General features: G+C 40.4%; 1 protein-coding gene across 1 annotated transcript; it reads right to left on the bottom strand.

Annotated features, from left to right (window-relative positions):
* Positions 1–25,155: 25,155 nt before the first annotated feature.
* On the bottom strand, positions 25,156–54,449 carry SERPINB5 (serpin peptidase inhibitor, clade B (ovalbumin), member 5). Its single transcript, XM_008591269.1, has 7 exons — positions 54,301–54,449; positions 39,275–39,449; positions 36,752–36,889; positions 33,755–33,872; positions 31,284–31,426; positions 27,079–27,246; positions 25,156–25,652 (listed from the first exon to the last, which is right to left on the bottom strand). The coding sequence occupies exons 2-7, from the start codon at positions 39,440–39,442 to the stop codon at positions 25,260–25,262; spliced, it is 1,128 nt and encodes a 375-aa protein (XP_008589491.1). The 5' UTR covers positions 39,443–39,449; positions 54,301–54,449; the 3' UTR covers positions 25,156–25,259.
* Between the last annotated feature and the right edge of the window lie 17,640 nt (positions 54,450–72,089).

The raw sequence follows: 72,089 nt of genomic DNA, 5'->3' as shown, positions 1-72,089 counted from the left end.
CAGCTTTTCTCTCTCTTTCTGAGCCCCCCTATTTCAATCTGTCTCCTTTTTCTGGGCATGTCCATTTGCAAATACACACCTGCTCACGTCCCCGTGCAGGGGGAAGGACGATCCCCTGAGTGTGACTGTCCAGGCCCTTCACACACTCCCACAAGCACACATGGTCACACGGGCCTCTTCCGTGCTCCCAAAACACATTTGCCTTTTCTCTGTTCCTGCTTTTCTCTCCCAAAGATAGGTTCTGCCCCACCATTATTCTGCCTGAGAAATCCTCATCCTCCTCCAGAGCTGGGCAGAGCATAGCTTGGGCTGCCGTTGTTGCATCCTGGTAACTCTGGCCTTGTGCATGCTGCACAGTCGAGGCACTGGATCACACCAGTGATCCAATTGGTGCACCACAGGCCAGCGCCCTGCTCATGGGGAATGGTCTCACTAGAGGATGAGGTGACTTATGGCATCCTTCTGTGAGGAAAAGAGCCACTTGAAAGCAGAGCTGAGGGTGCAGGCTTCGGTTTGGACTACAGAAGGACCCCAGGGCTGAGGCGGCTCCTGTTTGGTCAGTTTGGCCTGGGTCGCCTCCTAGAGACAGGCAGGGAGTGGCAAGGTATCTGTGAAGTGCGCCAGCCCCTGGGGATCCAGAGCTTCTCAACATGAGACCCTTGGAAACTGCCCCAGAATCACGTATGGGCTTGTTTCAAATACCTATTCCTGAGCACCACTTTAGACAATAAATCAGAACCTACAGGGATGGTCCTCAGAATCTGCATTTTAACAAGATTCTCAGGAGATTCTCATGCATGCAAAACTTGTAGAACTCCTAGAATGAGGAGTTAGTGATCTCATGAAAGCAGCAAAACAAGACAAAGCTACCAATACCCAGCCTTCAGCACTGGATTCCACCCAGAAGACCTAGTTCCCTGACATAAAAGAGATTCATTCTTTTCATCAGCTCATCATAATAGTGCACCAAAATGGGACAAAGCTAGGAACACAGTCACTTACTGTGTTGAGCTGAAAGGGACAGCAGGGGTGAGGTTGAGGGGGAAGCAAAGAACAGTTAGCAAAAGTCCAAGAAGCAAAGTGAGGATGAAGGTACCAGTCCCCACCTGATAGGGTTTTTGTGCTGCAAATAAACACAGTAGTGTATATAAAGCATCTAGCACATGCCTGGTACAGAGTGGATCCTCAAAGTATGTCTGCTATCCCAAGATTGTCCCCTCTGAGTTTTCCTTTTATGTGCACTTGCTGAGTTATTCTAAGGGAGCTAAGCCAGGATGGGCACTGCCCCCTAGCCTCACACACCTGATGCTCACGGAGCTACATCAGATAAGTGGGGGCTTAGTTCATTGGTTTGACCTGCAGATGGATGCTCATGGAGATGGGTGCTCTTGGGCAGAGCATTGCTTCTACTCACTAAGGCCTGTACCTCTGGCCTCTACAGGTCACTCGACCAAATAGTCTCCTCACCCTGAGTCGTGGGGGTAATTATAGTCACACCAGGTGCACGATGAGGTCCAAAAAGACTGAAAGTGAAGAAGCTGTGAAATCCAAGACGAATGTACACAGAAGGCAAAAGACGATGACATTAGTCACAGAATGGTTCCTGAAGCTGTATTCCAGCTTTCCTCTGTGCCGAGAGGCTCAAATATCACAGGAGGAGGGTCAGAGTCGATTTTCACTCCTCTCCTGGTGTGCAGTAATTGTTCACTTGGGCTCCCTTTGGCCCAGTGTAGGGTGTTCTGTGTAGGTCCTTCTTTGTGGTGCAAAAGTACCTGCAAATACCACAGTGCTAGGCTGAGCACCCCAAATGTAAAGTGTCCCAAACCAAACTCATCTTCTCCCCTCAACTTTTTCCTTCTCTAGTATAGTCTATTCAGATTAACGGCACCATCTTCTGTTTACTGACACAACCAGAAAACTGAATCATATTCCACTCTCCTCTAGTTCTTTCCCAACTACCCAAAACATTCTGTCAATTTTAACCCTCATTTAAATGTCATTTCTCTTTTCTCTACCACACCTCAACCAGCACTGAATTAGTTTGCATCCTCAACATTTCTCACCTAGATTACTGCAGTAGCTTCCTGGTTCTATGTCCGTCCTCCCATCTTTCTCCCCTCTGATACATTTGCTACAGTGCTGTCTTAGTAATTTCTCTTAATAAACAAAATGACCATACCCTATCTATCTCCTGTTTAAAATCTCTACTGTTTTCTCCATTGTTTACTGCGTTGATATCCAGAGGAAGATGCATACGTGATCTTTGTATTATACCTCTGGCAGTATGAGGTAGTGGGTACCCTGAAGTTCCCTCACTCTACAAAACAACTTGTTCCTATAAAGCATATGTTTTAGTGCACTGTTGGGCTCCTATGATATAAAGGTGATGTTCAAGAACAGCATTGTACAATGCAAGTGTCTGCAACGATCATAATGTTCTATATCTCTGCTGTGCATGCAGTTGCCACCAGCCACACGGGGTGATTGATCATTTGAAATGTGACTAATGTAACTGAGAAGCTGTATTTTTAATTTTACTTAATTTTAATAACTGTATATAGTTAGTGGCTATTGTATTAGACAGAATAGTTCCAGAATGTTAAAAAATAAAACATAAAAAACAACTTTTGAGCTGAAATCTGAACTTTAAAGGTTAAGCAAATTCAAAAAGTAGAAAATAGATCCCTAGATTTCCACATTAAGCTCTGGACTCTGAAAAGAGACTAGATCAGTCACAGATCAGAAGCACCCCCTGGCTCTCAGAAAAGGAAAATGCAAATCATTTGCAAATAAATGCATCACCTACTTAGGCCCCCAGTACTCCCACAGATTAATATTAACCAACTGTGACTTAACAATAAGTTATCACCTAACATACAAGGAAATAAGCCATAATGAAAGAAAGTCAGCAGAAACAAAAACAACAAACCCAAGGTTTTCAGCTACTGGAATTATCATATAAGAAAATAAAATAACCTTGTGCAAAATGTTTTTAAAAAAAAAAATTAGGGTCCCAAAAATGAACAAGTAGTAAGACTATTACATGTGACCAGGTATATTTGAAAAGAAACCAAATACGATTTTTAGAGATGAAATATATTACTACTGAAATTAAAAACTGAATACAAGGGCCGGCCCGGTGGTGCACTGCTACAGTGCGCCACTTGGGAGCACGGCAGCGCTCCCGCCAAGGGTTCGGATCCCACGTACAGACCAGCCGCTCACTGGCTGGGCAAGGTGCGGGCGTGACACCGAGGGTTGCGATCCCATTGCCGGTCCCGGTCCGGTACAGGCACGACACTGAGGGTTGCGATCCATTGCCGGTCATGAAAAAAGACAAAAAGGAAAAAAAAAAAAAACTGAATACAAGATTAAACAGATTATACATAGACAAAGACAGAATTAGTGAAATAAAAGATAGTTCAGAAAAAGTAACTGAGAATGAAATGGAAACATATAAGGAGGTGAAAAATATAAAAGGGATGTTCATAGATATGGAAAATAGAACAAGAAGTTACATGTTGAATTTGAGTCCCAGAAAAAGAAAATAAATGGGAGGTAAATTTGAAGAGACAGTGGCTGAGTGATTTCTAGAACTGGTGAAAGAATCCACAGATTCTGAAAGTACAGTCCTATTAGCAGAATAGACCCAAGCAAAATTACAAAATAGGAGGTTTTCTTCTCTGCCCCACCTATTCTTGAAAATGTCTTTCTATTTTTCAAGCATTTTGTGTGCCTCCTTCCCTAATGCCCCGCTTTCCCGCACTTCCCCCACCTGCACAAGTTTATTACACACACACACACTGTCACCAAACCAGCATCTTTGAGATAGTGAAATGATCAGATAAACCAGCCCATACTTATGTATTTTCTAGCTAATGGGCTGCCTCTCCCATTAGATAATGCTTTAAAATAACCTCGCATTACAGAGGTCAGTCTTTAAAGGAGTGGCACAATTACTGGAATTCAAGGCACAGTGCCAGAAAGAATTTGGGAGAGGAAAGAAAGCGTCCTCAATCTACCCCAGTTTGAGAGCCCAGCCCAGCTATATCACTCCTGAGACCTCACCCACACATGAGATTAGTCCCCAAATGTGGTCAATCCTTTGTCATTAAAGGGAATGGACTTCATATTTATTATCAAAATGAGGAGGGTGTAAATCAATATTTGATGATGTCTCTCAGACTGTCCTTTACTTTGTTGCAATGCTATAGTTTGCAATTATGTATTTACACGTTTATTTTCTGTGTTTTCCACTTGACTTGCCGCTCCATGACAGTCCACCGTCTCTGTATCCCCAGCACATAGCAAAATGCTTGGCATAGAGTAGGTACTAAATAAATATGAGTTGAATAGATGGATGTAATATTATGCTTGATTGCCTTAGGACAAAGAGTCTTAATCTGAGGTTTGATAAGGTATTTGAACCCCCAAAAGTATCATCAAAATTTTGTGATGTATAACAAATATTTTACTGGATAGGAGGTTCGTAGCATTTCCTTTAATTCTGAAAGTGGTTCATGGCCTCCTGAAGATTAAGAATTACTGAAATTCTTGCCTTTCATGAAAATCTAGTGTGTATATAGAAGAAGCATTTATATCCAGGCTGTAACAGACGGAATCTGCTTAGCCCTGCTCCAACACTAATCACATGGCTTTGAACAAAGGCTCCATTTACTCATCTGCCAAATGGAAAATTAAAGTAGATAATCTTTACATCATAGGGCACAGAGTCCTATGATTGTTTACGAGAGATGATAGAAAGGATTGTGTAGGAGCCTTGAATTCAGAAGACCTGAGTTTGGTCCCATCTCTCCTACTTTTTAGCTCTGTTAGCCTAGGCAAGTGGTAAGACCTCTCTGAGCAATATTATATCCCCCCTTTAAGATGGGGAAATAATACCTACCTATTTTGCAGGTTCGTTGTGAGGATTTATAAACTTTTGTATGTGAAAGTGTTTTACAATCTATAAAAGAATATATGAATACAGAGGATTGTTATTTGTCTGAGAAGTGAAATTCCCAGCATATTCTTAGTTTGGTAGTAGTTTCAAGGGGCCTAGACCAGGCAGTGTGGCTGGGAACTTTGACTTGTCAAAGTAGGTCAAAGTAGGTCACCAGGGCTACTGTTTGGAAGACAGGCCAGTGTGCACACTGGCTGAAGGTGCGAGAAGACCCCATTTAAACTCTCCGGAGAACCCAGTGTGGGCAGGGAACTCTAAAATCAGTGCTTAAGCTCAGTTCAGGCACAATGGTACACTGAAGCACAACTTCACACAAAGCCCTGTGTGATTTTGTTATGGTTCATTCAAGCCTAAGGAAGATTCAAATGTTTCTAAGAGACCAAGTCAAATATAGAATTATAACATTAGGGTTATACAGATCCAAGAAAGTGAGCTCCCCCCATCCTACCTACTTCCCATCCATGAAAAACAAAAAACAAAAAAACATAGTATTTATTGGAAAACAGAGTCCTTCTCCAAGTAAAATGAGAATAACTCTTGGTGTAAAAATAATCCATGAGGGCCATGAAAACCCAAAATAAGGATAACAATGCATTGGCTAGTGGAGGGACATATAGGACCCTCAGAAAAGAAGGGGTAAGGGCCGGCCCGGTGGAGCACTGGAGAGTGCGCCGCTTGGGAGTGCAGCGGCGCTCCCGCCGAGGGCTCGGATCCCATGTGGAGACCGGTTCCCGCTCACTGGCTGAGCGCGGTGCGGGCGTGACCCTGAGGGTTGCGATCCCGTTACCGGTCAGTAAAAAAGACAAAAAAAGGAAAAAAAAAAAAAGAAAAGAAGGGGTATCATTGAGAGAATCCTGAGAAGTCCTGATAAAAATGGGTGGAAATGTCAGCTCTGCAAGAGAAAGTGTCTTATCTATTTTGTCCACTGCTATATTCCAGATGCCCAGAACAACTCCTTGCACATGATAGGCGTTCAACTGATGTTTAGAGGATTGCACTGAACTGAACTGAATGCACGTAATGAATATCTTGTCTCTTGCCTTTTTTACCTTCCTTTCTTCTGACAATAGCCCCAATTTTCATTTTGAATTCCACATCTGCCCCAGGATCAGTTCACATCTTCTAATGAGGGTCTCACCCCCCATCTCTTTAAGTAGTACATAGGACCAAGATATAAGCCAAGCAACCTACAGCACTTTAGTGGCCAAAATTCCTGGTTCAGCGGGGAATGTGTCCACTCAACAGATACTTACTGAGCATTTATACTGTTGTAGGTACTGGAGGTACAGCACACAACAAAATGGACAAGGCCTCTGCCTTCTCGGAGCTTACACTGGGGAGTGGAGGGAAGAGACTTTATATAAATAAATATACGAGGGTACTTCAGAAAGTTCATGGGACTATGGAGTTAACAGATAATATGATTCTTTCCATGAACTTTTTGAAGTACCCTCATACACATATACATGTCCTTATATATTTCTTTATGTATGTACACGTGTGTACATATGTATATATTTGTGTGTGTGTGTATACATATATGTGTGTGTCTACAGCGTGGAGAATGGATGGAGCAAAAGCAAGATGTGAGGCAACGTGGAGTCTGTTTCAGTTATCCGGAGGAACGATCATGGGGTTTGCATCAGAGATAGTAGCATCAGAGAAGGGGGTGAATTTAGAGATATCAGGTTGTAGTGATCAGTTGTGCAGGGTGAAGAAGGGAAACTATTGCTGAAAATGATGTGAGTCCAGCTTGGGAGTCTGGGTGGATGGTGTTTCCACGTACAAAGAAAGGGGATGGGGAAAGAGGAGCACGTGTGGAGGAGATCGTGAGTTCAGCTCGGGTCCAGCATTTGGGATATCGCTGGGATAATTGCCTATAGGGGTCCACAGGGAAGTTAGATATGTGGCTGGAACTCTGAAGAAACACCTGGAAGATGAAGATTTGAGAGTGGCCGACACAGCTAGTAACTGAAGCCAGGAAATTGTATCAATAACAATTGATTCGGCCCCAGTGGTTTAATCTCCAAAATAAAGAACTCATACAACTTCATAGAAAAAAAAAAACTAATAACCTGATTCAAAAACTGGCTAAGGACTTGAACAGACATTTCTGCAAAGAAGATATACAAGTGGCCAACCAGTATATGAAAAAATGCTCAACATCACGAATCATGGGTGGAAATGCCAATCAAAACCACACTGAGATATCATCTCACTTTTTCTGTTAGCACAGCTATTACCAGCAATGCAAAAGATAACAAGAGTTGGTAAGGAAGTGGAGAAACTGGGACACTGCACGCTGTTGGTGAGAATGTAAAATGATGCAGCTATGATAGAAACAGTATGGAGATTCTTCAGAAAGTGAAAAATAGCATTACCATATGCTCAGAAATACCACTTCTGGGTATTAATACAAAAGATTTGAAATTAGGATCTCAAAGTGATATTAGAATTCCAATGTTCATTGCAGCACTATTCACAACAGCAAAGGTGTGGAATTAACTTACATGTCCATTGACAGATGAGTGGATAAAGAAAACGTGGTATATAAATACAATGGAATCCTATTCAACCTTAAAAAAAAAAAGGAAATTCTGCAATAGGTGACATCATGGATGAGAACATTATGCTCGGTGAAATAAGTCAGTCACGGAAAGGCAAATACTGTATGATTCCACTTGCATGTGGTCCCCTAAAATAGTCAAATTCATAGACTCAAAGAGTGGAACGGTGAGTGTCAGCAGCTGGGGGAGGGGGAAGCGGGGAATTACTAAGCAACAGGTATAAAGTTTCAGTTTTAACCAAAATGAATAAATTCTGGAAATCTGCTGTACAACATTGCACCTATAGTTAACAATAATGTATTGTGCTGCACTTAAAAATTTGAGGGTATGTCTCGTATTAAGTGTTCTTACCATAATAAAAAATATGTTAAGGAGGCAGGGGAGCCTAGAATAAAACTTTAAGGAATGTTAACATTTAAAGGGTAGTCAGAGGAAGAGTTTCAGAGTGTGTCTTGGTGGCCAGAGGAAGAAAGCACTTCAAGAAAACTTCCTCATAGAAGCAGGAACAGAAGGTTTAAGGCAGAAAAGCTTAAAAGCTGTAACTGATGGTTTGAGAGCCTGAGCAGCAGTTACATTGTGACAAACAGCGCCATCTAGTGGAAGATGAGGTGGTGGACTCAAGATGATCGATTTTCTTGACTGTTGACAATCACATTGAGTTGGAGTTGGAATGAACCTTAAGAGATAATATCGTGCAGATGAAGCATAGGCCACAGAGGGTAGGTTTGATTTCCCCAAAATTTCACCAGTTCTCAAGTGACAAAACTAGGACAATTACTGGTGTTAGGTCTGAATCTTGAAGGTTTTAGTGTCGAATCAGAACAAAGAAAACCAGGAGCCAGGCAGTAAACTTAGGGTAGGCTTTAATGGGGGCGCTCCTGGGCGAGGTTCCATGGCCCCGCAAGGAAGTGAGGCCGGGGAAGTTGCGCCCAGGCAAAGGCAGGTGGGGTTTTTATAAGAGAGGGCCGCTGTTGGCCAGCAGCCCATATATGGTGCGTATCTGTGTAAAGTTAAGTTTCAGTTTCCTTCATAGGTTCTGTTTTCCCCAATGTGACGTGGCCCTGAGCCGTTGCTCTGCTGGCAGATCTCTTGGAAAGTGACCTTCGGGTCGGGCGGGAAAGTCCCAGGGGTGGGTCCAACAAGATGGAGGCCCTGGTGCCATTTTGCTGACGTTCCCCTATTCCGCTGGCCCAACAACTGGCTTGTCAGCTCCCAAGCCTCATTAGGCTGTACTGCCTCCCAGGACCACAGAAAGCACTCCAGGTGGGATTGACTGTGACCTAGATGTTGCCTGGGGTCTCCCAGCTCCTACAGACCTGAGCAAGGTTTGTATTAAATCTCCCTTCCTTGCTCTGTGGAGTGTTCATGCCTTCCTGAGGCATCTGTGAGTTGCTGGTCACCTCTGGTTCCAGAACCTTCCCCCACTGGATTCTTTTTTTTTTTTTTTGTCCTTTTTGAGACCGCCGCACTGCGTTCAGCCAGTGAGCGCACCTGTCATCCCTATATAGTATCCGAACCCGCGGCAGGAGCGCTGCTGCGCTCCCAGTGCCACACTCTCCCGAGTGCGCCACTGCGCGGCCCCCCAGTGGATTCTTGTCCTCAACCCTGCCTCTTAAGGAGGATGCCTGACATCCAACTAAATATGGAAACGAACCCTTTCTATGGTGTCAGGTTTGAGATAACCAAAAACAAACAAGCAACCGCACACTAGCTAAAACAAAACACCTCACCTGAGGCCAACATGGAGATGAATATTTTAAAGCCCTTTTCTTTTTTGTTTTTTTTTTTTTTTTAATTTGTTTTTGTCCTTTTTGAGACCGGCCGCACCACGCTCAGTCATCCCTATATAGGATCCGGGAGCGCCGCACTCGCCCGAGTGTGCCACGGGCCGGCCCTAAAGCCCTTTTCTTGATAATGTTTTGACTACTCCACCATATCATATACAGAGTGTGACCATATAATTTTCCAAATCAAGACACTTTTGAAAGTGAAAAGAGCATCAAACACAATTAAAACAATGCATAGAGAGAGATAGGGATAGAGACATTTACGTAGATGAAATCTTTACTTTATTGACAACTAGTTTTATTTTATTAGTGAATCTTTAAAATCATTCTATACAAAACTATTTTCAAAAACAAAATTATCTCATAAAATAGCATGAATTTGTGCATACTAATGGGGAAAAAACTTTTTAAAATTGATTATCTAAGCACTAAAAAATAACAAATATAAGCAGAATCACTATTTTGTATTTTCAACAGTGTTTTAGACATAACTTTCTCTAAATCTGTCATTACAATTTTTCTAAAGAATGTAGTTTCTTATAGAAATTGCCAGAAATCTTTTTCAAAGTTGCATTTTTTATTAATAAAATTGAAGTTGTTGAGAGAATAGGTCTCTCTGCAGGTGCCAAAGTACCTGTTAAACTCATAGCAAATTCTACTGCATTGGAGATTTTCTTGATTCAAGTTTCTCTGTATTTTAATAGTTAAGTGATTCAGCTTCAGTATTGTCACAGGTATGATCTCTTTGCCTCTATTCGGAGAACATTTCTTTAACAAGCCAGAATTTGTCAAATAAGTTATCTCTATTTATGGTCCTTTAGAACATTTCACCATATTTAGATTACACAAAATTTGAGGACCTTGGTTTTATTCTACTACTCTGGCAATATATATATATATATATATATATATATATGTGTGTGTACATATATATGTATATATATATAAATTTATTCCATTAAAAATACAAACTGTATCAAAAGATTCTTTATACAAGTTGAGATATTCCAAAGTGCACTTATAGAATTTCAAAATTAAATCTTGTACACATTTGAGTAACTCTTGTTCTTAAATTTGGTTAGCTACCCCCTTTCCTTTTTCAGTAATTAATTTAAATGTTTTCCTATCTGCAAGCTTTGTTTTCAATAATTGCAATTAGTTAAAAGCACCAAAAACTGAGGGTTTTAGTGCTCTGTTTTTTAAATGCATTAATTAGAGACTTCCAACTGACTGAACAAAATGCAATCAAAAGGTAAAGAATTTGTTTACCAAAAACAACAACAAAACTTTAGTACTACTGGAGGACTTGAGTTGGTTTGCAATATAGTTCCTCAAGGATTCATATATTTCTAAAATCCAACTGATAATGGCTTCATAAAAAATCTGTAGTTATTCTGTGTATACATTTAAAAATTTGTAAATTTTTAAAACTGCAACTTCTATTTTGGTAAAATAAGACAGCATATTTGGACCCAACTATGAGTTTTATGAGCCACACAACCAATTGCAAGTCTATTACTGATTTATGGGCTTTTTTAATTTAGAAAAATAAAATTGTTTCGTTATAACATTGAAGTTACCAAAGTTTCTACTTATGTTATCACTGTAAAAATAAGTAATTTTATCTTCCATGTTGAATCTTTAACTAAATTTACAATTGAATTCATATTAATATCAGATGTTTCTCATTTGACAGACTGAAATCCCGAAAGCTTAATGAATCACACAAAAGAAAACTGGAACCATTATTGAAATTAGCATAAATTATTTTCTATTTGAAACAGATCATGACACATGGAAAACTGACATTTAACTGTTCAGGGCATTTTTTTTTCTAACAGAACCCACACATTTATAGCTATTGCTTCACTTTTCCTATGTAAACTTGGAATTGAAGGTGAGTTAATTAATTTTTAAAAATTGTCGCATGATCCGCACGATCTGAATGAAAAAATCACACTTCCCAGAGTGCTGCATAAAAGTCCCTTCTGCAGCTGCACGTGCTAAATTGTCACATTTGAAGGAGACTCTACCACTTCAGCAAGTTTGTGTTTCTGCTTTTCATGTGGTCAGTGATTTTGGTACAGCCCATAGTATATGGGAAATTTTTATGCAAGTTACATATTCATCATCAACGTAAAGAATGGAAAGTCAGCATTCAGTTTTTTATTAAACATACTCTTTTATTTTGTTAGCTCAGTGTTGCTAAAGGGTTTACTGCAGAATTAAAAGGCGTTACCAAATAAAATAAATAAGCAGTTGGAGATTTACCACCATACAATATGTGACAAAACAGAGAGTGCGTTCAGACTTTCCTCCACGTACTCTATCACAGGACTGCTCAGCCTGTATTGCCCAGTATTTCACAAACACTCAAGCTCTAATTTCACACATTTCCTGTTGAGCTCACCAGCTGGCAGTGTTGGAGCCTTGTGCACCTCGGAGGCCGAGGCCCGGGCCCTGGCACAAGCTGCCTCCTGGAACAGCAGCCAATACTTCTGCCCCCAGAGATGCCACACAGTCAGTGTCTGGATACAATTTATTTTATCCCTATGCACCTTACATAGCACCATGAAAGGATGGCATTAGTTTTACTGTGTCTAGAAAGGCTCCAGAAAAATGAATGAATCAATCGGTCAAACGATGGTTTTGTTATGATGGGTCATCTTTCAGATCTGGCCACGTGTTAAAGTGAAAAGTCTGTTCTGCATTTGGGCTTCACAAGATGGAAAAGACAATGGCAAAGGTGGAAGTACACATCGGGAGGGACGGGTTCTAGCAAACTCACCCAGGATTAGTTTAAATGTTATGCAAATATTAAGTACACCTCACTCAAAAAAATTTTTAATCTGGGACAAACGTTAAAGCGGGCATTCTGAGAACAGGTGTAAAGTGAGTCCAGTCCCTCTGCTTATACAGAACGATTCCAGTCTCTCCAGTCCCCCCCTGAACTAAAGTATCCCCCACTCCTCCCTTTGCATGTCCAAAAACTCAGATAAATCTCTGAGTCGGCAGGTGAGCTCTGACTGGCCCTTAGACAAGTGCTCTCCTCCCCTCTGGAAGTAGACTGAGGTGATTTTTTCTTCCTCTTCCTTCACAGAGGAGACAATTAAACTGTATGTAGGCTACTCTCCAAAGGTTGCGCCCAGAACCTGAAACTAGAAGAAAACTGAGGGATACAAAGGTAAGAGGATGTAAATCCAATTGCTCTTGAGTTTCAGTCTGGGTTTGCTTTATGTTTGCATGCTCTAGTGTTTGAAAATTACTTTTCACTTCAAAAGTAGGCCCTTTAGTTAAATGCTGTACAGATTTTACTCCCTTAAAATTTTACACCCTGGCCGGCCCGGTGGCGCACTCAGTAGAGTGCAGCGCTTGAGAGCACGGCAGCGCTCCCGCCGAGGGTTCGGATCCCATATAGAGACCAGTCCGCTCACTGGTTGAGTGCGGTGCAGGCGGGACACTGAGGGTTGCGATCCCGTTACCGGTCATGAAAAAAGACAAAAAGGAAAAAAAAAAAATTTTACACCTCATGATGACAGCCAACACCTTTGGAACTGACAAAATTGAACGTAGTAATGAACTCCGGGCAGACTGAGCCAGAGAGCCTCCCCCTCAATCCTCTTGTTGCTCATGTGTCATTGAAAGAGTTTTGACACTGATTCTGAGTCACCAATCCCCTCCCTCCGTGGTGGGACCAGCCTAGAACAACCCAAGACAGACAGGTCTATCCCATTAAAACCTACCTATGAGTTGATTGATCAGCGGCACTTTCAGAAAAAGATTGAGGTCAAAAGGGAGAAAGGTGAACGTTGTCAGAATCCAAATGGAGTTGCTCTTGCTACTCCCAACAAAGAAATAAACAAGCAGAGCCAGGAGGCTGAGGAGGGAGGGCCCTCAGGAGCGCATGCGTGTGGTAGGAACTACCACAAAGACTCTCTGAAGGGCAGCTGTGCACAAATGCCCATAACAGGAACTTTTGCCACGGGCTCCTCAAACTGCAGCTGGCTCCATGGACAGTTAGCTGGCTGCACAAGAACACTTCCATGACACACTGTCTTCACTGACAAACTTGTGTCAACTCCTGCAGTACGTGCCTCTAGCCAATGTTCTCATTGTTTCAAAATAAATTACATATCTTTTTCACTTTTGCCCTTTAAAAGTATCCCCTTGCCTCAACCTCTTTGGATATGCCTACGGTCTCCATAGCCCTCATATCCAGCATTTGCAAATCCCTCAGCTTAGTCCTGATTAAACTCATTATTCCTTAGAGAGCCTCTCTCTTGGTTTTCTATTCAGGTTGACATTTCCTTGTAATAACTTTATTCTACATCAGGAATCTGTAATTCCAATGGGCTTTATTTCTTACATGTGTGATATTAGCATTCTGGTAGAGCAGGAAAACTCCACAGGCATTCCTCTGAGAGTCTTGCTCAGGTCAATGAAAATCCAACACCAAAGGTACTTTTCTGTCTGTAAGGTACCTGTGCTTTCTGGAGCACCTGCCACTTTGAATCACTCCCTTGTTCAGTCTCCCCACCTCTCTGTGGCTGTTCCTCCTCCTCTGCCACCCCCCACATCCCGGTCTTCCCAGGGTTGCACCCTCGTCACCCCCTCTTCTCCTGCTGTGCTCTCCCAGGGCCGTGGGGTTGGTCCCCACCACACGCTGGTTAGTTCCTCACCGCCAGAAGCTGGAGCCTCCTTTCCCGTCTCCTGTTGAGTGTCCCATAGGCATCTCAGACTCAACATGACTAACACTAAAATCATTAGAAACGAAAACAAAACAAACACACTCTTCATCCTGCACTGCCCATGTCCAAAATGGTTCTGTTCGGTTGCATGGGCCCAAAACCTAAGAACGATTTGGAACTGACAAAATTGAATTTAGCAACAAACTCCAGGCAGATTTAGCCTGAGAGCCTCCCCCTCAAATCCTCTTGTCACTCAAATGTTGCTAAAAGAGTTTTGATACTGATTCCAAGTCACATCCCTTCTGCGATCTCTCACCTGCACATCCATGTTCGATCAATCGCCATGTGCTTTTGAATTACCAGCTGTCCAGAAATATTTATTCTGTTCCCCCTCCCCCCCACCCCACCCCCACTGCTGTAGCTCAGGCCTCATGCTACTCATCCGGGTTATGTCACCTACCTCACCACCAGGTACTCCTTTTAAATTTGCAAATCCGAGTTAAATTTGCCTTTGCCTTTCTCTAAATTACTGAGACTCAAAGGGGACTCCATGTCAGTGTCAGTCTGCGGAGTCTGAAACGTGGCTGTTGTGAGGTGAGTCCAGAAATGGAGAGTACGTGTGTAGCAACTGATAGAGCAACGTCACTGAGCAATTTTGCATATGGTGAATCCAAAAATCTGGAGCTTCTATTTTGAGTGTCTTAGTTTTCTATTTTCCTAGGAATTCATTTCTATTTTGTTTCACATAAGTACTGGTCCAATCCATGAATTAGAAATTAAAAAAAAAAAAAACCTGTTCCTTGACCACAGAAAGTTTGAGAGGCACATCTGCGAGCTGCTCACCGCTCAGCTCCGCAGGGTGTTATACGCAGCACCGTGCACTCGGCGCCCATCTCCACACTCACTGCAGCCTCCTTTCTCCTGGGTCCTTCCCCGCACCCCATCCAACAACCAGGTCTAACCCCTCTGGGCCCTGCTTATGCTACTTCCTCCTGCAAGGAAGGAAGCAATTTCTTCACCTAATTAATGCCCGCTGGTCCTCTCAGACTCAGCTCAGCTCCCGGAGGATCCCATATACTGAGCCAGGAGCCCTCCCTCTGTGCTCCAGGGCACCCTCTCATGACCCAGCACAGCACTGACAGCCACTCACTTTCTGTTACTTGAGTTTGACCTCTGGGTGTTATTCCTGTTTCTCATCCCCCATGCTTTGGCCAATGTCTAACACAAAAAATATTTGTCCAAAGAATTAATGAATAAATGAATGATTGGATTGACGGAAATTTTCTTGATAACCTTGTGGACAAGATGGAGATAGGAAGTGATAGTCTAATTAGGTAGTGTCATAGTTAGATGGTCAGACGGCTGGCTGGTAAATGCTTAAATGAAAAAACAAATTCATTATTGAGCATGTGCTTAAGACTATTGGACTCAGAAGTGTAAATCTCATTTGCTACTTACTATTATTAAGTAAGTCACGTTATAGGTACTCGTGTTCCTACTGGGATAAATTTTGGTAACAAAAAACAGCACTCAAGATGTTCTCACGTTCGCCACTCAGACAGGCTGACTCTCAGCCAGCAACCTTGCAAAGATGCCTCCTCGAGGATGGGAAAACCTGTTCTCCACATGGAAAACCATTGACCTAATTACCCTACCCATTGAGTTCCTGCTCTCCTCTAAGTCAGCAAAGAAAAAGAAGCAAGCATGGGGGGAAACAGCCCATCCCAACCTCTCATAACCTGCCTTCAGTGGCTGACCAAATTTAGCCAAGTCAACACCAGGCACTTGAGAAAGAAAAGAAGGCCTGTCCATTTGGGGGGCCAGCGCACAAGTTCCCACCTCCCCCAGTAGCCAGGCTTTGCTCATCAGGCATGGAACTCCCTTTATCTAGGTGTCTTCCCTAAGAAAAAATGGAGCTAGAGATGGTAATGACGCTTTTTGGGCCATAGGTTGATGAAGGTGGAGGTGAGAATAAAAGCCCAGAGTCAAGTCTCAACTTGTCATGGCAGCGAATGTGATGCTCACTGCCACATTCCTGGCTGTTCCCAGTGCTCAGTACCTGCATGGAGCTGCTCTGTGGTCCTCACTAGCACTCTCCCCCAGGGTAGGTATGTCCTCTTAAGCATGGCCTGTTTCTCATCAGCTCATTTGCTCCTAAAATCTATCTACTTCTAATTGGCCTAATTTTACATAGGATCATTATCTTAGCAAAATAAAATATTGAATTGATGATGATATTAGCAATGGTAATAATGATAGTCACAGTAATGATGGGATGATATTTTTATTTCTTTTGCTAATTTTGCTGGGTACTGAATGGGACCACTGCTAGCCTATACAGCACATTTTGTGAATTCAGAAGAGGTGACCTTTCCTCAGACACACACAGTCTCACACCCTGGTGCCCTGCCATGTGAGCAGAGTTGAATTCACCCGCTTCACTCTCTCTGTAGGGTGCTGTTATACAGCGATCGACCTACACAACCATATGCAATGGCACCCCTATTAGGGAAAGCCGAGACAAAGAGTAAAAGACTGGGTAGCCTGCAAAAAAAAAAAAAAAAGGCAGGTGTGTCCTTATAATTATCAAAAAATAATAATAATAATAACTGTACAGTGTGGGAGAGAAGCTGGTTGTATTGCTTGATTCTTCCTACCTCTGTAACCTTTTCTGGGATTGCTAGAAGAGACATTTCACCACTAATGTGAGGTCCTAGAATTGGCACAGGTGAATCCTTGTCCCAGATGTTCCCATCCTCCTGCCAAAGTTGGGGTGGGAGGGTTGTGCAGTCTGTAGATTTTGGCAATGGAGGTGAAAGTCATCTCCATGTAGATAAACAGGTGAAGATTTGTCCTAGTTCTGTGGAGGAATCTCAGAGATCACTGAGAAAAAGCCCCTCCCTCCCTTGTGTGCAGGTAAAACTGAGCCCCAATAGGCTGAGAGGCTTGGATGTTGGAATCCAGGGCTTCCTGCCTCCCATGGAAGGGTTCTGTCCACAGCACCCACATGGCAACCTAACAAATCTGGATTTTTCTCCTCAAGTCGATCTCCCCGGTAAGTTGACTTTTCCCAAAACTCTCTCTGCTAAACCATAGTCCTCCAAGATGCAGTGTGACTAGCAGGCTTAAAGGTCCTGTAATTTTAAGAAACAAGGCACTACACCCTCTCCCAGGGATTCAACTTCTTGAAAGCTTAGGAAAGTACTGCAGAACCTGTTTAACTTTGTCAGCACAAACTTTTCAAGATTCTTCAACCATGGACTCATATTTCCATAGCAGCTTCTCATCCCCATAGAACCACCATTCCTGCAGGCACACTTTCAGGAGCATTGAGCAATTTAAGTCTTTTTTTAGGTCCAAGGGACAACCATGACAACCAAAACACATGGATGACCTGCCCAATCAAACTCTGTTTTCCATCAATCAAAAACACATGTTGCACACAATTCCAACAAACTTTGTCAAAGTCTGTCCCAGGAGATGTAGGAGGCACACAGGAGCCTGTGATAGAGAGAGGAGGGTGTTCAGTTCAGGCTACAAGGGACTGACGAGACTCTGTATCTGTCTGTATCTGTCTCATCTCTGATGGAGAATCACACCATTTACTTTTTCTGTTCCAGGGCTTGGGACAGGAGTAGTCATTTACTGTTAGTGAAACCCTTTGATCTCTTCACTTGAAAGGCTCTAACACACTCGAGCAGCTATTATTGCTGGGGCAGAGGGTGGTGGTAAAGACAAAAGTCATTGTACAGAGAAATGCCCGTCTTTTAAATCTGTGACAGTGGGGTGGGGTTGAGGGTAAAAATGTTGTAGAAGTGGTTTCTAGTCCAAGAGCTAAAACTGAAAAACGAAGCCTTTTAATTGGATGTAAATTGCAAATGGCATGTAGTTGACTAAATAGGATCCCTGGAGTGGGGGCGGGGGGACACGATTTTTGAAAAATTGCATTATATTTAACCAGAAACATCCCTGGAAGATTCACTTATTATGCAAATATTTAACTAAGTTTTTTTAATCTATATTTATCTGTCCTCTATTTAACATAATATTTCATTTTTAACATAAACAGGAAAAAATCTGCCATTGACGGTAGATGATTAAATTCACCAAGTAAAAGTTTTTTAATGTAATCAAGTCATAGTGATGAAAAGTATGGCCTGTGGAGTCAGAAAGCTGAGGTTTAAATTCTGGCCATTTAACTTAGCTAGCCATGTGTGCGCAGAGAGTTTTTTTGTGCTGTGTTTCTGAACTTCAGTCCCCTTCGTCTTAAACAGGTCCTCATAGGGTTATTGTTGAAACTGAATTGTAATATATGTCAGTTTAGCAAAGTGCCCAGCCTATAATAATTACTCCAAGAAAGGCAGTGGTAATGGCAGGAGTCATGGTTGAAGAAAGTAATTGCTCATAATGATTATTAAATAAGAATAAAAAAAGAGAGAGAGGTACCAGTAGAAGCAATTTGGAAAACTGTTCTATTTTATCTACCAAAGCTGAATATTTACAAAATCTGTGGCTCAACATTCTCATTCCCAAGTGTGTGTGTACATATATCTGTTATATATTTATATGCATGCATATATATACACAGTCATGCATTGCTTAATGATGGGGATACATTCTGAGAAATGCATTGTTAGGCAATTTTGTTATTGTGGGAACATCGCAGAGTATATTTACACCAACCTAGATGGTGTAGCCTACTACACACCTAGGCTATATATAGCCTATTGCTCCAACCACCATGGTATATGTAGTCTGCCACTGAAATATCATTATGCAGGACATGACTGTATGTGCATCAGGGAAGCACACATATTTCACCAAAACACATGCACTAGGCGGTCATAATAGTGCTACTTGTAATAGCCAAAAGCTGGAAATGCCCGAATGATCATCAAGAGTAGAATAGATAAATAAATTGTGACATATTCACAAGTTATGAAACAGTGTACAGCAATGAGAGTGATGATGAAGAACTACACTCAAGAATAAGGATGACATTTGCATAGCCAAACAGAAAAAAGAATGAACTCTGTGATTCCACTGATATAAAATACAAAAACAGGCAAAAGGTAATGTGCGTGCATTGTTAGAAGGTACCAGCTGCCCTTGGAGGGGTGACGTGGACAGTGACTACAAGCAGGTGTGGGGGACCTTCTGAGACTCTTGATCTAGATGCTGATTACATGGGCGTGTTCAGTTTGTAAAATATCATTTAGCTATACACTTAGGTGTACTTTTCATATGTTTATTATACTTTGAAAAAAATTTTAAAAGAAAAATAGAGGGTGCTCTGATGTCCTGAAAGGACACTTGACTTGAGGAAACTCTCAGTAAAAATTGTAAGAGCCTGAACTACCTAACTCCTGATCTGCAGTTTCTGAATCTGCAATATGTCACAGGGTCCTTGGGGGAATTAAATATAATTAAAGTATGTGAAAGCATCCCACTCATTGTGTCTCAATGAAAGATGACTCAATTTTACTTGGCCATTGGGGATTTTCTGATATTTTGGTGGACATGAACATGGGGTTAACATTGGAGATCAGTTTGTTGTTAAGTGTAGTCTTTAATGTACCTTCTCTTCCCCAACTAAATTATAAAATTCTTGAAGGAAGAAAGTAAGTATTCTCCCTCTTCTTTATTCTCATCTTCCTTAGCATAGAATAATGAATGCAACAGAGCTACCCAAGCGACACTGATTGGGCCAGTAATTAAAAATACTTGAAAAATAGGAACTTAAAGTTTGTGAAGAAACTTATTCAAATGTAGTTTTGAGATCATTAAAAATTTGTTATTTGTAAAGTGTATTAGCAATAGCTCACCTGTCCAAAAATGCAGCTACAAGTAGACTCGTCTTTTCAAATCCACTTGAGAATACAGAAGAAAGGTTTCTGAGCTGCTAAAGATAAAATCCAAAAAAAAAAAAATCCATTGCATTAAACCTGAAGTACTTTATACCACAAGCCTATTTGTTACTTTACTGGCCAATTAATTTTTATGTTGCACACAATTCCAACAAACTTAATGTCTACTATTCCACTGGCAAAGATTAGAAGCAGCCAATTGGGAAGGGCAGAGGTAGTAAAAGAGAGGGTCGGGGCTGCTGCATGTGGTCACCGCAGCGATGAGAAGGGCACTTCACCCTAACGCTAACAGGCAGGAAAGAAAACACTGGAAAATGCTAAAATGTACCCACCCTAAGAAAGTCAAAACAGATTTCAAGAACTCGATGTAGAGAAAATCAGCTGGAAACATCTTGAAAGGACCTCAAGATAATTACAATAGAATAATTTATAAGCACAGTGATAAAGTGAGACGTGAGGAAACTGCTGGTGTCTTTTTTCCACATTTTCATCCAAAATGGTTTAAATAAATGAGGAAAATTAAAATGTGCATAGATTCTGGAGAGCAGAGCCTTCACTTTGGGAGACTCTGACCTCCCAGTTTACGTGTGATGGGGGGACAGGGGCTTCCTCCTTCACGGGTGACAAGAGAAAAGCCTGTGGCAAAGTGGTCTCTGTGCTGTTCCATCTCTCCCTCCCCATCAGTCAGCAGATTCCAGAATAACTTTCCCAAAAAACAATTTTGAACTTTTGTTTTCAACTTTTTCTTTAGGTGTAAACAAATTTGTTTAAAAAGACGCAAAGCTTCTGTTTTTACATCCTTGAGGACTTGAAATATCATTTAATCTAAATTTCACAAAAACCTGAATTCAGAAACCTGGAATTCAAATTCATGGGACTTTGCTTCTAAAACTGATCATCCTATTTCCAAAGCCTCCTGTTAGGCGAGGCCTCTGCGGCTCTGAGCTGGGTGATGACTCAAGCCAAAGAATAACGCCTCCCACCAGCTCTGCACGCAGAGTTCCGACACTCGTGAAGTCGCACCGCTCTCAGGAGGCCCTTCCGCAATGCGGCGGGTCAATGCACGAGGCTCTGCAGGTGGCACTGGCTCCCCACCGTTTCTAGCAGTTCCACCTCCCTAAATACAAGTGCTTAACCAAAGCACCCTCTTGCAATTTGCCGTTTCTCTATAACATGAAGGGGTGGATTATACCGCATTTGGCCGTCACTCCGGACTGGACTGTAGAAGCGCTGAAGTCGCTGAGCCGCACGCTTGCCCGTCTGGGAGCAGCTCAGACGTTAACCCTGCAGCCCTCTCACTGTGCTGCCGTGGGGCGCCCCAACTTTCATTGGGGATCCTGCCTGTTCACATCAGGTTTCACAGCCATTTAGAGGCCTCCTACACATTCCCCGGTTTTTCCTTCCACCACCAGGGGGCACATGCTTCTCCCGAGTGGAAAGCCCTGCCCCAGCCCCCTTTCCACATCCTGCTGAGGCAGCAGGTCCAGCTACCGTCCCACTTCCTTCTCAGAGCTTTCCGGGTGCAGCTCCCTCAGGCAGGACCACTCTGTCCTGCCAGTGAGCATGTCAGACTGTGCACTCCCACAGGCAGGCTAGGGGTCTTGCCACTCTTGGTGTCCTGCTGGGGACGGGCACAGGGCCTGACCAAGAGGTTTTGTTTTGGTTGGTTGGGTCTTTTCTTGAAAAGCAGGGACAGATTGTTTTGTCAACATTGGATGGCCAGGAGTTTATGTGATGCCCAAGTCAAAACAAAGCCACCAGAGGGATTTGCCCCACGTGTGGTCCAAAGGCCATGAGTCCAGTGGGAAGAGCATGGGCCTTGGGGTCGGACAGAGCTACAGTCAAATCTGAGCCGTGCTGTTTGCCGATTTGGATGCATTATCCAATTCTTTCTGCTTATATTTCTTCATAAGATAGGTAGGCATAGCCCCCAACTCTAGGGTTATTGTGAGAATAAGCAAATGAAGTAATTGGGCTCATTGCTGGTGGACTGTCTCTGACTTTGGGGATGTTTTAGTTGACAAGAAAAGGACAATCAGGATAAGACCAACATTGGGGAACGCCTGGATAGAAAAGGAGAGAGGAATTCTTTCAGGTGCATCCAGTGTCAGGGTTGATGCCAGCTGGCAGATGGTGGCCTCGAGTACCGAGGTTAGGAGCTCTAACTCTGGACTCACTCTGCATGAGTTCAAACTTAGCCACCAACATTCATGAGCCCTGTGACCTTGAGCTGATTATGTATCTGTTCTGTGTCTCAGAATCCTCATGTATAAAATGGGATTATAATTTCCTCCTCATATGTTTTCGGTGAGGATTAAATGGGATAATGTATCTGTAACTGATTTGTTGGTGAGCTGGACTATGCAGGGCGCAAGCAAAATGCAACCGAATTCTCTTTCCAACACCCTTCCAAACCCACTCTGTGGCATCTTCCTCCCGATCTCCTAGTCTAAATCTCCCGCACTAAAGATCCCCAGCCACTTTCATACATTCATATAGACATTTTCAGAAAAGAAAAAGCCCAGAATTCTTCTAAGTCAGAACTTCAGTCTCTTTTGATTGAAAGCTTTGCCGCCCACCACAGCTAGGGTCTGACTTGGGCTCGCTACCCACAGGGGAAGGAAGGGACGTGGGATTCCTCACCACCGTGCACCTTTCCCTGCCGCTCCTCCTCTTCCACACGCAACTTGTGGGGCAAAGGAGGGAAGGAGCAGAGAGACCTTACCTGGCTGGGGCTGTTGTAATCTACTATCGAGTGTGAGAGGGGACAAATGTTAACCATTTCCCCCAGAGTATGCTTCTGGGCTCTTTGGAGACCCCACACTCTCGCTGGGCAGAGCCTCTGAGCAAAGTCTCTTTCAAAAGAACCAAGCCTTGCTAAATCCTTCCTGCTCCACTCCCCCTCCTTGCTCTTCTTTAGGAGCCCCTCCTGCCAGTGTCTGTCCTTTAGTTAGAGTCCCAGGTTTCTCAACCTTGGCGCTGCTGGCATCATGTGCTGGATAATTGTGCTGTGGGGTCTGTTCTGAGCTATATGGGACATAGCAGCATCCCTGACCTCTACCCACAAGATGCCAGATGTCCCCCACTTGCACTGACAAAAATGTCCCCTCAGGGGGCCGAATTTCCCTATTGAAAACCACTGCATTTGACTGTTGCAGGCAAGAGTTGACCACAAATTTCAGTGTTTTCCAAATTCCGGGAGACACTTTAAGCTTCCTGAACACTTGGCTTAAAGAGGCACTAATCTCTCCTCTTCCCTCCTCTAAATACTCACCAACCTTTCTCATAATCATCCCATATTTTCTATTTCATAGCCTGGAAAAGGAGACTAATAAGCCAAGAGTAGCAAAATCTGCTTTTGGTCACTCCCAGCATTCCTGCATAAAAGATCTTTTCTTTTTAGAATATGGAGGTGTTGGTCACTTTTTGTACTCAACATTCACTGCAAGAGAAGACACATTCAGTTTAAGCACACTGTAGGAACAGAAAAAGAGCTATGCTGAATATTAGGTTCCAGGACACCATAGTGAGTTTAAAACAAATGTACAAGGCACTGAGAAAAATGTCCTTAATATGAAAAGATAATATTTTAAACACATACAATTTACTAAAACAAATTACATTTTGAGGGTAGGTCTAAAGTGAAAAAGGCTATAGAAAAGTTCCATGTCCTCCTATAAGGCCTCTGATTTCATTGCACACTTTTATGTGGTTGAGAGTCATTCTAGCACTGCCCTGGTCCTTTCTTCTCTAGGATGAAAGAGATGTAGGAGGAAGAACCAAGAGCTGATGGTCACAAAGAAAGGAAAACAGAGGGGAAAGGGCAGTAATTAGACTTATTCCTTTTTAGTCTACATCAATCCCTCAAAAAGCATGTTTTGACATACAAAATGCCTTTGTAAACAGATGCCTTGGTTCTATTTCAAAATAGCAAATCTGACTTAATGAAAAAGACAAGACATGTAGCCCAATAATATTTTATTCTCAATAGAATAGGAGAAATTCAATAATGAACTTTTAGAACAAGAAGAATGTATTTACAATGAATGGCAAGGGAGAGATGAGGGAAGGAATGCCACAAAATCTTCAGTAAATACAACCTTTTTTTAGTGAATTGATAAATGTACCTGCAATGTAGATAGTTTATCAGACCAACTTTACTGTTAATGTAAGTTACAAACTTGCTATCTAAAGTAACTAAACCCATAGACTTTGAAAAAGTATGTGCCAGGGCAGCATGATCACTTTAATAATTTTATATTTTCTAAAGGTATTAAGTTCCTTTCCTTTTCCCACAATTAACTTTAGACAAAGAGAGAAGTTCCTTCAACATTCATAAAATCCTTTTATTGGCTACTGTGAAAATCCCTGTGAATTTCAAGTCCGTAGTGTCAGACGTCCAAAATCTTGTAAGTCAGAAGCCCTCTCCACCGGTCTAGAGCCAACCAACGGACCTGGTGGGGCATCTAAAAACAGTGAAAGTCAATTTTTCATAAGATCTGAGTTTCCCCTCAGGCTCCTGCACTCCAGCTACTACACAGGTCTGTAATTCCTTATCCAACATTCCACAATCTAAAAAAAAATCTTCAAACAAAGTTCATTTAGCAGCAAAATTTGACCGCTTAAGGGCTAGAGTTTTTATTTATCCACTTTGTGTGAATATTCTACATTCTGTTGCAGAAATATTCAGGTGATGATTTATAGGGTGCTAAACCACTTTTTTAGATTGTGGAATGCTGGATTAGGAATTATAGACCTATAGTAGCTGAAGTGCAAGACCCTAGGGGAAGCTCAGACGCTATCAATGGAGTTTCATAACATACGGCATGTGCAACATATTACCTTTCTAAATTCCTAAAAATTCAGAGTTTGAAAAACTCTGTCTCCCATGGTTTAACATAAAGACTTCTGTACCTACAGCAGCCTAAACATGTGCCCAAGTTTCACTGGAGCTGGGATAGTTTTGTGGCACTGCAGTTTCTTTAGTCCTTCAGGTGAGAACATCTGGAACATTCTATATCCTAATAAAGAATGGCAAAGCTCTAGGAATAAGATTCTCCAGATCTTCCTCACAGGAATTTTCTTTGTGGAAGACTGTATTTCTGCCAATAACCTTTGACAGTTTAACAAATAATAAATATTTTTCCTCTAAGGTGATTCCTTTTCACCAAAAGTGTATGTCATTGTCTTTTATGGGGGAAAAAAGGAAACAAAAGAAAGAATTGAAAAGAAGGGACTATTCACGTGAAGCCTACCTATGACAAGTACTTTTGCTTCCAGCAACATTAACAATTTATTGTATTCAAAAAGTGATTCTCTGGATGCAGAGTTTACAGAAATCTGCATCCACAGAAAAGTTAGGGGGGACTTTACATGAGCTACACCACTTAAGGAGAACAGAACTTGCCAAAGAAGATGATGTTTCGAGTTTTGTTGTGCCTGATGATGTAAATAAAGGGGTGGTCAGCATTGAATTCATCCTTGTGCTGCAGGATTCGTGACCCTGGCACCTCTATGGAATCCCCACCATCTTCAGTTATTTCTAAGCACACTCTGTGAATAACATTTGATAGGGTCACTCCCTTGGTTTCTGACATTCCAGAGAAATCAGATGTAGTTTCATTAAAGATATTTTTCAGCCCTAGGTTTTCCAGACTAGGCTTGGGATCAATATCCTTTTCCACCTTAAATTTCGGAATGGAGAGTTTGACTTTGGCATTGGCCATGGTGCTGGGATTGGTCCACTGCAACAGCGTCTCTGAGCTGAGTTGTTTTTCAATCTGAAGAACAAAGAGGAGAGAAAATTACTTTTATTTCCAATTATAAAAGATCTTGCTTTATAAAAACATAAAGTGTTATCGTGAGCCCAGTTTCAAAGCAGTCTGGGTAGACCGCCAGAGATGGTCCAGCAGTTTTGGTGTGTGACAAGTTTCTCTTCCAGGACCCACCTGCAACCCAGCTTTGCTCTCCTCCTCCCCACCCTACAGCAATGCTCCCTGTGCACTGAAATTTAGGAGGGCAGGATTTTTGTTGTCATTGTTTTAAGTTATAAAGTAGCTTTACAGAAACAAATGCACAGATTATATACTGACACATACACTATAGTGAAACGAATACAAAATTAGAAAGTTGTGTATACATATTTCTTGAATGCTTATAATTTCTCTATGAGGAAATTCAGGATATTCATGCATGTACCAAATTTAATAACTCAAATTAAAGCTGAAGTTACTCTTTTTTAAAAGTGGGATTTGGACTGTCTCTGAGTCATTCTTTAAGATCATGGTAGTGAATGCATCCATTTCAGTTGGTATAAAAAATGAGAGATATGCAGTGAAGCCTAAAATGACTCAGTCATAAAATTCTTCACTGAGCAAATCTTAAATTGCTTCTTGCCCTTCTAATCTCCCCACTGGTTAGAGGAGAAACACACGTATAACTGAGAATGATAATACCTTGACTGTTACTATTATGGAGCAATATAATGCACTGACATTACTCATGGGAAACCTATAAAAATCAAAGATGTGGCAAGGTCACGGTCTGATTTTCTTTAATGGAGAAGGGAACCACTGGATTCTCTTGCTAATCTATTACAATTACTTTTCCATGGATATTGTTTTATTTAGGACAAATTATTAGGACCAAAAGATTGTCATAAGTAACTAGAGTTTTCAAGCCAACAGGTACATTCTCTTGTCCATTTACCACACAGGAGTGGGGATAGGGAAGAAAAATCCATCCATAACTCAAAAAGACCACTAAAAAGGAAAAAAAAAAAATCCCTCCATTTTCTATGGGATATGGATTGAACTGTATCCCTCAAGTATATCCCTTCTAATACTGATTAGAAGTACCTCAGATTGTGACATTATTTGTAAATAGGGTCATTGCAAGTGTGATTAGTTAAGATGAGGTCATTAGGGTGGGCCCTAATCCTATATGACTGGTAGAACTGTTGTAAGAATTAAATTAGATAATGTATGTAGGGAACTTAACACAGTCCTGGCACATTGTAAGTGCAAATAAATGCTGTTTTTAATATTAGGGAGGAAAGGCCCCAGAGAGGACCAGGAAACCCTTGGAGATGACTGAGCTGACGTGGAAGGTGAGGCTGCCAAGCCACTTCTCACAGACACACAGCACTGTCCATGAATCTCTGTGCCACGCAGCGGGGGCATTTTGAACTCCTGCCTCCCTCAGTACCTTCTCCAAGCCCGTCGATTCATCCTCCACATCCTTGGGTAGTAGAATGAGCATGCTGAGATGTTTATTTTGGAAAGGAAGCTCTATGATCTTACAACTAATATCATCAATGTTGCCCATACAGAATGTGGCCTCCATATTCATCATTTGTACTGGTTTGGTGTCGGTCTGTAAAAGGAGAAAAATTTAGACTGCTTACTTTTCAATTCATGCAAGCATAAATAGATAAATGCACATACATATATGTACACAACATATATACACACATATATACATACATGTATGCATATATATAAATATATATACACATATATGTGCAAATTTGCTCCTGTTACAGTTTCTGATCATTATGGCTTATAATCTATGCACTGAGATCCAAGCTGTACTGCACCCAAACCATCAGAGACTGTCTTGTGAAAAGTTTATGACTTCCTTTGAAAAGCTATTATAGGAACTATATACAATGCTGTATCTGTATACATTAAAAATAAGATAGTATGACTGAAAATACAGGCAGAGTTTAAATTAGTCTTTACAGATGCCTACAAGTATGAGATCTTTAAATTACTCCCAGTGGAGCCGACTTGAAAGTAAATTCTAGTGCAAACCTACAGATCCAGCTATATAGCTTTCTCTAATAAGATACCTAATTTTAGAATCTTAGCATATAGCAGGACAAAGCTGTATTTGTGTCATCCTCTCTGTTCCTCTTCAGTTTGCATCATCCATTCCTCCCTGTCTGGCTACCTACTCTGATCTGAGCAGAGGAAGAGAGTCTGGACTGGAGATAAGAACCTTGGGTTTTAGTCCCAAAAGTGACCTAAACAGATGTGACCTTAAGCAAGTCACTTAACCTCTCTGAGTTTCAGTGTCCTTGTGAGAGGAATGAGGAAATTGGTAAATTCAGGACAATGGTTACCACTGGGGAGCAAGAAAGAGGAAAAGACAATGATGGCAGGGGAAATAAACAAGGCAATGCAAATGTTGTTATAGTTTTTCTTTAAAATATCCAAAATAAACAAGGCAAAATATTAAGTTTACATAGTTGCTTGGCAGGTACATTGGCACTTATTATTCTCTATAATTTTCTATATGTTCAAAATATTTCATAATTTTAAAAAATGAGAATGTTAAAAATAATTATCTCAAAGTCCTTTTGAGCTTCAATGCACGCCATGTTCCTCAGCCAATGGAATCCATGAAAGGGTCTTATTGCTCGGGTCTTCATCTCGAGGCACCATCCCAGGCCTCTTCTACCCTCTGCCCGCATTCATATCTGATACCCTGGTCTATGCTACAGAGAAAACTGAAGGTTATCTGAAGGAAAATTAATTCAAACTAAGAAGTAAAAGACTGATAGTAATTTAGTATAACTTATCTTGATATACACTTCTCATGGGATATTTGCCTGTTAACTGAATATCTTTTGGGGGATAGCTCAACTTCATACGAGGCCTGTAGGGTAACAATGCAGTGAAACTTTAATCTTGGATCGTCACACAGTAAGCTGAACAAAAAATAGAATTATAATAGAAAAACATGCTACTTTTAAAATTAACTGAAAATCCTTCCATTTATTTCTCCTAAAGAAGACATAGATTTGTCTAAAAATCTCCGTCAGGTTAGACTTCTAATAGTTTCTGACTGTGTGTATAGTTGTGGCCTCCAAAAGCTGTCATCGGTTTCACAAATTTTTTAAACTGTCCAAAAATCAGTACTGAACATGGGTACAATATTTCCATTTTCTGAAACACAAACTTAGACATATCTTCTGAAAACAGAACTAAATAAAGACTATCCCAGAAAATACGCTATAATATATGTATATGTGAATATATGGGTATGGATAAATATATATATCTTTTCAGAATAGGCAGTATACTAAACTTTTAATACTACAGCTTCACCAATCTAGTCTAGCCCTTAAAAGAGACACCACGAGACATGAGAAAAGGTTAATGTCACTCAAAAAGGTCAGGGACTGACAAAAGCAATTCAAAGGAAACAAAGGTAAAGTAATAGCATCAGCATTCAAAAGGAGGGTGCATCCCCACGCAGCCTTGAGAAGCATTTTATTGCTTTATTAAGTGAACCACCGAGAGATCAATGACATTTCAAACTCTTATTAATTCTGTTCATAGAGTCTGAGATTCCAGGATCTGATGCAACCTAGCTTTATGATTTGATAACAAGAAACAGCAACACATTCTTCCTCCCTTCTCTAAAGACACCCATTAACACTTTCTTAAATGTAGAAACTACAAACCTTAGTGCGGTCAACACAAAAGTCCATGCTCTACTCACTGACTATTACAACGTGTTCATGATGTTCTGGGCTGGCCCTGGGGCCTTTACGAGAAGCGCCATTAGCAACATGTTTCAGATTTCACTTTAATATACTTAGGATCCCTTTGCCAGCCAGTCCCAGGGTGGAGAGCCAAGCACCAGTCAAATGAGCCAGAGGGGGCACTTCATAACAAGAACAGAGGTGGGGACCCCGTCAGGGCCACTGGGGCCAGCACTCTTCCCCACTCACAATAGAGGCTATGTGGAGACACATTCCGCTTCAGCTCCAAATAAAAGACAGCACTAAGGAAGTCAAAAAGCCATACTTCAAACTCAAGAAACTGGATGTGAAAAACGCAGAGTCCAAAGAGTCTAATGTGTCCCTAGTACCCCAGACACACCTCTTGTGTGCAGGGTCAGGCCTGTCCCCAGCAGTCACCCTTAAGAAGACCACTGCAGTTGGGAAGGTAAGCCAGGAAAAGGAAGAAGGAGGACCTCCTCGCCCCCCCTCCTCCCAGCACCCATGGGTATTTTTAGTAGGTAAAGAGCAATAACAGTGGTTATTGTCCTACTCTAGTGAAAATGTCCAATGGACCTTGCATAGGGGCCCATGGTGGTGCCAAAGGCCAATCAGATTTTGTTTGATACTGACTGTTTAATTAAACTGACCCTTGAGGATTGGTTATTCATTAAACAAATCTGCTGAGCACCTACTAATGTGTCCAGGACTGGGCCAGGAATTGTAGACATTGAGATGAATAAGGCATGGTCCCTGCTCTTAAAAAGCCCATGCACTAGTGGGGGATCTAGATAAGTAAAAAAATAATTAGATTTTCCTGGGAAAGGCATACTCAGGGGAGAGAAGGTAATGAATAAAAACTCTATGGTAACAAAGAAAGAGTAATGGAAGCCAGTCCAGCTAACTCAGATATAGACTGTATTTTGAAGGGCTTTTCCTCCTGGGTTCTAGCACTGAGAATGTGCCACTATAACTGGCAAAACTAAAAAATGGTTGATACTAGGTCCTCTATGTGCTGGGAGAAACTAGAAAACCAGCATTAATGCGTAAGAGTGACAAGATGAATAAGCTACCTTCACACATTGTGCTAACCGAAGTACTGCTTTAAATCTGAGTTCTTCACACAAAGTCAGATCCTACCAAATGAGACCACATCACATCATCAGATAGATTTGTGGGTTTTCTTAGGTTCTCTCATGAAATGGGCCAGTTTTCCAGTCTCCATTCTTTGGTTTCATTTACAGAAGAGGTACTTTATCCTTATATTAATTATTTTGATATATTCACCTAAATAGTATGAATGAGACTGCCTTACAAACCAGGTGTCTGATTCTTTCCCATAATAACTCCCAGTGATGCAGATACATAAGCGCTACTTTTTTATTCATAGCCAACAAGTGCTTCAATGCATCTTATCAATTATAAATCAAAATACTACAACCATTTCTTTCATTATCAATAGGCGAGAAGATGAGATCACAGAGAAGTTAATAAATCAAGTAGAAGATTCCTAAATGATAAGAGTTTCATGATATTCCAAAGGCCTCTGATAAAAGGGCTTGATTTGTTTGTTTTCTTTTCTTTTCCATTCTTGCTAAAGGTCCCAAATATTTTTAACTATTTTGCAGTTAATGATTTAGCTTTACCCTCTGAGTTATAACTTTCATAAAGTCTCACTCTGCTCAGACCCTGAGAACATTATGGTAAAGAGTGAGGGAGGGTCTCTGGATTATGGTTCTTTTTTTACTACTTACCTACCACCTGTTCATCTTAGGAAAGGCACTTTACCTCCCTTTCCCTCATTTTCCTCTTTGGAATGAATTCCTGTCCCCTCTCTGTTGCTATAATTTTTCAGATCTATAGTTGGGATTCTTCTACTACTACATGCTGCCCCACATACCTTGTTGACTCTGAAAGGGCATTCTTTTGTTTCTGATTCAGGAAATTTCTTCATCCACTTTCCAACAAAGTAGGCAGCATTAACCACAAGGATTTTGGTCTGGTCATTTACACTGTTGTCACCTAAAATATTCTCAAAGCGGCCTGCAAATGATTTTAGGAAATCACAAATTGCACAGTTATTCTTCCAGACTAAAGTCTGATATTCACATGAATGTTCATCCACTGGGTATTTACCACTTGCTAGATGGCCTGGTTGCCCAGACCATCTAATTTCAAAAAGATTCTTTTCTCTTCTTCCACTTCCACAACCAGACTCACCAAAGAGACCTAGGATTCAAAGCCAGGTCCTTCTGACTCCAAACCTGTGCTCCTGAACAAAAATACATGATGATTTGCTTTACCGGCCCTGGGCTCAGCATGTTCACATGTATTACCTCACTTTTTTTACAATTATCTTGTAAGGCAAAGATCATTATCTCCATTTACAGTTGAGCAAACTGAGGCTCAGAGTGGCCAAGGGGCTGTCCTAGTTCACTCAGCTGTAAAGCATGTCTGATGCCAACACAGGCATTCCCCTCAATCCTACAGCTCTCCACCCCCCCACCCCACCCCCGCCCAGTTGTACTCCTTGCAGGCAGGCTGTTTGCCTCAAGGTCAACTGTAATCACCAAAAGCTCGATCACAACTGTAATTATTATAGAGCTCAAATCCCCAATAGCCGGACAGTTCAACAGTGATAATTTCTTAAAAAGAACTCCTCACATTTGAATGGCACTTGACATTTTTATGGTGTGTTTTTATTCACCTAATCTCTGATTTTCACACCAGTGCCCAGGGCCCACTTCACAGATATGTAAGGGGCCCTACACTTGCCTTAATGTTCTGCTATCGCCGTCTTAAAATTCTTAACACATTTTTTAATAAAGGGCCCTGCATTTTCGTTTTTGCACTGGGCCCCACAAATTATGTAACCAGTCCTGCCAAAGCTATATGATGTGCTGATTACACAATAGTGTTATTGAAAAAACTTGAAGAACAAAGATGTACACAGGAGCCATAAGAGGCAGAGCTTCAACTTAAAAGCTGAGCTTCGGCTTCCAAATTCAGAAGTCTTTTAACTAAACTACCTTCTCTAGTCAAAACCTTAAATGTATTAAGATTTTAAAACAAAAGGCTCTTTGAGAGAAAATACAATTATTTAGCAATTCTGAAAGCAAAACTATTGCACAACAACTTAAACAGCTTTTTACTTATAAATTTTTTAATTGCTTAAACTGGTGTTACTTATACCAAAGTTTTTTCTTTACATATGAAGCCAAAGAAACTTCAGTAGCAAATATAAACACACATGTGTGTATGCATATATATCTCTGGCTACCATTTGTTGGTATATATGATCTAATTTGATCTTCACAACCACCACGTAAAAACTAAATCAGGTAGCACATGCCCCATTTTACAGTTCAGTAAATTGAGGCTCCATCTCCAAACACTTGGTAAGTTGCAGTTTCTGGATTTGAACCTAAGTCCTGAACGACTCCAAACTGTCTGCTCTTTCCACGTCCACACTCTGCAGTTACAGCCCTAGGGGAACCACATCACTTGGAGTCAGTGCAGAGAGATGGCTGCTTTGGGCATTGCTCAGTCTCACAGCAAGTGTGTCTCCCTTGCCGCAGAAGTGTATCCGTCTGTAAGTCAGTGACTAACTACAGCATCCTTCTTTCGTGGTTAGGTGCTGTCTCCCAAGGAGACTCTCTATACATATACAAATATATCTCCTGGGAAGGGGGACAAAGTTACTGTCAAAGTCAAAATCACTTTAGCTCCAGTTCCTTTCTAGCAAGGAAGCCGACTCAGAGAATTTTACCAGAGGAAGGAGGAGTCTGGGAAGGGAGAGGCTTGGGTGAGCACTGAGCAGGAGGCAGGACCGGGTTGGTACAGCCAAGGAACCCCCGGGATGTCAGAGGCAGACCCGCAGGGGGAGCTGTGGACTGAGGACACACTTCCACTACGGTTTTGTTTTGTTTTGTTTGTTTTGTATGTGTATTTGCCTAAGACCTTTTGTCCTTTTTTCTTTCATAAATTTGTAGACTTTTTGAGCTGGAAGTGGCCTACGGGATCTTCACATTATAGTCCACCCCTCCTTTTCCAGATTGAAACACTGGCCTCGTGATTTGCCCGGTCATACTTTGTTAGAGGCTGTACGGGGCGTGTGGCAGCTCGTCAGAGAGCGAGGCAGGAAAACTGAAATTGAAGCACCACAATTCTGCCAAGTGATGAGATAATGCTAGAAATACCCAGAAATCCAAGTTGTTGACATGGCTTGACGGGCAAGAATTTAGCTTGTGTATTAAAAACATCCAAGGAATCCTCCAGATGTTCAATTTCTTTATGCATGCAGCAGGGATTCATGAGAAGGGAGGTCTGTTTTCTCGGCGATTTATAGCAGAACAAGTAAAGGGTACTTGCCATCTGTGAGCTCCTTAATTGAGTTGTTGATTTGACCTTTCGTTTCTTCAAATTTATCTTTGAAGTCAACGGTTTCAAATTCTTTTGCATAGGGTCTTTTCGTAGAGCTAATGAACTCCTGAAAAACACCCAGTTCATAAAATCACAAAATACTTAGTACGTAGTCAAGCTATTGCATCGTTAAACTGTTCTAACGAAAGGATTCTTAAATATTTATTACCATGGATATACTCTCAAAATCAGTAACACTATATGAATTGAAAGCTCATGTAGATCACTGTGAACTTTCTTTGTATTAGATGTTTCACTTCTCCAATTATAAGACAATATCAGTTATTAAGTGCATCCATCAATTTAGTATTAGCTTTGAGGGAAACAAAAGAAACACTATGTTTTATATATATATCTATATATATATATATATATATATATATATATATATATATATATATATATATATATATATATATATATATATATATATATATATATATATATATATATATATATATATATATATATATATATATATATATACCCAATTAATTATAATATGTGTTCCAATTTACATAGATGTGCATATATACAAGGGTACCTCAAAAAGTTCATGGAAAGATTCATATTATGTTTTAATTCTATTTTTCCATGAACGGTTTGAAGTATCCTTATACATGTATCTTAGAACAGAGAAAATGTACAGAAAAGTGAACTATGGGCAGAAAACTCAATACTTACTTAAATCAATATTCTATACACTCTTGCTACTCAAAGTATGGTCCAAGGATCAGGAGCCACAGCATCACCTGGGACGTTGTCAGAAATGTAGAGTATGAGGCCCCAACCCAGACCTACTGAATCAGAATGTGCATTTTAACAAGATTTCCAGGTGTTTCCTAGGCACATTAAAGTTTGAAACACAGTGCTGTAGAGAACATAGCAGTGGTTCTAACTCTAATGCTCGTTAAAAATGCAAAATCCTAAATTCCATCTCCATTGATCTTGATTCAAGAGATTTGAGGCCAAGAATTTGCCCTTCCCAGGAAGTTCTTATGCAGGTGGCCCTCCTCAGACCACACTTGTTTGTACTGTTACCTAGTAAATTTGCAGATGCTATCCAACCAACAGGAGCAGTGGAAAGCAGTCCAAAAAATAAAAATAATCCTGTGCTACAGAACATTTGAGGGGCCAGGGATGGAATGCTGTGGATTGGATGTCCCCCCAAACTCACTGAAGCTTAAATTGTGTTCCTCAAAGTTCCAGGTATTAGAAACTTGGCCTTCACTGTGACAGTGTTAAGAGGGTGGAAAATCCTATTATGGTAATTGAAAGGTGGGGCCTTGAAGAGGTGATTAGCTCATGAGGACCATGACCTAGTAAATGGATCAATAAGTTAATGGTTTGATAATGGTCATGGGCACGGTCTTGACGGCTTTAAAAAGAAAGCCAGTGAGGAAGTTAGCTCCCTCTGTGCTTCTGCCATCCACCATGTGACACCCTGCTTTGCTGTGAAGAGTCACTACCCAACAACAAGACTCTCACCAGTTGTGTTCCCTGGGCTTTGGACTTCCCAGCCTCTGAAACTGTAAGCAGTAAATATTGTTTCTTTATGAATTATGTAGTTCCGGGTATTTTATTATAAGCAACAGAAATGGATTTATACACCTTGCAACTCCTCGTTTGATGGAAATAATTCTAAATGTTGAATGGAAGTTCAACCAACCTAAATCTAACCTGATTAAATGTCATGCCACTTCACTCCTAAGTACCGTGCTCCTTGAATTTCTTCAGAGCACTTGTAGTCTTAGCCAATTAACTTAGCTTCAGTTAACTGCAAGCCAACCTTGAGATTGACTGTTGTGGTTGACTGAGACAGCCTGTGCCATCTAAGAATATCAGATGCCTCAGCCTCACCAAGATGAAGGGCCTTCATTGTCCACACTACCAGCAATAAAAATGTATCAAGCATCTCCTTAAGGATCATTTAGGGAGCTTTTAAAAGTTTTTCATGCCCAGACTTCAACTCATATCTCAATTTTTTTTGTTTAATTCCCCCAGATGATTGTTGGAACAAAAATCATTGTGTATATGTGTCTTCAAGCAACAAAAATAAACTCACTACAGAATATTTAGTAACCAATGTCCTCAAAAGATCTCAACCACGAAAACAACTACCTACTGCAGAAAGTTGTAAAATCGTGGTAAACTATTTAGCTGCTAGTATACCTCTCAGATTTGAAAAGCTTGAAATCCTGACCAAACAGGGACTGAACCAACCCTGTATTACTAAAGTTGAGAGGGAACCCCCATGTAGTCTAGAATGTTGGTTATGTGTTTTAAATACAGATTTTAAAAATACTATTATATACTCTGGGGTCAAATGTAAGGGTACCACAGTGTTCTTTCTATGATTCCTTCAAAAAAAAAAAGCTGAAATAAAATAAGTATAGCTGCCTTATATAGATACCTACCTGACTAGCCTAGTACAACAACAAAACCAATTTATGACTGGTGAATACTGTTAATTCATAGTTATTCTTTTTTCTTATTGATTTTGAGGAACATCAGGAGAACACTGTGTGCATGAACAAATGAGGTGGAGAGATTAAAACACTGTCCCAGGCCATATGTCCTGCTGTTTAAGGAGAAAGAAGTTTAAATCACGAGCTGTCTTGTACTCCTTGTCTATGGAAAAATAGTTACTAGAAAGTTAATTACTCCATTCTCCATTCTCTCAGAGGAAGCAGAAAGGAAGGGTAGGATTTATGAGGGAAAGGAGAAGCCCACACACTTCTCTAAACTTTGAGCTAAAAGATGTGACTGCAATTGATTCCTGCTGTATTCAAACTCTCCACCAGGACTCATTCACTTTAAGAAGCCCCCAATCTTAAATAAACATCCTAGGAATGAATTACACTGAAAAATAATTGTAGGTCTAACAATGTGAAAATGCCATTCCTGGAAAAAGTTAGATCCTGCTAATTGCTTAAAACAACTTACCATAGAAGGATTCAGAGATTTGTCTATGTAGAGCCGCTTGATAAGTTTCAAAGAGTAAAAGGAGCTAAGTTTGTTTACATCTGATGTTACTGTTTGAAATCCAAAAGGCACATCTTTGACATTTTCAAAATGAAAGACCTGTAAGAGAAAAAGCAAATCCATTATCCAAAAAGCATTGCCTCTTCCTGCTGAAGTGGACACATGATAATGTCCCTGTTCGATGAGGCATACAGTATCTCCCTGCTCAGTTGTTCCCACCAAGCTAGGCTTCTCAACCTCAGCACCACTGACATTTCAGGCTGGGTAATTCTCTGTTGTGGGGAGCTGTCCTGGGTATTGCAGTATGTGTAGAAGTATCCCTGACCTACCAGATGCCAGTAGCACTTCTCCTGCTATTTGTGACAACCAAAAATGTCTCCAGACATTGCCAAATGTACCCAGGGTGGTAAGGGTAGGACAAGATTGTCCCCAGTTGAGAAACACTGCCATAAAGATAATCTTCCTGATTGACTATAGGAAAAATTTACATTTTCTTCAATGTGTTGCGTGTAATGCTCACACAGAAGCATTTCCAAACTTGGAAAAAGATGAAACTGGTTTATAATTTCTATCCAATTTAGAAGCCAGAAGAGAAAGATTAATACCAAGAGAGGCAATCATTATGCAGGTATCAGGTAGAGGTACCTCTACCCAGGTCTATCTAGTCCCTTTAGATGCTTGAACAAGTGCCAAATGAATTGATGTGTCATTTATGACAGGGAGCTACAATAAATGGTGGGCTGCCCTGAGTGGGCTAGAGTCAGACACCCTGCCTTTGAATCCCAGCCTTCACCTGCTAGAAATTTTATCTTGTCCAACTATTCAGAGCCCCACTTTCTCCTCTGTGAATACCTGCTTTTCTGAATTGTTATGAGGATTACATGTATTATATGTAAAACACCCAAAACATCATATGGATCCAAACCATTCATTATTATTCTTATAATATCCCAAGTCATTTACACCCAGGATGCTATCATTTGAAGGGCTTAAATCTTTTTATTTTGTTCCTAACTTTTCTATGGTTGTGACCAATAAATAGTTCAGCATCTTCTCTGCTTTGTGGCACCACAAAATGTGATGTCAATATAAAATGATTCTCCCCTCACTCCATAACTCATAATGGCCATGCTCTGATGCCACAACTGAGGAAATGCGACCAAATCAGCACATTGAGCCAGTGAGTCATGTAACTTTAGCATTGCAGGCTCAAATTGGCTGGTCTAAGGCAGGGAATAACTCTTATGCCTAATTATGGGTAAAGGAGACAGAAAATTAAAAAGCCCAGATAACTACTGCTAGGAGGACCAATTACATGTACTGAGAAGATCTTTCTTTATTAATTATTATTGAGGAACAGACCTACTTCCAGGGTCTTTTCTGGACTCTCCCTAACGGGATATGAGAAATGAGAAATGGGAGATGGGGTAGAGATTGTGGGTTGAGAGAGGTCAAAGATGAAAACATATGAGAAGAGACAGCTCCTCTTCCCAGGACTGAAATTTCTTCTTCAAGTCACACTCAATTACCTACAAAGCATTTTGTGGGTTGTACATTCTGGGGATTTATAGGTACAAGAAGGTGTTCCCTTTTTAAATGTTATGAGTTCATGGAAAGCAAGATTCTGTTGAACCTAGAATGATCAATATAAGAATAATAATGGAATGGAAGTAGGAAGACACATTCATCTACTGTCTAAAAGAACGTGAGGACTTGAAATGCAACAATCAGGAAAATCATCTGATTTGAAGATTAAGAACTTCACAAAGATAGATAATCAACCGTAGCCAAAAAGAAACTCTAAAATGTGTGTATGTGTGTGTGTATGTGTGTACAGAAGTATTATAAATCATCTTAGTCCATGCTTCTCAAATGGGATACACAAGCCCCCAGGGAGTATTCTAAAATGTATATAAACACAATTCATCTTATTTATCCAAGTTACTTGAAGGTAGATAATTTTAAATGTTATTTCTGTATTTAAACAAGCATGGATATATTATAGAATAGAATGTAATTGAGCTTGCATCTTAAAATAAAGCATGATGCTGCAAATAAATTTTGTGCTAAGGTAGACTGTTTTGTTCTCTGTCCAAGCACAGGACAGAGGGTGCAGATTTACACTCTTTCTGGTCAGGGTATTTGCAGTGGAACACTAAATGAACACTGTCTTGATTGATCCTTATGGTACAACAGGTGAAAAATGTCAGTTAACTTGCTGAAGTCACTGGTTAATGGAAACCTAAAACTACTTAGCAGATCCCTAAGTTCACCATCACAACCTGGTGTCTGTTCTAACCATGAGCTGCAGGACACATAAATGAGCTTTCACATTTAAAAATAGATTAAGAGAGTCCTTGAAATGGCACGACTCTCAATCCTGAGCAATTCTGACCACAAGTGTCCATTTTTTCTTCTAGGTACTGCTTATAGGTTCTGGTGACTATACTCCCAGTTAAAGTAGAAACAAGGTATGGGACTTACCTGTCCAATTTCATTGGCTGTGTCACCCTTGGCACCTACTTGAGCAAGCGACAGAGAGGTGGAGAGGCAGATTGGAGAGAAGAGGACATTACCCACTGGCTCCTTTTCACACAGCTGCTTGAACAGGTCAACAGCAAAAGCCGAATTTGCCAGTTGTAGGGCATCCATTGTGGGCCTGGAACCAAGAACAGGGAAAGGTTAATTTCTAAAGTATCTTTAAAGTATTCTCAACTGCATTCTGTCAACACAGCAAGAATTCTATTTCAACAAAGTAATGATCTTGAGTAGAAGAAAGAAAAGAACATTCAGTAAATTCAAAAAGGAAGCTGTGAAGAAACCTATGGACAGATGTCCTAGGGCGTATGAGGTCCTCTGTGTGTACAGCTCTGCCCAGAATCTCCAAACTTGGGCCTATTCAGTCGCAATGGCCATTGTCAGGAGCCCAGTGGTCACACCTCTTCTTCAGCAAGTGGTCAGAAAGTTGGCAGCACTAATCAAAATCAGTTGTTTTTATTTATCACTTATTGTTTCAATTAGGATTTTTGTTAAACCATACAAAACTCTGAAATTTTTGTAAATCAAAAATAGTCAAACTGCAGCAGTTGTGTGTGGCTCAATTTAATATTTAGTATGTTTTATGACTTGAATTGTGTCCCCCAGAAAGATATGTTAAAGTCCTATAGCCAGTATCTCTCAAAGTAATCTTACTTGGAAATAAGGTCTTTGTAGAAGTAGTTAACATGACGTCATACCAGAGTTAGATGGGCCCTAATCCTATATGACTGCTGTAATTATAAAAACAAGGGAAAAGACACAGAAACAGACACTTGCAGAAGGAAGATGATATAGACACACAGGGAGACCACCATGTGACAATGGGGGCAGAGACTGGAGTGATGCTGCTACAAGCCAAGGAATGGCAAGAATTGCTGGCAACACCAGAAACTAAGAGGAAGACATGGATCAGATTCTCCCCTAAAGCCTTCAGAAAGAACATGACTCCTTGAATTCAAATTTCTATCCTCCAAACCTGTGGGAGAATAAATTTCTGTTGATTAAAGCCACCCAGTTTGTGGTGCTTTGTTACAGCAGGCCTAGAAAACTAAAACAGTAAGTAATGCCTTAGTAGGACACTGAGCACACAGCAGCATTTAATAACAGCAGCTATTACGGTTTTTGTTGCCCATACATACCTACTACGTGTAAGACACTATAAGGATCAACTGAGATCCTCCTTCGCTGAGCTGGCAATCTCTTTGGGCAGATATGTAGACAAATAACTAGAATGTAGGGCTGCCCCGTGCCATATAAGTGGCATAACAAGTAATACGGGAAGTAATAAAGAAAAGAGAACAGCTTCAGCTAGAAAATATGGAGCGTGGTAAAGTGGGTCTAGCAGTAAGTGGGCATCCCGTCATGTCTCAGAGCTTTTTAATTCTAATGCAGCAATTCTCAAGCATTATTCCTTGATCCCTGAGAGTCCCTAAGAACTTTTTAGGAGGTCCATGAAGTCAAAACTATTTGCATAATAATACTTAAACGTTCGTTATTTGCCTTTTTTCATTCTCAATCTCTCACAAATATGCAGTGAACTTTTCCTGAGACTATATGACATGTCTTCTACTAAGAAATTTGCAGAAATTAAAAAGTGTTACTTTTTTACAATTTTTAACAATAGAAAAGTTATTTTTCATAAAAATGTTATTTGTATTAACATATAATGGTTGCATTATCATTATTTTCAAATAAGTTAGTAAAAATCTCAAAATTTTTCCAGTTTTAATTTCTAATATTTCTAGTTTAGTAAAGACTGATAAAATCCGCATTAAAAAGAACAACATTTTGGGGTCCTCAGCAATTTTTATGAGTGTAAAGGTGTCCTCAGATTTTAAAAGTTTGAGGTCCACCTACCTACCTAATCTAGGAGTTACTGATCGAGTCCAAAGGCACTTGGGTAAAATCAAACAGTCAGGGCACAGCCCTTTTTGGAAGCTGAGCAGAGTTGCATGGACTCCCAGGGGTCTGCCTGACACCAAGTAGTTACTGATCGAGTCCAAAGGCACTTGGGTAAAATCAAACAGTCAGGGGACAGCCCTTTTTGGAAGCTGAGCAGAGTTGCATGGACTCCCAGGGGTCTGCCTGACACCAAGACAGCATGTTTCTAAAAGACATTGACTGATATTACTATCCCTGGGTGACTAGTGCATTGATCAAGGCTCAAAGCATTCCCCCAAAGCAGTCAGGCACATGCACACAGATACAAAGAGTGAACATGACATTGAAGGTCATCGGGCAGGACATGGGCCTTGGTGTCAGACAGAAAGTTTCACTACTCAATATAGAACTTTTCCTTTAGCCAGGACCCAAGGGCATGTTAAAAGTCAAATGCATGAATAGGATCACAATTTCCACCTTACACCTAGACTGAAATTCAAAATGTAAAGACATGAAAATAAGATTATTGAGTGGGCCCCTGGTCTTCTAATACAGTATTTCTTCAGAATTCTCCCTTTTATGGAACATATGGCTTGTGTGGACTCAAAGAGATCGTAATATATCTCAGAGTCTGAAAAAGCAAGTTCATTGGCAAAAAAAAAAGTTTGTTGACCCCATTTCCTGCTCACTGGTCATCTCCACTGCCTTCCTCCTTCTTTATGTCCCTGATAAGTACAGCAAGTGCACTCAGGCCAGCGTTCCCATTACAAATCTATTGCAAACTAACCTGAATTTGGGGTGGCTTCTTACTTTACTTTAAAGCCCACAACCTTATTCCTTCTCCTTTTAGGACAGAGTCAGAGGCCAAGGGATGACATCACACCCCAGTGGACGCTGACCAGCATCACATATGTACTGGACCAGCAGATGGTACAAAAACGGAAGCCTATAGAGTGTTTCAGCCAGTATGCCCACCACTGAGGAAATTAAAGAAACTCTTCACAAAAGTTTTGGGGGATCTGTGTAACAGACTTCCAGAACAAGAAGTCTGGCTTCCTCCAGAGGCAAATTTAACATTGATAATGCTGAGTTCATTCACAACTAGAACTCAACATGTATCTGGAATAATGAGCTATTTCTTCACCAAACAGAGAAGCCTAAACCCAGATCCCTGCAAACTTCTCAATGTTTCTACAACTTGAGACCTAATCACACTGATAATAATATGAAAATACACAAACTGTGCCTTAACAAACACAAGTAGTTCTCCCCAACATGTATTTATGACCCTCCAAGAGAAGAAATTAGAATAATTTTGCATTGTCAGTAACAAACTGTACTTTTAATTGTTTCCTTTGTGTACGAAAACTGTGTTTAAGACCTTGGATTAATCTGCTGAGGGAGTCTGACTGCAAATGCCTAGAAAAAGATCCTAGAAATACATCAAAGAGTAAGGAAATATTCATTTTACCATTTTGTTCAACTAAAGCATTATTCATTCATTCATTCATTAGAACATTTTGAGATACATTTAGCCTAAATGACTCTGTGAATACAAGATCATTATGGCTTTTAGTACAGTTAATTACACAATACAATGAATGCTGTGTTGCAATTCAAGGCTTAGATCCAGGTCCCTGTGAGAGACTGTAAATCAGTGCACATCTAACATCTCAGAGGTTTTCCCACCGGCGACAGACTCTGCCTTCCAATGAGTCCCTTCCTTTGCATGGCAGTCCTCAGTGCATGAGTCCAAAAAGGGTTGCCTTCCTGTCCACATGCTGACTGGCTTCTTTCTTAGAAAACTTTCTTTTGGGTTGGAGAAGGTCATGTAGCTCTTAATATCGGAGGGCTCAGCTACAGCAGCATTGCTTGACACTGGCCAAAGGTATCAGAAAAGGTCTGTACATGGAAATTGTTGTAGTGGCAAAAATCACCAACTAAGTAATCAATCATATTTTGCATGGTAAATCTGATCAGTTGCTCTGTGATTAGTCCCAAGTGACCTAAAATCACTGTAAAGCTGATCTGGTCTGAGGTAGCTCAAGGGATGACTTTGACCACAACCAGTTGCCAATTGTCTGTTGCAAGACAAAGCATTTAAACAAATCTCAACAATATTAGCAATACACACCCAGGAAAAAGCATCAAGTTTCTACACAGGCCCTTTTGCATAAACAAATTCTATAAAAATTATAGGTACAAGAGTAGAGATTAGCAATTTCTACATAGTAAATTTACATGCCTAATGATTCAAAATGCTGAAATTGCTACAATTTTTTTCCATTTTATTATCACCTTGTTACAGATACCTCCTTTCGTTTTCACAAAACCCTGTAACAATTTTAACAAAGAGAATTCCTTTTACAGCTCCAATGTAGAAAACACTACATCTTTATTATTTAAAAGTTTGAAAGACACTTTTATTTCAACCATAGAAAAGTGAGGTGGAAGTTTTAGTAGTAATAAAATGCAGTTTTAAGAATTTATTTCAAAGTAGCTTGTTTTTTTTGCAATGTGTCCTAAAATCGTAAACCTTTAAAGTAGGACAAGATCTTGGAGTGGATCTAGTCTGGCCCCACCTCTTCATCTCAGAGATGAGGAAAGTGAGACCGGCAAAGACGAAGCGATTCTCCCATGCCACCCACGCAGGGAGCGAGAATGGCAAAACCAGACCTGGAATTCATTTCTTCTAGCTCCCAGCCTAGTGCATCCCCGCCCCACCTTCCCACCTCTTTCTTGGTAATTGTATCTTTGCTACTTATTTTTTCAGAAGTCTCTCGAGTTCCAAAAATCCTACATGTCCCAAGTTATCCCTTTAAGGAAACCAAAATATCCTGTGTAGTTATTTTTAATCAACACAAAACTTTTTCCCTGTGATTTTCTTACTTGAAGGAGCTTTTGTTCTCTTGCTGCCACTTATGTTGCAAACTCTTAATATTTTATTGTTTTCATTTAACCAGTATTAACTGAGTACCTACTGTGTACCAAGTCACTGAGCCAGGCATTAAGAAATAGAAGGTGAACATGGTATTACCCCTGCCTCCAAGGAGCTATGGGCTAGTGGTGTGAGTGTGGTGAGTGTTTTGATGGGGTGCACAAGTTACCATTACAGCCCTTAGCAGCAACAGCTGATCCATACCAGAAATCTCAGTGACACCTCCTCAGAAACAGTGACATAAAAGTAAGTCACACAAAAGGTGAGTCCTAAAGGATGAGTAGGAGTTAGTCATGCAAAAATATGGGCCAGAGAGAACTGACACAATTCAGAAACTGCAAGTAGCCCCAAATGAATGGAGACACATGTTCTAGGCTAGTTAGGATTGGGAGAAATGGGTTGCTCACTTCTCTAGATTTATAGCTTGTCACTGGCCCCTGTACAAAGATTTTCTAAGTGTTTAATGCATCTAAGCCAATAGTCTTCAAATGTTTTGTCTTTAGACCATTTGGGTGGATAAAGTCCCTATGGATAGGGTAATTAATGTCCCACTTTGCCTGGGACAGTCCTAGTTTATGTCTGTGGCCCTGACATTAGTAACAGTGCCCCTTTTACTCTCAAACATGCTCTGATTTGAACAATATATGTTCATCCTACTTATAGGCCATCTACCATAATCTTCTATGCACAGGTACATGTGCACACTCACGGCTATGGGCACAGTTTTTTCATCCCTTAAAAACTAGATTTTCACTGTGTTTGAGTATTGTGGGTATCATTTTGCCTAGCCTGCCTCATTTTACAGATGGAGAGATGTAGTGAAAAAAAATCTCTTAAGCATTTGGTGTCACTGGTACTGTGGCAGTGCCTCGAGAAACCTTGCTGTTATAGTATCTACAATGGAATGCCTGCAAACACCACCTCTGCTGTCCACTCTCTAAGTCTATGAGGAGAAAACTCAGTGCCGGATTAAGGAAGTAGATTTTGTAGCTTCTGCAGTGTGAAAAAGTATTATGAGGATTAAATGAGTGGGTAAATGCATATAAAATGTGCTATACTGGCAGAAAAGTACAATGCAGCTGTCAGTACTAAGGTTAATTGCTTTAACTTCAGATGGTGGAGGAGCCTCTGCTTTGCTGAAATATTCTGAAACATTGTATGCTCCTGTCTTTTTGAGTTTGACCACTGACCCACTCCACTGTTTCCAAATAGTAAACTAGAGCCAGACTCAGCCACACCAGAATGGCCCAAATCACTGAGACTGCAGAGCCCCCAAGTCAATCTGCAACGAAGAGGGATTGAAGTGGCAACAATTCAAGGCTTTAAGAAGCAAAGATATAAGCCTGCTGACTCATTTTCTGCAGAGAAATCTTTCTTCAGACAGGCGTCCATCTCTCTACCCATCAAGGAACCCACCAAACACTTGCTCATACTGGCGGGGACCGATGTTTGAACCCACCTAATTTTGAAAACCTCTTGGGAGATGTAGAGGGTGAAAAGGACTCAAGAGAACCCATGGTGTCATGGAAACATCCCCAGCTGCAAGTCCAAAGGCCCAGATTCTATTTCAGCAATGCCACTTGCATGCTGTGTGACTCTGGACACCACTTCACCTCTGTGAGCCTCTGCTCCTCATCTACAGAACGAGCAGGCTGAGCTGGGATGTGTCTAAGAGCCCCCAGCTCTGAGAGTCTCATTAGGAGTCTATGGAACAGCCTGGCATGTTAAATTGGCTTTTAGTATGATATGCTTAAATGACGCCATAAAAGAAAAAGAGAGCCTATGATGAGGAAACTAGGAGCCAGACTAATTTAAAAGTTGTCCAAGAATATACATTTGAAGTGTGTAACTTGTTTAAAGTATGCTAAAATCAATAAATAGAAAGGGAGAATACTTTCTGTCTAGAAGAATGCGGTTCCAAGTAGACCAACACTGGTCTGATGCTTTAAAATGTCAAAAAGAGGAGCAGTTCGTAAGTCTGAATCTCAACCCCACAATACCAACCAGGAAGGTGAGCCAGACACACAAATACTGCTGAACTTTCTCTAGGTTTTGAGTACCACACCCGCTCTGAAACTAGCATCGCAAAATTCATTCTGAGTTCCAAGATAGAGCTGAAAATGTCCTCAGAAATATTTTCTCCTCTGTAAATCACCCCGCTGTGCCTCACCACCACCAGAACCTCCCAGCCCTGTACCTTCTTCATATTCTTACCTTGTATGGTTAAGTGATCTTATTCCCTAGATGGCATTCCTGGCGCCCAAGGAATGGGAGCTGGACTTGCTGCGGATTGGGGGGATGAGATGCGACAGGCTAGCCTTGGAAAATAACCCATTATGCCCACCTTGTCCACCATTTCGAGTAAGCTCAAATAATTATTTTATGAATTGCCCTAAAAAGGGGAATCATCAGCCTTGCTGCCCAATTTTGCTTACCTGGAGTTACAGTTACGCTGGAAAACACGCGGCACAGGAAAAGGCAAGCGAGGCGCAGACGCCCTGGATGTGGAAACAGCCCCGGCTGGGGCGGGAGGAGCAGCTCGCTCACCTGCCCGGCGCCGCCACGCCCACCGGGGCCACGCCCCACCTGCACTCGGGCTGTCCCGCCCCGCTGCACTCTCTGCTCTTACTCATGCCACTTGGCAGCTTGTCCCTGATCGAAAGCAATGATTCAGGCTGAAGTTGCTGTTGTCTGCACAGCTTCTAAAGGCCTCCAACATGCTCAGGCAGGAAGGAGCTGTCCGGATCCGGCCTTGAGCTAAATACATACATACATACAGAAAGGCAACCCCAGCAGCCCACGCAGGACCAGACCAGGTGAACTAATATATGAAATAAAAGGAATATGTGATGATATTAATCCTACAAGCTTCTCAAACATGTTAGTGGCACAAAGAGTACTCTCCGTCCTCTGTGTAAACTGCAATAGCTCATTCTGTTAGATGTCAAAAGACGTAGCCATCTATTAAACAGAAAGGCAATCACAAAAGAAAAACATGGATATATATTTATATTTATATATATTATAATATTTAATACCAAATTGGTAGGCGAAATTGTTTGATGGTGGCAGAGGGAGTGTCCAATAAAACACTGTGATTAGGGTATGCAGCCTTGCTCTGAAATCTCTTTGTGGAGCCTGCTCTGAAGATCCTCCGGTTTTGCTGTCTCCTGCAGCTCTTCCATTCAGCTGGCCCTTCTCTCTTCCTACCAAATCTGTTCTCAGGAAAGAACCTGAAAATGAGCCAGTGGCTTCTCTGCTGTGCTCATTCAATATTGCTTATTGCTCATAAACCACATCGTTTTATAATAATCTATTTATTTTACAGTCTCCTCCATGTGACTATGAGAATTTTAAAGAGACGGGCCAAGACTCATTCATTTTTGTAACACCAGCACTTGGTATGGACTTTATATACAGTATGCAGTCAATAAATGCTTGCCAACTAAATGAATGAGAGCAACTCACTATGCTAAATTAAGATTGACTGATAGCATCCCCTTCTCCCTCATCACGGGCATTTTATTATTAACCAGGATCAAAGTCATAAACTAAATGAGTTAAACTCTAAAGGAGAATTTCCAGCAGCAATGGAGCAAGCGGAGGCAAAGTCATAGGAGGGGGATGTGGGCAGGATGCCTCTTAAAAATTACTTTATCCAGCTGTAGTTGGGAAAATGTGGGTTTGAGGGCAGAGGAATAAATTTGCAAACTTGTTCTACCTCTCATTGCTTGAGATATCCTAAACTGCTAAATCTCTCTAGAAATATCTCATTTTACAGATAGAGAATCTCATACTCTCATGAGTACAAGATCTACAATAAGCGTTATAGGGTAAAAAGTACACATCCTCAAGGAAATACTTGAAAAGGTCAATGTTGTCAGTTGTTAGCATGTGAACTTACAGGCATGAGACATAGAAAAAGGTTTTGCTCATACTAATATCTCAGAGAACCACATATCAAAATAACTATGTGTTATTGTTGTCATGTATAATCTTCAATCTCTCACCTCATGAAAAGCCAACTCTAAAGTTCTTTTGATCTTCCTTCCTCTTGATGAAATTTGAACTTCTAGGAAGTAGATATAAAACCAAATTTTACAGTTTTGTGTATAATATACTATACAACTCACTTATGTTTATTGTTGACTGCCTTCTCCAGCAGGGATTTCATTCTTTTTTTTTTTTTTTTTTTTTTTTTTTTTTTTTTCTGTCTTATTCACTGATGTATCCCATGAACTTAGAACAGTATCTGGCACATGGTGGGTATCCGGCACATAGTGGGTATAAAATTAACAAATGGCAAATAACCCTGCCTGAGGATAAGGCAGATTGCACGGAATGTTGCTGATTCAAATAAGGATAAATTCACCCGATAAATTTGAAATCAGTCTGACATTTCCTTAAATACCAGCTATGTTTCTTTCAGTTCATTATAGATACTCAAGACCACTACGTCTGATTCATCCCAAACACTTTACATTTGTAAAATAGATGTTTCTTTAAAAAATATTTAGTGGGGGGCCGACCCCGTGGCGCACTCGGGAGAGTACAGCCGGGTTCGGATCCTATATGGGGATGGCCCCATGCGCTCACTGGCTGAGCGCGGTGTGGCCGGTCACAAAAAAAAGACAAAAAATATATATATATATTTAGTGGGAAATGGTACACCTGTTTGTAGGAAAAAGCATTTGCTCTGTAATTCCAAAAATAATCCATAATGTTCTCTCACTATTTTATTAACCGTATATTAAAAGGAGTAGTTTGTGTTTTTTGGATTTTTTTTTTTTTTTGAGAAGAGAAATATAGCTTAAAGAATAAATTATCCATTCATTCATTATACAGTTTTATCAAACAATAATTTCCTGTAGTTCAACAAAAGTAACCATTGGCTCAAATATTTAATAACCTAGGAAACTGTCTTGTTGATGCTTTTTCTTACCTGTAGGTAGAAACATTGCAAACATTATAACTCAGTTACTCAGCATACTGGCTGAGGGACAGCAGAACACACCCAGCCACTCCCAGGAACAATTCAGAGGCTCTTTGTTATAGCATGCTTAGAATATCTTTTCTCTCTCTCTCTATCCCCCTCCCTCCTTTCCTCCCTCCCCAACTCCTTCTCTCTACTTTTCTACAAAGAGAAGTTTGAGCCGCAAATTCCTGACTATTCTCCCCAGTTACCTACAAATCATCAAGTGTTTTCTTCCCCACTGATAAGTATGATTCCCACTGATTCATACAACACCTCTCCCTACAATCGAGGAGTGTTATCCTCGCACCTTTCCAACAGTTCACAGAAAGTCCACAGTGAAAGCTCCCACCTAGTCACGAGGACTCTTATCTCCTTTTCACATGTGAAGAAACTGAGTCAGGAAAGATAAAGTGACTTTACCTTGGAGTTTCTGATTGGCACAGAAAAAATACGTTTACAAAATCTCAGATTTATAGCCTTTTCCCCTAACTGCTCCATTTTGAGAATTCAACAGTTTTATGCTTTTTTGTCTTATCAATTTCTAGTGTTCATCTAGAAGAAATTTTATGCTAATGATATCCTGTTATAGAAAATAACTTACATGAAACTTTCTACTAAGAAGCAAACTAAATGGAAAAAAAGACAACAGTGAAAAAAAAATAAAGAGTTAAAGCAGAACCCCAGAGTTAAGCCACAGACAACCAGATAACAAAAGTGGCACTATTTGCCTTTAAAATGCTTAAAACTGTGTGTAAAGATATATCTGAGAAGAAAAATTAAATATCAAAACACTTAGTTTTGGCTGATAAATGTAGAGAAGAGTGAAGTGACAATGTGGGAAAAGGAATTCACCTTGGAGTCAATTCTGAGCTACACTTCGCCACTTATTAGGTATTAATTAACCATTAGCAAGAAACTCAACATCTCTGGGCTGCAGCGTCCTCCATACTAAAAAGGAAGCAGGTGGGGGTGGGGCTGCACAGGTTGTCCTTACAAGTTCCTTTTAGATGTAAAGGTCAGGGAGTAAAATCCTGCCTTTACCTGACCAAAAAGAGCTTAATTACTCTTGAAAATTATAGTATGGAATGCATTTGGATGTGACATAAAAATGAAATAAAATTTTTAAATATTTAGTTCGTTAATGACTGGATTTTAATTCATTGGGTAATAAAGCTATTTTATTACCCAATGAATTAAAAATCAGTCACCTCACATTCAGTTGTTCAAATACTTGTGTATATAAAAGATTTTATAATTTTCTTTTCATATGTAATTTTCATAGGACAAAAAGAACAAATACAAGGATCAAAATAAAACTTTTCCAAAATATCCAGTAGAAATAAGAATTTCAATACAGCTGGTAGGAATGTAAATTGGTCAACTTTTAGGGGAAAACACTTGGTATACAATAAGTCACCTTTTTTATATTCATCTCCTTTGACTCAATAATACAGCTTTTATAAATTGTTCTTAAGGAAATAATTACAGATAATGTTAATGATTAGATATAAAAATGTCCATTGTGATATTATTTATAACGGAAATACTAGAAATGAATGTCAATAAATAATTAAATATATGTTTTCAGAGTAATGTTCACAAGATTAAGTTTCATAAAAGTAAGTTACAAAGTATATATATTGTAATTCCAATTTTATTTAATCAAAACTATATTTTCATAACCTCTGGAGAGTACGTTCTAGGAGCTTTTTGCTTAAGGGTTGCTTAGTTTTATATTAGCAAGTTATATATTTAGAAGACTTGAAGAAAACACACAAAATAATTTTAACAATAGTAATTTCTGGTTGGTGAGATTAAAGATGATTTTTATTTTCTTTCTATGGTTTGCTGTATCTTCCAAATTTCCTACAGTCATCATCTATCACTTTTTATGGTTAAAAAGTTACGTTTCCTATGAGGTAAAAATGCCAGAGTTTCCCTTGATGAAGTGTAGGACCTCAGTTACCCAAAGGAATCTGGTGTTGCACCTGAGAGGGGCCTAGACACGGCGCCCCACCCCATGCCCAGGTGAGCCAGGCTGAGGGGTTCGGAGCCCGAGGCCCTGGGGAGCTCAGTGCACCTCCCAGAGAACCAGCCGGCTCGCCGGGCGGAGATTAGAGCAAGTGGGGACAGGCTTGATTTTCTTTCTCCCTCCTCCTCCGCGGCACCAACCAATGTGCTGACTCAGTTGCGGGCCATGATCTCTGCCTCGATACAGGACGCAACTAAAGCGTGTCAAGGAGAAGCAAAGCTCCGCTGTAAAGGAAGCTTGGGGATCACGAAGTTCAAATTCCTTGTTTCCAAATGGTGAAACGAAGCGTACGCCTAAAGTGCCTTACCTGCACAGTTTTTAAAGTGATATGAGTAAGACCTTTTATACCTGCCTTGCCATCACCATTTTATATAAAGTCTATTTTTATTCCATTCTATAAATGAAAAGGAAGATAATCCAGATGTTCGAGAGTATTGAGTAATTTCCCCCGGGGCACAATGTTAGTGAATGTAGAACCGGATTTAAATCCGGGTAGTGCTCTTAACAAATGAGCTATACTCTTGTGTTTAATCTGAGATTAAATGTACCCATTCCTGTGTGCAGTATAAGAAATACTTCTTCCTCTCATAAGCACTCAGTTCTATGTGAGGACAGGACCAACTCAATGAGAGAGAGAGAAAATGTAGGAATTTACAGGTCTCAGAAACATGAGGTCAATGGCTTCACTTGGAAAGGGAGGAAATTTTCATGGAGGCTTCAGAGGAAGTTTCGGGGGGAGGGAGAAATGTGTCAATTTATATATGTATGTAAGGCACCATGGCACCATGCTAGACCCTTCTGATGAGAACTCTTTAAGTCCTGGTCTCTACCTTCTAAGATAGGATATAAGAATGATTCCTTCTATCCAGCATCCTCAATTTCCCACAAACCTGCAGGGCCCTAGGGTTCACTTGTAGTGCCAAGTGCTTCCAATGTGGACACCCGGGACCACACATGTTCTCCCTGAGCCCCTTTCTTACTTCTACCCCTTCATTCACATCCACATACTATTTGCATTTGTACCTGGTCCCTCCTAGACCCTGAGCCAGCCTAGGGCAGGGACCACAGTTTATGAGCACGTGCCTACTCCCCTCCTAGAACTCACACAATGCTTTGCACACTAAACATTAAATAAATATGGCCTAAATTTTTAAAAGGACACAGGAGCAAATATCTAGTAGTAGAAACCAGAAAATTATCTATACCAACAGCATAGTAGAGACAATGATTGTTAGAAAAGGAAGTGGTGTCCGAGAAGTGAATGCTGCTATTTTAATATTTGGAAGCATAAAGAATTAAAAATTATAGTAAGTAAATCAGAAGGTTTTCTTATTCAATGAGATCAAAATGCATATGCTACTGGTACTTCAACATTGCTGTGCATCATGATCCTTGGGGTGGGGAATGGAGGGTCAGGAGAGGAAGCTCACTCAAATCGCACATTCCCAGTCCCAAGCCCCAGAAACTGTGATGCAGTAGGTCTAGGTGGAGGCCTGGAGGTCGGAATTCCTTCCAGCAATTTGGAACTGATTGTTCACAAATCAGACTCTTGGAAACACAGGTTTCTGGCAGGTTCTGTGCTGACACAGGCTGTACAGTGGTTGGCACCGATTCTGGCATGAGATGGCTGGTTCCAGGTCTGCCATTTACTGACTCCAAGGCCCTGAGCAAATGACTAAATCTCACTATGCCTCAGTCCCTTCATCTGCGAAATGGGGGTGATATCAGCAACTCCTCAGAGGGTTATAACGAGAACTAAATGAGATAATACATGTAAAGTGCTTAGAATATTGCCTGCCACCAGTAAATGTTCCATAAACATTCACTATCATGATTTTTGCTCTCTAAAAGCTGTAGTGAAGTTACAAACCTCAGAGAGGTTAGCTTTAGCCCTATAGTAGGTATAGAGAGAAAAAGGTAGACTTTTTTTAATTGGAGGAAAAATTGATAGTCTTTAAATCTTTTTTTTTTTTTTTTTTTTTTTTTTTTTTTTGGTTGTTACATCTAAATATATTTCATTGCATGGAAGGGTTATATGTATTTATAATGCCTACTCGTATACCTGGTTCACCAAAACCATCCTAGAATTAGTCATTTTGTTAAAATAATTGCTACTTTAATGGCCATAAAATGCAGTCTCAAAGTTACCTTCATTTACATATTTTGTTTTTACAAATGATGTATTTATCAATGCATCTTTTGAAAATTTTATTTTCTTTGCCTGATTATTTGAATATTTATGTTTCTTATAAATCTGAAGAAAATGTGTGCATTTTAGTAAAAGAGGTGAGAATGTGGATTGGATTTGATAATTATTTTTTATTTTTTATTTTTTTTCCTTTTTGGTGTCCGGCAACGGGATCGCAACCCTCGGTGTTGCGTTCGCACCTCGCTCAGCCAGTGAGCGGGAACCGGTCTGTATGTGGGACCCGAACCCTCGGCGGGAGCGCCGCCATGCTCCCAAGCAGCGCACTGTAGCAGTGCGCCACCGGGCTGGCCCCATAGTCTTTAAATCTTGAGAGGAATTAAGAATCACTGGCTATATCAAACATGCACACACGTACACAATTTACATGAAATTTTCATTTTCTACCTTTGGGTCGTGGTGTCTTATAAACATAAAAAAAATTAGAATAAAAGTGAAAGGTACTCATAGTAAGAGAGGAGGATTAAGATTTCAAAGAGAAGAGTGTATATTTAATAGTCTATATTAAATTTTGTATTAAATAATGAGTTTTTGTCATTACTATCACTATAGCAATATATTATCATAATTATAGTGTTTTGCAGCTTATAAGTTCTTACTATATACCCAGCCTTTTCCCAAAGCAATTATACATGTATTATCTCTTTTAAACCACACAATAACCCAGTTATGTATTATAATCCCCTTTTACAAATGAGAAAAGTGATATTAGTAGTTGTTAGTAAGAGGTGGAGTCAAGCTCACACTTAGAACTCAGTGAGACTGTAAATACCACACTGCCTTCCAATGTTTAAAAGAAAAAAAGGTAAAAAATAAATCTCAATTCCTAAATATAGCTCAGAAACGGAAGAAAATGAATGAACCAAAAAATAATTTTCTTAACATTTATTATCAGTTTTCTTCTCAAAGGAGATTTTGAAGGGAAAACGCAAAGACTCACCACAAAGCCGAGCCACCACTCCGACTCCCTTGACAGCCCCAGGCTCCGTCCTGCCTCAGGTTTTCAGTGCCATTCACTGGCGGGGACGTTGTGGCTGCCCTCCATGAGAAGAGTGTCCCACACGCTGCTCCTTATGGAGATAGATTCTTGCACACCCCTAACTGAATTATATTGTCAGTTACACCACATATTAGTATAATGAAGGTCATGTTTTGCTCTCTTTGTATATGATAATGTGTCCTTGATATCAGTCTTAATCTTACTTTTTTCAGGATTCCAGGATTTGATGAGCAAATCAGTGTCAACCTATCCTTACCAGTCATCACAGGAAGATATCATTAGCCAGAGAAGGAGGAGCCTGAAGAAAGTGGAGCCAGTTTTCGAGTAGATTTGGAGTAGGAAGAAGGTGTGTAAGAATTGCAGGATTTCTCGCCCTCCCCCTGTACCTGTCCAAAAGATTACAAGGATGCCTTTAAATAGCAGAGCAGCCATAACATCAAAACTGGCTTTACGCTAGGGAAGGAGAAAAACTAAGAAGAAATGCAGTTCTTTAAAAAAAAAAAAGTCAATAAATGGATTTATGGGCACATTAGTTAAGAATGAAACAGAGAGAAGAAACATGAAGTGCAAATTAAATAGAGAGGAGATTTTTCCTACAGTAAATCAAAGACGTAGCATTTGAGTCATGAACTGAAAGTCTACATAAATGGAAGTTGTCAGCAGTTCTTTTTAGGAGGAGATAAATTGCCAAGACATCATAAAGCTCACCAAATGGGGTTTAGGTTAGGGGGTGTTGTTAGATGACTAAATAAGAAAAATCTAATGTCAGAAAGAGGCTTCTGGGTTTCTTCCTTTTGAAAAGGCCTTAGTTGATATGCTTTTCCCCCACTCTCGCACTGCTGACAGCGGGGTTTGTGCTGATGAGGCAAGCTTACCTAAGGTCTAGGCAATTACAGGCTGTTGGGGCAATTAGTCTGGGTGGAGAACACAAGTCCTGTATGTTCCAGCTCCAAGATGTTGGAATTATTTTAACTTCAATATTGGTACAATGAAAAATCTAAGCACCAACCCGGATGCTGAGAAGACTGATTCCCAAGAATTATTTCATTTCTTATTTGAACCAGGCTCACAATTACATGTCATCTTTCAGCATAAACTGAGTATGTTGAAAGTTTAATATAAATACTATCTTTGCTTTATACAAAAAAATAATCAGTATACACTAAATAGTTCTAACTTAGAAGAAAAAAACGACTGTCATCATCCATCTGCCTGGTGTGCAATAATTGAGAAGTCTGAATCTAGTGAAGAGTTTTCTGTTCTTGTCACACTATAGAAATACCCACAGTATCCATATCTAAATTATTGGTTTATAGTCATCTGACAAACATTTGCTCCTCAGCTACCATGTGTCAGGCATTTGAATATCAAATACTTCATTGATAGTGCCCATGCCACAAAGTGTCCTCAAGTTTCTGCACACTGCACAACTCAGGGTCTCCGAATTAAGCCAGTGTTCTCCAGCTCTCTTTTTCTCTGGCTTCCTTTGTACCTCCATTCCTCAGGATGAAATTAAAAATCAAGCCACATATAAATTATAACCTTATCTTTCATAGTAACGCCCTCTTTGCTTGGAGAAGGTGGCTCTCATAATTTGTTCAAGTCTTCATTATCTTATCTATAAAATGAAATTAATAACACCTACTTTTCTGGGGGAGATGGGAGTAATAATTATCCTTAAATGCTTTGAAGATGAAAAGTGCCACATTACTCTTTGTGGTCATTTTCTGGCCTAAGATGCTGAATTTTCCATTTTCATTGGCATGTTCTTCATGAAAACCAAAGATGAGACTGTACTAAAAGAATTTGTATGCTTAGTTTTTGGCACATGGGTGGGCATCATCTATATCTGCATTCTTCTACTGTTTTAAAGAATATGCTCTCCTAACCAACTTACTATTTTGAAAACTTATGCAAAAGAAAAAAAATCAACATTTATTTTGCTTTTTCTACACAAATCTTAGGTAACTAAATAATTGATAAGGAGAAGTTTTCTTTTTTAGGTATATTCCAGCTAATAAGTAGAGAAGAAATGAAAGAAATAGAAGCTGATGAATTAATGAATTAATACACCTTAGGCTGTAATTATTAATGGCTGATATCATCACAAAAAGAGACACAGATACTGTATATCACTCTGAATGTGTTTGAAATGTTTCATAATAAAAGTTTAAAAAGGAAAAAAAATTTAAAAATTAGAAAGAAAGAAATATACACCCTCTGAATACAAGAAGTCAGGGACACTGCTGGATAAAATGGGATATTTTTGAAGACAGACCATTTTACCAATTCAGGAAGGACTTCGGGGAAGAGTGGCATCAGCATGATCAGAACTAGGCAGAGGAGGAGGGGAAAGAAGAAAACCAGTCTGAAAGAGAAGCAGTTTGAAGCAGTTAATAAAGAGTGTCAGACACTTTATTAGACATCACAGATCGAGTAGAGGATAGCAGCTGAGAGCCCAGGCTCTGGACTCGAGTCTAATACCAGCTTCACACTTACTAGCTCTATGAACTTGGACCAACTGCTTACCTCTCTGTGCCTCAGTTTCCTCACTGTCACCTCTCCCCCAGGGTGACAGAGATGCAAAGGATTACTCAAGGCCCATTTCTTCTGAGCAGTGAGAAGCCCCAAAGGGGTTAATTTTCCACATTTTTAAAAAAATAATAAAATAAAATAAAAAAGAAGCAAATGTGGAGGAAACTAACATTTATAAAGCAGATGTATTTCACAGGGCCTAGCTTCCAAGGCCCTGTAGTTTCAGGTATAGACTAATGTTTTAGAATTACACATAGAAATGTTAAGCTTGAGAAAGACAGAATACTTTCCCTGGGCTAAAGTCTCTGTTGTAGATAAAGAATTGTAACACAGCAAAATTGCTGGCTCCAAGGGCAGATGTCCTTGGTGCAGCTAAACCTAATGATTGTTGCCATGACAATTATCTTACTGTTCTTTTGCAGCCACCTATGTTCATTTTCTGTAACTTTCTGGTCTGGAGAATAAATACTGAGAGAAGACCCCAGTTCAGTGTTAATTTTCCAAGGAATGCCTCTCTCTTGAGGGTTTGTGGAAAATTAAGCCCTTTGGGGCTTCTCACTACTCAAAAGAAATGGGCTTTGAGTAATCCTTTGCATCTCCGTCACCCTGAGGGAGAGGTGACACCTCACTTGTAATGTAGGAATGATAGTAGTGCCTACCTCATAAGGTTGTCATGATGATGAAATGAATTAATACAGGTAAAGTGCTCAGTCATAGCTTAGGATATTGTGATGCATGAAAAAAGCTATTATCTATAGGTTTTTAAATCTCATAAGCTAATGTTCAACATCACTGATTATCAGGGAAATATAAATTAAAACCACAATGAAATATCACTATATACTCTTAGAATTGCTAAACATAAAACAACTGGGCACATCAGCTGTTGGCAAGGATGTGGAGCAACTGGAACTCTCAGACACTGTTGTTGAGAATATAAAAAAGTATAATTACTTTGAAAAGCAATTTGGCAGTTTCTTTTAAAGAAAAATATACACTTAGCATATGATCCAACAATTCCACCTAAGAGAAATGAAGGCATATGTTCATACAAACACTCATACAAAAATATTCATAACAGCATTATTTATAATAGCAAAAAAAGAAGAAATAAAAACAACCCAAATGTCTATTTGCAGATACATAGATGAATTTTAGTATGTTCATACAATAGAATACTACTCTGCAATTTTAAAAAATAAAAACATATAGCAACATGAATGAGTCTCAAAACATTATGCTGAACTAAAGTAGCTAGACATGAAAGAGTACCTTCTGTATAATTTCATTTACACAAAACTATAGAAAAGATGAATGTCATCTGTAATGACAGAAAGAGATCAGTGTTTGCCTTAGGCCAGGAGTGGGATTGACTGGGCAGGGGCAAAGAGAACCTTTGGGGTAATGGAAATGTTCCATATTTTCATTGCAGTGATGAATACATGGAAGCTTGCTTTTGTCAAAACTCATTGCACTGTACAACGAAAGTAGGCATGTTTTATTATATGTACATTATACCTCAATAAAATTGATGTGTTTTTAATCCAGTGAGCTAAATGAATGTGTAAGCCTCTATTGGAACCTGAACCAGATAAAAGGAAGGAGGGAGGGAGGGAGGGAGGGAGGGAGGGAGGGAGGGAGGGAAGGAAGGAAGGAAGGAAGGAAGGAAAGATATTTTTTCTTTAGTTATATAAAATATTACTGAGACAACTAGAAAAATTCAAATGAAGTCTGTGGATTAGATAATGGTAATGATATTATACCAAGGGTAATTCCCTGATTTTGACACTTGTATTATGTATATGTAAGAAAATGTCATTGTTTTAAGGAAATACATATTGAAATATTTAGAGGTAACGGGGCAACATGTCTGCAATTATTCTCAAGTGATTCAGAGAGAAAGACAGACAGAATAATAAAGCAATTGTGGTAAAATAACATTTGGAGAATTGGGGTGATGGGTATATGGAAATTATTTGTATTACTATTGCAATTTTTCTGTAACTCAGAAAATTTTTTTAAAAATCAGTTTGAACAAACAAAGTAGGTGGAATTTTAAACATTAGTGGTGACTTCACTTACACAATAATTCAACTGAATTGGGAATATCAAATCAAATGTTTTGAACCTGTGATAGAATATTCGAAGGAGCAGAGCCCCAGAACTGTCCTAAAAGAATCTTGGGGTTCCACTGAGACAAGAAGAAACCAGGGTGGTCCACTGGTGAGGGTCTGCACAACAGCCCTGCCCAATGAGCAAGTGTGGGGGTGGCAAACTCAAGGGCCAGTCATTTGCATTCAAAGTTCAGGTCTGAGGAGATCAAGCTTCCTCCTCCAACCTCCCATCCCCCATACCTGCTCTCCTTGCCCCAGAGAATTGTCGAGAGGAAGCTCTGGAAGCTGAGATAAAGGATGAGTAAATGAAGCAATATAATTTTAGGAGAGTCAAGAGTATCCATTGTTTATACAATATGTTTTTTTGTTTTTCTCTTCATTTTCTTATATTTGTACAGGATACTGTTAGAAACTCACCAAAATGACCCTGTCGAGAGGGAAGAGGGAAAAAGAGAAAGATAATATGGTTTTAGGTTGGAGATTTCAGTACCTATTCTGACATTCCTAAAGTATTTGAAATGGACAAGGGTTGTGCCACCCTGTTTTTGCTTCTCAGCTGAAGATTGCTTTATTCATTTCATAGCAGTGGTTGGGGGTTATCATGGTATTAGCCAGACAAGGAGGGTGTTCAATTCATGCTTCCACCCACTTACCACTCTCCACATACAGAATATCAACACAGAAAGGGGATGAAGCTAACCTGAAAAGGGGGAAATGGTAGCATAAAAAATGGGCAAAAGTTTTCTATTTCCATTAATATATGTCTAGATAAATCTGACCAACCTTCACACTAAAGACCACTCAGAAAACTGGAGCTGGTCAAAATGTAAAACAATGTCCTTTTGAAGGCATGGGAGAACTAAAAAGATAGTGAAGAATTATGTCAAAATACAAAAGAAGATGGCAATCCAGAGAGGCAGATCTCACATTTGACTCTGTTTTTCCAGCACTTGCCAATTCTGGAAGAGATGGCTGAGGGGCTGAGTACTATTTGGGACAATCTCACAGGAAGAAGGAGACAAAAGCAGGAGCCAAGGGACTCCCAAGGGCTAGGGACAGCCTGGTAAACTGTCTGAGCTCTGGTTTGAGACCCCAAAGATCTGCACTCTGGGGTAAACGTGAATTGGTATTGCATGATCCTTTGCAAGAACCGCAGATGGGTTTTGAATCCTCTCAGTCTGTGAAATGGGAATACAGTGGTCCAGATTGCTAATGGTCCCAGATGCTTAGGAGAAGCAAATGTAAATTCTCTTTGAATAAGATACTATCCTGGGCCTCAAATTAAACCAAAAACAATACTGAAAATGCAAAGATGGCATGCAGTAAAAAAGAAATCACCATCATCATCATCATCATCATCATCATCATCATCATTATCATCTGGCACACTAGGAAGCAAGACAAAGTAAATGAGGACAAGATGAAAAACTAATAACAGAAACAGACCCAAAGGGGCTCCATATGTTGTACATTTGGTTAAACATTATTCTAAGTGTGTTTGTGAGGATGTTTTTGGATGAGATTAACATTTGAATCAGTAGACTAAGAGAAGCAGATTGCCCTCCCCACTGTGGGTGGGCCTCATCCAATCCGCTAAAGGCCCAAAAAGAACAAGAAGGTTGGGTGAGAAAGGGTTCAGTCTCTCTGACTGACTGTCTTTGAGCTAGGACGTTAGTCTTCTCCTGCCTTCAGACTCAGACTCCGACTAGAACTTATGCCATCAGCTTTGCTGATTTCTTAGGCCTTTGGACTCAGACTGGAACTATGCCCTCAGTCCTCTTGAGTCTCCAGCTTGCTGACTGCAGATTTGGGACTTCCTGGCCTCCATAACTGCGTGAGCCAATTTCTTATTATTTGTGTGTGTGTGTGTGTGTGTGTTTGTGCTTGCATGTCCTATTAGAGATAGATAGATAGATAGATAGATAGATAGATAGATAGATAGATAGATAGATAGATTAGATAGATAGATAGACAGACAAACAGATACATAGACAGATAGATGTATCTCTGGAGAACCCAAACCAATACAGATTTTGGTAATGAGGGTGGAGTTCTGCTGTAACAAATACTTAAACACGTGGAAGCAGCTTTGAAACTGGGTAATAGGTAGAGGCTGGAAGAGTTTGGAGGTACATACTGGAAATATGGATGTTAAGAGCAATTATAATGAGTTCTCAGATGGAAAAGAGAAATATGTATTAGAAACTGAAGAAAAAGCAATCTTTGTTAGAAAGTGGTAAAGGGACCAATTTACAACTATTAAAAAGCAACAACTGCCAAGCTGGGGCCCACTAGACCTCAAGCGAAGAGAAGAGATGTACGGAGTTCATGAAGGCAGGAGAAGCCACAATGAGAGAGAGAAAGGACCGCTCCAATTATTTCAAGCCCCAACCACTTCAAGGCTGGCCCTGGTGAGCACAAGAGCAAGGACTGGCAAAAGCCACTGCTGTGCCCTTTGTATGACGTTGCTTGGAGACTGCAGGAGAGAACAGGGTCTTGGTGGCCCCAGGCCAGCAACACCACTAACAGGGTTCCTGTGGACCCACATAGGAGTGAGGGGCCACAAACAACTGAAAAAAGGAGCCACTCAGAGGCCAGTGAGTCATCACAAGGGACCAGCACATGGCCCGCCCCATGGGAAGTCTTTGGAGTGCAAGTGGTGAGGGAGACAGGCCCATCAGCAGAACATTGGGGCACAGCTGATCTGCCCTCCAATCAGCACAGGACCACTCAGTGGAGATTGATCAGGAATATAGAACTGCAGGGGGTACAGTTTGCTGAAAAGACTCAGGCCGAGACCAGAGTTTCCACACTACCCAGGAGTACCAGATCTCACAAGACCCAGAAGTGCTTATGAGGTCAACAATTAAAACCTGAGCTGCACAAAAAGCCTTCCCCAGAGAATCAGCAGCAAAGCAGCAATTTAGCTCAACCACAGGGCTCAAGTGCTGGTCCCCACAGGAATTTTCCCCATTTTAGAAGTAAGTAAAGGACAACAAATTAGTTCTAGTGCAGAGTTTAAGCGGTGGGAATTGTGAAAAATCCAACACAGAACTGAAAGAAAAAGCAAAAAATCCACAGATCTGAGACAAAGTTCTGATATTAGCCAGTAAAGGTTTAACACCAGAATCCTATAAAACCTGAAAAGACCAGAAGCCCCCCAGGCTCCCAAGCCAGGGTTGGGAGAGGGCTGAGGGCCTCAGCTGTACCCCTCTGATGTCAGCATCTGGTCCAGCCATGACCACCAAGCCACCACAGGAAGTGTTCTGGGCCTCCAAGCCAGAGCAGTAGGGGGCTGAGGGCTTTAGCCATGCCTCCCCAACATGTGTATCCAGCCCAGTAACAACCACCAAGCCACCACTGGAAGAACCCCAGCCTCTCTTTCTGGAACAAGAGAGGTGCCACAGGCCTCAGCCATGCTTCACCATCCTTCCTTCCTTCTCCTCCCACCCTATCTCCCTCTCTTTTTCCCTCTCCCCTGCCCCCCAGCTGCTCCACAACAACATCTTAGAATGTAAGAAATAATAATAAACAAATAAATAAATAAACAAAAAACAAAACAAACAAAAAATAGACTAAATGTTCCAATTAGGCAAAATAACTTTTTAAAAAATTTTTAAAGAAAATTGCAAATAATTTGGTTGTATTGGGTTTGTGGTCTAGTGTTTTATGGAAAGTAGAACTTGAAAACAATAAAGGTAAATATTTATCTCAGAAGATTTCTAAGCAAAATGTTGAAGGAGGAGCTTGTTTCCTCCTGGCTTCCTATAGTAGAGTGCAAGAAGAGAAAAATGAATTGAAGAAGGAATTGCTACCCAAAAAGGAACCAAAACTTGAATATTTGGAAAATTCTCAGCCTATTCATATTGCAAAAAATGAGAAAGCACGCTTTAAAGAAAACTTATAGCTTAATTATCATTCAATGAAAACTTATGAGATTATACAAGGAGAAGCACTGCCAATTTGAACTGAAGGGCATAAAGATGGGACAAAATGAAGGAAGGCTGTTGAGCTCCTTTGATTTGATAGGATAAGACAACAGTACTATACAGCTGGCAACAAACTCTGTTCTTCAAGAAGAGGGAAAATGAGCCCCAATGTGATTCAGAAAATATCAAAGCCACCACCTCAGTTTCTACAGGCCAGATGGCCTCTGTCTGAAACCTTGGGGTAGGATCACCCTAAGGAGCCATGGGCATTAGACCCCTACCTCACACCATATAAAAAAATTAACTCAATATGGGTCATCAACTTAAATATTTGAACAAATGCTATAAACTCTTAGAAGAAAATGTAGGAATAAATCTTTTGTGACCTTGGACTAAGCAATGGTTTCTTAGATATGACATCAAAAGCACAGCAACAAAAAAAAAAAAGTAAAAGTAAATTGGACTTCATCACAAAATTTTTGTGCTGCAAAGGACACCATCAAGAAAGTGAAAACATGATCCCCAGAATGGGACTAAATATTTGCAAATCAAATAAGGTACTTGTATCCAGAATATATAAAGAGTTCTTATCTCTCAAAAATTAAAAGACAACCCAATTCTTTTAAGTGGGCTAAGGATTTGAATAGCTATTTCTCCAAGGAAAATATACTAATGGCACATTAAAAGATGCCCAACATCACTAGTCATTAGGAAAATGCAAATAAAAACCACAATAAGATACCACTTCATACTCACTAAGATGGCTATAATCAGAAAGACAGAAAATAACTGGTGTTGTAGAAGATGTGGAGAAACTGGAATCCTCATACATTTCTGGTTGGAATGTAAAATAATACGGCTGCTTTGCAAAACAGTCTGGCAGTTCTTCAAATGTTAAACATAGTTACCACACGACCCAGAAATTCCATCCCTTGGTACCTACCCCTCAATATATGAAACATACATCCACAAAAATTCACGTATGAATGTTCATATCAACATTATTTATAATAGCTAAAAATGGAAACAAGCCAAATGTGCATCAACTGATCAGTGGATAAATAAAATGTGGTATATTCATACATGATATTATTCAGCCATAGAAACAAGGGAAACACTGATACATGCTACAACATAGATGAACCTTGAACATATTAGGCTAAGTGAAAGAAGCCAACACAAAAGGCCACATATTGTATGATTCCATCTATATGAGATTCCCAGAATAAGAAAATCTATAGAGACGGAAAATAGATTAATGGTTTCCTGGGACTGTGGGGAAGAGGAGGCAGGTTAGGGTGAAATGGGGAGTGACTGTTAATGTATACAGGGTTTCTTTCAGGAGTGACTCTGAAATTAAATAGTGTGGTGATGGTTGCACACTCTGTGAATATACCTTCAAAAAACCTCAACTGTATACGTTAAAAGGGTGAATTAATGGCATGTGAATTATACTTCTATTAAGTTGTTATTTAAACACAGGGAAAGTCATGTTGGAGGAAAACCGTGCTTTGCTGGACAGTCCTTGATAGACTCACGTGCTGTTTTCGAAGCTCTAGAGAAAAGATAAGAATGGGGCAGAGTGGTGATCAGACCAGCACTGGGGGATGGAGTGGGTGGAGTGAGTGAGGGCGGCAGGAGTGGCCATCCAGCCCCCACGTGGAAGGTGTCACTGCAGATCATGCAGAAGGAGGAAAGAGAAACTTATACTTGGCATAGACACATTGTGGAGTGGTTTGTTTGGCAATTATACATCATACAAAACTAATGCTTCTCAGTAACATTCTAGTTCTCATTTCAGAATACTACTGAAGAATCTAAAACCTAGAATGTTAGTCCCTCTTTCAAACTCAAAGCCTACCTTCAAAATTTTTGAGACGTTACTTACCGAGAAAAATGCACCCAATCAAACCTTATGTGAATACAGAAAATACGTAAGATTCATATATTTAATTGAAAGGAGCCCTTCCTTAATCCATGAGTTAATGGGGCAGTGGGTGGGGCAGTTAATGGAGGTGTCTAAGCAGCCCCAGGCTATTGGGCCGTCTCAGTGAGTAAGCTTGAGTCAGCCCAAAGCCACACCCTTGCCCAAGGAGTCTGGCGGCCGGTGATGTCACAGGTAAAGCAATGGAGAGAAGACTGGACCGTTGTCATCCCCCTCTGTAGAGGTTATGTCACTGCAACAGAGGGGCTGGGGAAGGGGCTCAGGATTAAATATGTTCTTTTAATTTTCACACATGAGATTTTTACACTGAGATTCAAAACAACTAGTGAACTTGGAGAAACAGGAGGCAATTGCTGTAGAAGGCCCCTGCCTGGGAGGAACTGACTGGTTTCCTGGCAGAAGTGTCCAGCCCGGCAAGTCGTCACTGGTATGTATGGAGGAGATTCGACTTTACCCTCTTTCCACAAAACCAGCATTCCTTATAAATCAGCAAACCCTGTTTTTAACCATTGACAATTCGTTGATCACTCATCACATTATGTGCATGCGACCTATCTAAGCCCTCGTGAAACAGGATGGCCACTCCTGCTGCCCTCATGGAAACAGATTTCAATGAGGGCAATTTTTTATTAATTTATTTTTTGTTTTGGTAATCAGTTCATTTGAATTCTAAAACTGAATCAAGCAAATTTGTTTTTGTTTTTCCACAGCCATCTCTCAGTGGAAGGAGGCAGCTAAGATATATAGAGAAGGACTTTGGCCCCAGAATCCAGTGCCAGTTCCAACACTCATCAAGATATATGTCCTCAGATTAATTATACAACTTTCTGAGTCTCAGTTTTTTTTATCAACATGAATAATTATGCCTAACTCATAGAATTGTTGGAAGCTTTAAATAAACATCTTAAGTTGTGAGTTATCGTCATTCTCTCCAAGAAGTGCAATTCATGATAGTCAGTGTTGCCCTAGACACCCATTTGTCTAGCCGGGATCCTCCCTGCTCTGGCTGCATGTTAGGATCACCTGGGAGCATTTCATAAACACAGTTCCCAAGCTCTACCCCCAGAAATTCTGGTGTAACTGATATGGGGTGGGACCCAGGCATCAGTATTTTTTAAAAACTCTTAGGCAATTCTAAATAGCAGCTGGGGTTGAGAATTAGTTTCAAAAGAACCACCTGGGTTGATTATAAAATAAGGTTTCCAGGGCAGGGCCCCACCCTATGCCTACTGATTCAGAATTTCTGGGAGGAGCCAGAAAATCTCCATTTTTAACACTTTCCCCAGGTAAATAGAATGTACACTAAAATTCGAGACCAGGAAGGAAGGCAGGGGGAGACAAGTGTAAACCAATGCTTCCTAAATCTGCCTACAAAGACAGTTCTCTGAACCCCACTCCCAGAAAGAGTGATCTTTTTTAATATCTCTTCAAGTGTTCTAAAATTTGGGGACCACTCATGTAAACTACTATTTCTATTATTCAGATGTAAAGGACCAAGTGTGTGATACATGATCCAAAACCTGTATTCAGGATGAGGATATTTTTAAACCAATTTACTTACCACATTTCAACATGAAAGTATATGTAGGAGATATGGCAGCCTATTCAATCAGAAAGGAATATAAGTTAATAATATGTTGGGATTTTCCACCTTTCCTCTCTTTTTTTTTTTTTTTTTTTAAATTTCTTCCATGTCTCCCATCTTCGAGGAAAGAAAGGACAAAATAAAAGGAAAATTCTTATGGGCCGGCCCGGTGGCGCACTGCTACAGTGCGCCACTTGGGAAGCGCGGCGGCGCTCCCACCGAGGGTTCGGATCCCACATACAGACCGGTTCCCGCTCACTGGCTGAGCGAGGGGCAGGCGCAGCGCCGAGGGTTGCGATACCGTTGCCGGTCCCGGTCCGGTACGGGCGCGACACTGAGGGTTGCAGTCCGTTGCCGGACATGAAAAAAAAAAAAAAGGAAAATTCTTATGAAAACAGCAGTCATAGTGAAAAAACTTTACTCCAGAGAGGAGCACTCTCAGGAGACGGTGGGCAGGACTATGCCCAACTGGGAGGTAAGAGGATGCTGTGAATGGGGAAGAGTCTTACTACCAAAAGAAAATAGCAAAGTGCCCTTACTATTTTCAGGAAGCTACAGATATGCTAATCTAATAAGATACTTCAAGGCTCGGAGTTACAGTTTTATAAGCATTATAATCAATCAACAGGATCCACAGTAAGATCTTGTAAATCAATCCACCTCTTTAAGTCTCTGAAAGCCCAATTTGTGTTAATGACATTATTATAATCCTTTTACCCAGACTCAAAACCTAGGGTCGTCTTTCCTTCCTGTTTCCTTGACCATCCCACCCATATCCCATCTCTTATGTCCAATTTCTTCCACTCTTTTTTTCCCCTTTTTATTTTTAGTTTTCTCCTCACCATTTCCACTGCCACTGACATTTTTTTCTGCTGTAATAAATTGAGGATTTATAACACAATGAAGATAAATATTATGATATTTTTGCAGATGAGAAAACTGGGACTTAGAGCTCAGTACCCTTCCCCAGGTTAAGTGGCCCCCATCATTAATAAGTGGTCCTCTTTATCTCTTGTTAGTACTGTCACTGCCTTCTCAAGCTATTCCCTACTGGGTCATCAAGAACACTGCCCACTCCCATCCTTTCTTCCACTACCACATTATGGAATCATTCTTTCCTCTGTGTTTCCATAGCTCCTGGTACATTCCCGGCAGAAGTTGTACTGACTCTCTTTTTTGAACCCCTCCCCTCAGTCCAATAAAGTTGAGAGGAATTTAAAAAAGAGGGAGCCTCCATTGGAGAGGGCTGCTGAGAACACAATGTCCTTAACAGAAAGTCGGGTTCCAATTGAACACCAGGGGTAGAAGAAAGGGATGGGGAGGGCAGTGGTAGCAAAGATTAAAGTACATTTCTAGTTTCTTCTCCTGTCCTCTGCCTTCAACTCAAGAAGCAATTCAATTGCCAAAAATCATTTCAAGTCAATACACTAAAGGATTGGTTCACTAAATGGCCAATCTGCCACATTGCCAAAATTTTATTACAAGGAGTATTCAATTAATACAATCAAGAATATGTTCAATTGATTTCCAGACATTGATAATTACACAATGTTTACATAAGAGAATGTCCTTGTTTTTGAAACATACACACTAAACTTGTTTAGAAAATTTTCAAATGCATAGATAAATAAATGGGTGGGTGGAGAGGAGGGTGGAGGAAGACAAGGAGGGGTATGAGGATATGTGATAAAATGTTAACATTTGGGGGATCTGGATAAGAGGCATACAAGAATTCTTGGTACTATTCTCACAAGTTTTTGTAAGTCTAAAATTAGGTCAAAAAAAGTTTTTTAAAAAATTTTAATACATTCAAGTCTTCAAAAACATACTGTGTTTGTAACGGTTGGTTGAATTAATTTTGGCCAGCTCCCCAAAGATGAGAACTAGATGGTACATTTTCTGCTAATATAAAGAGGAGCTGCTAGATACTTCCCCATAGGACTTACCAAGAGGTGACCCAACTGGTCCTTCAACCCTCACTTCTACCACCCACTACTCAGTACTATACAGAGAAGACCAGATATTTGAGGGGGTGGTCATTAAAGAGTTAACCTAGACCTAGGAAGAGAGTGGTTAGACCTTTCTCTTTACTCTCCTCCCTTCATAGCAAGTAATTTGAAGAGTGGGGGGAGGTTCTCTAAGAAGAAATATCTGTACGGATTAGGGATTGACATCTCATTTCCTCACTAAGACACTGAAACTCATAGTTGGAACATGGTGAAAGAGTTCTTGGGAGTGTTTGACATGTGTCCCCTGAAGTTGGGAAAAGGTGGGTGAGCATAGAACTTTTTCTTTTTTAAAGAAAATGAAATTTTATTACTATCATTTTTTACATTCTAGGATGTTGTTGCAGAGCAGTTGGGAGGGAGGGGGAGAGGGGAAAGGGGAAAGAAATGGGATGGAAGAAGGAGGGAGGAGGAAGTGTGGTATTGAGGCCTGTGGCACCCCCCACATTCCCATAGGGGAGACTGGGGGACTTCCAGTGGTGGCTTGGTCATTGCGAGGCTGGGTGCAGATGTCAGGCGGGTATGGAAAAGCCCTCGCCCCCAACTGTCCCAGCTCGGGAACCTGGGGCCCTGCTGAGCATAGAACTTCTGTCATAGAAAGTCCAAAGGGCAGACACCAGCTGGAGCCCACTATGGCAGGAAAACAGGCTAACATCACTCCCACAGGATGGCAAGGCAAGGATGAATGAGTTTCCTATGGCCAAGGAGGGCCCCAGGCTTGAGCTGGGGTGAGGATACCCCAGCAGTAAGAGGTGGACTTTCCGATATCAAGAGGTCAGGAGAATGTACCATTTCAATTAGGAAGCCATGCATTACAGGAGTTGATCCTAGGAGCCTCCGAAGAACCCACTGATGGTGCCCAGGAGAGAGCCACATTTGAAGTTCTGATGTAACAGAGGGCTTGAGTCCAATCAATGTCAGCCGAGACCATGAACCAGCTGAATGAACAGGTTTTCCCCTTCTTCTCTGGACTTTCTCCTCAAGAAGACCACAATGGGGAAGAGAAAAGAAAAAGGAATAAAAGAGTGAAAGACAGACCTTCAGCCTCTGTTTTACTGAAGGACCCTGAGCGCCAGTCAGGCCCTGGCTGAGGAGGAAAAGGGGGATGGGAAATTAGAATTGGAGGTGAAATTAAAGACTGTATTTAACTGGGCTTGGCCTTTTATGACTGGAAAATGTGGTGTAATTATCTAAATGGACCTCTTGTTTGAACTGAAAGTGAATTGCTCTAAGATCTCATCAAGGGCAGAGAAAAGCATTGAAGAAAGTGTTTGAAAAAAGTGAAAGTTCATGGGCCGGCCCGGTGGCGCACTGGAGAGTGCGCCGCTTGGGAGTGTGGTGGCGCTCCCGCCAAGGGTTCGGATCCCATGTGGTGACCGGTTCCCACTCACTGGCTGAGCGTGGCGCGGGCGCAACACTGAGGATTGCGATCCCGTTGCTGGCCAGTAAAAAAAAAAAGACAAAAAGGAAAAAAAAAAAAAGTGAAAGTTCAGTTTGTTCTGTAACCAGTTACATAGTTATAAAACATATATTCCAAGAAAACCAAACCTACCTATAATCTTTTTCTACAAATGAACATTTCTTAATATGCAGCAGAGAATATATTCATTGAAGAATATTCAAATGTAAAATCTTAAAAATAATATATCTATACAAGAAGAATATATTCACTAATATATCCATTAGATTTATAAATACATGCATATATACATATATATGTACACACATACACATTTATATTCATTGAATTTTTTCAATAATATTTCTCTAGTGATTTGGCTTTCAGCAAAGCCCTGTGATGATTAAGTTCATGTGTCAACCTGTCTGGGCTAAGGGATGCCCAGATAGCTCCTAAACATTACTTCTGGGTGTGTCTGTAGGGTATTTCTAAAAGAGATTAGCATTTGAAACATCAGAGTCCCTCGTTCTTGGTCCTTCAGACTCCTGGACTTACTCCAGTGGGCCTTCCTCTCACCTCATTCCCAATCCAGTTCTCAGGCCTTTGGCCTCGGGCTGGGAGTCCCACCACCAACTTCCCTGGTTCTCAGGCCTTTGAATTCCAGCTGAATCATACCACGGGTTTTCCCGGTTCTCTAGCTCACAGGAAACATATCATGGGACTTCTCGGCCTCCATAATCATGTGAGCCAATTTCCATTAAAAAAAAAAAAAACTTCTCTCATATGTCTATATATCTCCTATTGGTTCTGTTTCTCTGGAGAACCCTGAATAAAATAAGCCCCTGCTCTGGTAAAGGAGGACGCCCCATTCTCTGAGTAAACCATTTGTCTTTCCACTTTTGTGCCACTTCCACCATTGCACAAAGAATGCTTTGTTTCCCTTCCCTCACCCTGTGGATGCCAATTCACCTTTAAGGATTAACTCAAGTGAGAAGTCTTCTTTCCACAATTACCAGCCTAGTGGCCTTCGTTCCTTCCCTCCCCCCACCAGAAACAAAATTTATTTCTCCCTCTGAACATCCTCAGGTGGAGTTCAGCATAGGATGATACAAGAGGTAACTGTTCTCAGGGTGGTTAACAGTCTCTGTATTATCTTTAGAAAATGCTGTCTGACAAATTGCCTTCTGGGGTAAACCTAGGCATTTATAAGGTGTGCTTTCAGTTAACCCAATATTGTCTAAGACATTTCTCAAAATACTGACAGTGGACGTAAGGAGTTGCTCAGAACCACAGTGCCAAAAGCCCAGGAAGACTTCAAAAAATGATCTGTGGAACTCATAGGTCATTGGACAGTTTTGACCACAATAATAGCGAATTTTTTAAAAAGTCAATAATCCCTATGAAAAACAAAATATTACAAGAAATTTAATTATAGTATATACTACTCGCCTCAGTAATGAACCACATTCACATAGTTGTAATAATGAAAATTCAAATGTGGGTTTAACCAGGAATTGTGAGATAACTAAGTTGGGAGGATATGAGAAGTCAAGGGAGGTGAGAAGGTAAGAGATAAAAAAATTCTCGTCTATTATAAAAGGAAAGTCGTTACGTCTTATGGGTTGCATTGCATCTCCCCAAAAGATATGTTAAAGTCCCAACTCCTGATAACTATAAATGTGATTTTATTTGGAAATATGATCTCTGCAGATGCAACCAAGTTATGAAGCAGTCATTAGAATGAGCCCCTAATCCAATATGAGTGGTGTTCTTATAAGACAAGTGAAATTTGGATACAGAAACCTACACAGAGGGCAGAAGATGGGAAGACATAGAGGGAGAACGGCCATGTGACGATGAAGGAAAAAGGGTTGAAAGTAGCTGCTTCTGATTAGTAAGAACTTCCTTTAGAGTGCATGCTAATACTATTTGACTTTTTTTTTTTTTTTTCAAAAGATGACCGGTAAGGGGATCTTAACCCTTGACTTGGTGTTGTCAGCACCACGCTCAGCCAGTGAGCGAACCGGCCATCCCTATATGGGATCCGAACCCGGGGCCTTGGTGTTATCAGCACCACACTCTCCTGAGTGAGCCACGGGCCGGCCCTACTATTTGACTTTTTAACTCATATACAATGTATATGTATATATTACACACGTATGATAGTATATTTGTAGGTTATTATGATAAAATTTAAAATTAAATTTCAAAAGTAA

Source organism: Galeopterus variegatus, unplaced genomic scaffold (genome assembly GCF_000696425.1).
Source record: "Galeopterus variegatus unplaced genomic scaffold, G_variegatus-3.0.2 Scaffold146, whole genome shotgun sequence".
In the NCBI taxonomy this organism is placed as follows: domain Eukaryota; kingdom Metazoa; phylum Chordata; class Mammalia; order Dermoptera; family Cynocephalidae; genus Galeopterus; species Galeopterus variegatus.
The sequence above is the reverse complement of the archived record's forward strand: the minus strand, read 5'-3'. Positions and strand labels throughout refer to the sequence as shown.

Excerpts from the sequence above, each read along its gene's own strand:
- SERPINB5 (XM_008591269.1), bottom strand. The coding sequence starts at position 39,442 with ATGGATGCCCTACAACTGGCAAATTCGGCTTTTGCTGTTGACCTGTTC. Across the intron at positions 36,890-39,274 it reads CAGCCAATGAAATTGGACAG|GTCTTTCATTTTGAAAATGT; the intron begins GTAAGTCCCATA and ends TTTCTCTTACAG. Across the intron at positions 33,873-36,751 it reads AATCTCTGAATCCTTCTATG|GAGTTCATTAGCTCTACGAA; the intron begins GTAAGTTGTTTT and ends GGTGTTTTTCAG.